At 44.0% G+C, this 72089-nt stretch overlaps 2 protein-coding genes, 1 long non-coding RNA gene and 3 pseudogenes across 3 annotated transcripts; 5 read left to right on the top strand and 1 right to left on the bottom strand.

Annotated features, from left to right (window-relative positions):
• The first annotated feature begins 13538 nt into the window (after positions 1–13538).
• LOC133242692 (melanoma-associated antigen B17-like) lies at positions 13539–14303 on the top strand. The gene has a single exon (XM_061408834.1). It carries the CDS (start codon positions 13539–13541, stop codon positions 14301–14303), a length of 765 nt encoding a protein of 254 aa, XP_061264818.1.
• Positions 14304–20478: 6175 nt separating this feature from the next.
• LOC133241961 (uncharacterized) lies at positions 20479–31464 on the bottom strand. Its single transcript, XR_009734728.1, has 3 exons — positions 31337–31464; positions 23653–23781; positions 20479–21447 (listed from the first exon to the last, which is right to left on the bottom strand). It is a non-coding gene; the product is annotated as an uncharacterized LOC133241961 (long non-coding RNA).
• Positions 31465–32850: 1386 nt separating this feature from the next.
• Positions 32851–34622, top strand: LOC133241963 (melanoma-associated antigen B17-like; annotated as a pseudogene).
• Positions 34623–37927: 3305 nt separating this feature from the next.
• On the top strand, positions 37928–39212 carry LOC133241965 (melanoma-associated antigen B5-like; annotated as a pseudogene).
• Positions 39213–55588: 16376 nt separating this feature from the next.
• LOC133242691 (melanoma-associated antigen B18-like) lies at positions 55589–56428 on the top strand. Its single transcript, XM_061408833.1, has 2 exons — positions 55589–56031; positions 56239–56428. Exons 1-2 carry the CDS (start codon positions 55589–55591, stop codon positions 56426–56428), a joined length of 633 nt encoding a protein of 210 aa, XP_061264817.1.
• Positions 56429–65641: 9213 nt separating this feature from the next.
• Positions 65642–66744, top strand: LOC133242690 (melanoma-associated antigen B4-like; annotated as a pseudogene).
• Positions 66745–72089: the final 5345 nt, after the last annotated feature.

Genomic DNA, 72089 nt, shown 5'->3' with positions numbered 1-72089 from the left:
TCCTGGAGGGCACAAACAAAATCTTATGCACACCAGGATCCAGAAGACCCAGGAGACCTGCACCCAGACCATGACATTAACCAACTAGTGATCTTTCTTGTCAAAAAACAATTGCATTGGACAAGTTAAACAGGCAAGGAAGATCTTACCCAATGCCATGGAAACTGGGTCAAGACTAGCACAATAGGGGAGACAGATTGAATTCAAGTGCCCTGAAACAAAAGGCAGGAGATTTTTAAGTGCTGGAGTGAGCTACTAGTTTAGTACTGGAGGACATTAGGGAGAGGTTGTTCAACATGATTACTCCACCTATGAAGTTAGGTTCTTACCCTCCCAACAGAGATTATTTCAAAGAGATGACTCCCATGTCCTTGAGAAAGATATTGTGTGTTGGAAAAGGGGAAAGAAGAGATATCTCTAAAGGAGAAGAGAAATAATTTATAATTGCAAATTTTCTAAAGTTAATGCTCTAAGAACAGAAAAATCAGGGGCCTATAGGTATGAAGAAGCCTGTCTAAAGTTAGTTAAGCTGAGGGGAAAATTAAGGCAATATTGGTCACTCTAAAAAGAAGTCAGCACATATTCTTTACAGAGTTGTAATACTCTACAAATAAGATTCATTCCAATGATTAATAATATGTAACATATAAAGACAGTATACTACAAAAAGGTAACATAATAATTCAAGTGCTAACTCCTAATTTTAACACAAAAAAGATTATAAAAATAGAAAGTGAAAGCATAACAACTAAACTTAAAACTACTGCCCAAAACAACTCAAACCATTCATAGATAATTTATTCTAGGATGGCAAAAGTAGTTTTGAAAAGAGAAAATTGTGAAGTAATATAAAACTGAATAATAAAGGAAAAGAAATAACTGTGGAGACACATAGCAGTAAAAATAAAAAGATAACACTACCAATACTCATATATTTGTCAAGCTATATTATTTATGAAAAAATATATGCAAAATGAAAAAACTATTTGAAGAAAGCAATTGAATAGACTAATAAATATGATATAATTTTTTTTGCCACACCACACCCACAATATGTGGGATCCTAGTTCCCTGACCAGGGATTGAACCTGTGCCCCCTGAAGTGGAAGTTCAGAGTTCTAGTCACTGGACTGCAAGGGAAGTACCTAAATATTGTACAATTTTTAAACTTTTGGTTGAAATATATAGTATAATACATAGGTGTACAAAAACCTTAAATGGATAGTCAATTTTTACAAAGGAAGAACCACATAGATCAAGAAATACATGTTATCAGCATCCCAGATGCCTCCATCATGGCCCTTCCCACTGAAAAACACCCATCTTCTGAAGAAATTACTCTCCTGACTGATCACTATAGAGTACTTCTGACTATTTTTGACTTAATATAGAAAATAAACCATATTTTATATTTATACATATGGCTTTTTCATACTGTTCATGGGGTTCTCAAGGCAAGAATACTGAAGTGGTTTGCCATTCCCTTCTCCCGTGGACCACGTTTTGTCAGAAGCCTCCACGATGACCCATCAGTCTTGGATATCCTTACACGGCATGGCTCATAGTTTCATTGAGTTAGACAAGGCTGTGGTCCATGTGATCAGTTTGATTAATTTTCTGTGTTTGTAGTTTTCATTCTGTCTGCCCTCTGATGGCCAAGAGGCATATGGAAGCTTCCTGATGGGAGAGATTGACTAAGGGGGAAACTGGGTCTTGTTCTGATAGGCAGGGCCATGCTCAGTCAATTTTTAATCCAATTCTCTGATAGGGCTGTGTTCCCTCCCTGTTGTTTGACCCGAGGCCAAACTATGGTGGAGGTAATGAAGATAATGGCAACTTCAAAACACCACCATCAACCAAAGCCTCCGCCAGAGACTCCTGGGCACTTGTGGGCAAGTCTGGGTCAGTCTCTTGTGATATCACTGCTCCTTTCTCCTGGGTCCTGGTATGCATAAGATTCTATTTATGCCCTCCAAGAGTCTGTTTCTCCAGTCCTGTGTAAATTCTGGTGGCTCTATAGCGGGGTTAATGGTGACCTCCTCTAAGAGGGCTTATGCCATACCCAAGTCTGCTGCACCCAGAGCCTGTGACCCTGTGGCAGGCCACTGCTGACCTGTACCCTCTGCAGGAGACAAACACTCAAAGGCAGATCGGGCTCAGTCTCTTGGGGGCACACAATGTTTTATTTGAGCCATCCGAGTGTCTCTGGCAGGTATTGGGTTTGATTCTAACATGATTTTGCCCCTCCTGCCATCTTGTTGGGGCTTCGTCTTTGCTCTTGGATGTGGGTTATCTTTTTTTGGTGGGATCAAACATTCTCCTGTCCATGGTTGTTCAGCAGCTAGTAATAATTTTGGAGTTCTTGCAGGAGAAGATGAGCGTACGTCCTTCTACTCCACCATCTTTCGTCTGGTAGCTGTAAGTGTCCAGGAGTCTCCAGCGGAGGTGTGGGTCAGCAGTATCACTATGAAAAAAGCTAGTGGAAGTGATGGAATTACAGTTGAGCTATTTCAAGACCTAAAAGATGATGTCAAGGCTGTATATTGTCACTGTGCTTATTTAACTTATATGCAAAGAACATTATGTGAAATGCCAGGCTGGGTGAAGCACAAGCTGGAGTCAAGATTGCTGGGAGAAATATCAGTAACCTCAGATATGCAGATGACATCAACCTCATGGCAGAAAGCGAAGAAGAACTTAAGAGCCTTTTGATGAAAGTGAAAGAGGAAAGAGAAAAAATTGGCTTAAAACTCAACATTCAGAAAACGAAGATCATGACATCTGGTCCCATCACTTCATGGCAAATAGATGGGGAAACAATAGAAACAGTGAGAGACTTTATATTTTTGGGCTCCAAAATCACTGCAGATATTGACTGCAGCCATGAAATTAAAAGATACTTGCACCTTGGAAGGAAAGCTATGACCAACCCAGACAGCATGTTAAAAAGCAGAGACATTACTTTGCCAGCAAAGGTCTGTCTAGTCAAAGCTCTGGTTTTTCCAGTGGTCATGTATGGATGTGAGAGTTGGACTATAAAGTAAGCTGAGTGCCAATGAATTGATTCTTTTGAACTGTGGTGTTGGAGAAGACTCTTGAGAGTCCCTTGGACAACAAGAAGATCCAACCAATCCATTCTAAAGGAAATGAGTCCTGAATAGTCATCGGAAGGACTGATGGTGAAGTTGAAACTCCAATATTTTGGCCACCTGATGTGAAGAACTGACTCATTGGAAAGGACCCTGATGCTGGGAAAGATTGAGGGCAGGAGGAGAAGGGGATGACAGAGGATGAGATGGTTGGATGGCATCACTGATTGGACAGACATGAATTTGAGTAAGCGCCAGGAGCTGGTGATGGACAGGGAAACCTGGCATGCTGTAGTCCATGGGGTTGCAAAGTGTCGGACATGAATGAGTGACTGAACTGAACTGAACATGGCTTTTCCCATTCAATATTATATTTTTGGCATTCATTCAAGTTACAGAAGCAGTCCACTGGAGAGGAGAATAGCAAACCACTTCAGTATCCTTGCCTTGAGAACCCCATGAACAGTATGAGAAGACAAAAATATATGATACCAGCAGATAAGCCCCCCAGGTCAGTAGGTGTCTAATATGCTATTGGGGAAGAGCCCAGAAATAGCTCCAGAAAGAACGAAGAGACTGGGCCAAAGTCAAAACAATGCTCAGTTGTGGATGTGTCTGGTGGTAAAAGTAAAGTCTGATGCTGTAAAGAACAGTACTACATAGGAACCTTGAATGTTAGGTCTATGAATCAATGGAAATTGGTCAAGCGGGAGATGGCAAGAGTGATCATCAATATTTTAGAAATCAGACAACTAACATGGATGGGAATGGCCAAATTTAATTGAGATTACCATTGTATTTGTGAGCAAAAATCTATTAGAAGAAATCAAGTAGCCTCATAGTCAAAAAAAAAAGTATGAACTGCAGTACTTGGGTGCAGTGTTAACAAGGACAGAATATCTTGGTTCATTTCCAAGGTGAAATATTCAGCATTAGAGTAATCCAAGTCTATGCTCCAACCACTGATGCCAAAGAAGCTAAAGTCCAATGGTGCTATGAAGATGTACTTCACCTTCTAGAACTAACATTCCCCAAAAATATCTTTTTCATTATAGGGGACTAGAATGGAAAAGTAGGAAGTAAAGGAATAACTTGCAGCTGAAGATGGAGAAGCTCTACACAGTCTGCAAAAACAAGACCTGCTGGAGCTTACTCTGGCTCAGATCATAAGCTCCTTACTACAAAATACAGACTTAAATTGAAGAAAGTAGAGAAAATCACTAGGCCATTCAGATATGGCCTAAATCAAGTTCCTTAGGATTATACAGTGTAGGTGAGGAATAGTTTCAAGGGATATAATCTGGTAGAAAGACTGCCTGAAACACTAAAGATGGAGGTTCAGAACAAGGTACAGGAGGTGGTAACCAAAACCATCCACAAGAAAAAGAAATGAAAAAGGATAAATGGTTGTCTGAGGAGGCCTTACAAATACCTGAGATAGAAGGGAAGCAAAAGGCAAAGAAAAAAATGAAAGATATACCAATCTGAATCCAGATTTCCAAAGAACAGCAAGGAGAAATAAAAAAGCATTCTTCAGTGAACAATGCAAAGAAATAGAGGGAAAAAATAGAATGGTAAAGACGAGAGTTCTCTTCAAGAAAATCAGAGATACCAAGGGAACATTTCATGCAAAGATGGGCACAATAAAGGACAGAAACTATAGGGACAGAAGAGAAGCAAAGGATTTTAAGAAGAGGTGGCAAGGATATACAGAAGAACTGTTCAACAAAGGTCTTAATGACCCAGATAACAGTGATGTTGTGATCACTGCCTTAGAGCCAGACATCCAGGAGTGTGAAGTGAAGGGGTCCTTAGGAAGCATTCCTAGGAACAAAGCTAGTGGAGGTGATGGAATTCCAGCTGAGCTATTTCAAACCTTAAATGATGATGCTGTTAAAGTACTTCATTCAATATGCCAGCAAATTTGGACCACCCAGCAGAGGACACAGGACTGAAAAAGGTCAGTTTTCATTCCATCCCAAAGAAGTACAATGCCAAAGAATATTCAAACTATCATACAATTGCCTGGGAAAATTTGACCCTGGGAAGGAGACTCATAGACTCAGCTCAGCACAGTGTTGTCACAGGATCTGCTAAGATTCAAGGAAAGGTCCACATGCCAATCCTGCAGAAGCTCCCATGGAACACTGCCCACCCTGGCGCTGCCTCTGCTGTCTGTCTGGAACACAGAAGCTCATAACAGGAAGTGAGTGCCTCCTATACACACTGCGGGTGAGATGCCATCTTCAAGAGCTGCTGTGATCTTTGAGAACTGCAATGTAGGGTGCCCAGAGGGAGGAGACCCAGGTCTCACCAGATGTCAAACTGTGAGGTGATGTGAGTTACAAGTGCGAGGACAGAAGTCTGGCACGACCAAGCCCTTTCCCTCTGAAGAGGGGGCCTGACAACCCCCGGCCACCCTACCACTGCTCTCCCCTGAAAGATCCAGGCCTGCATCTTAAGCCCTATGTCCATCCGCTTCACTCAGGTGGTCTCCGAGAGGAAGGCTTCGGTTCGGGGCTGGTAGACTCCAGTTCTGCTCAGTAGAGGGAAAGCCCCGGACTCTGTGCAGTGATGGATGGAACCTCCGGGGGACTGAGAGTCTCCACACCCCAGAAAGGCGGCCACGCCTAACTCCCACCCACTGTGACATGGCTGGGGAACATGTGGGTAGCATCCGGACAACTCTAAAGCCTGAGGGGCTCCCTCACTGCATTCTCGGATGCCGGACACTCAGAGAGGAGGGGACCTCGGTCCGAGGGGTTGGTAGCTCGTCAGTACAGGGAGAATGTCAGGGCTCAGGAGGAGCCAGGGTGAGGACCATCCTCCCCGACACATGGGCAAATCAGGATCCTCCCCTGTGGTCAGTGCTTCCTCCCAGCCAAACATGGGGAAGAGAGGCTGCGGTCTGAGTGGGGAGGTTAGAGCTTGGTTGTGATGGTACAGCCAAGAGGCAGCAGAAGGGAGGATCCCAGACCCTTTGGTGAGGGACTTATCACTCCTTCCTCCATTCCTCTGTGGTGACAGGGAAGGTGCCAGTGTCTACTTCAGAGTAAGAGAGGGAATAGGGAAAGAAATGCAAAAAAGCAATGGCTGTCTGAGGAGGCCTTACAAATAGCTGTGAAAAGATGGGAAGTGAAAAGCAAAGGAGAAAAGGAAAGATATACCCATCTGAATGCAGAATTCCAAAAATTAGCAAGGAGAGATAAGAAAGTCTTCCTCAGCGATCAATGCAAAGCAATAAAGGAAAAGAATAAACCGGCAAGACTAGAGATCTCTTCAAGAAAATTAGAGATACCACGGGAATATTTCATGCAAAGATGGGCTCAATAAAGGACAGAAATGGTAGGTACCTAACAGAAGCAGAAGATATTAAGAAGAGGTGGCAAGAATACACAGAAGAACTGTACAAAAAAGATCTTCATGACCCAGATAATCACAATGGTGTGATCACTCACCTAGAGCCAGACATCCTGGAATGTGAAGTCAAGGTGGCTTTAGGAAGCATCACTATGAACAAAGCTAGTGGAGGTGAAGGAATTCCAGATGAGCTATTTCAAATCCTCAAAATGATGCTGTGAAAGTGCTGCACTCAATATGCCAGCAAATATGGAGAACTCAGCAGTGGCCACAGGACTGGAAAAGATCAGTTTTCATTCCAATCCCAAAGAAAGGCAATGTCAAAGAATGCTCAAACTACCACACAATTGCACTCATCTCACACGCTAGTAAAGTAATGCTTAAAAGTCTCTAGGCCAGGCTTTAGCAATACATGAACCGTGAACTTCCAGATGTTCAAGCTGGTTTTAGAAAAGGCAGAGGAAACAGAGATCAAATTGCCAACATCTGCTGGATCATCAAAAAAGCAAGAGAGTTCCAGAAAAACATCTATTTCTGCTTTATTGACTATGCCAAAGCCTTTGATTGTGTGGATCACAATAAACTGTGGAAAATTCTGAAAGAGATGGGAATACTAGACCACCTGACTTGCCTCTTGAGAAACATGTATGCAGGTCACGTCAGGAAGCAACAGTTAGAACTGGACATGGAACAACAGACTGGTTCCAAATAGGAAAAGGAATAGGTCAAGGCTGTATATTGTCACCCTACTTACTTAACTTATACGCAGAGTACATCATGAGAAACGCTGGGCTGGAAGAAGTACAAGCTGGAAGCAAATTGCCGAGAGAAATATCTCTAACCTTAGATATGCAGAGGATACCACCCTTATGGCAGAAAATGAAGAAGAACTAAAGAGCCTCTTCATGAAAGTGAAAGAGGAGAGTGAAAAAGTTGGCTTAAAGCTCAACATTCAGAAAACGAAGATCATGGTATCCAGTTCCATCACTTCATGTCAGATAGATGGGGAAACAGCAGAAACAGTGGCTGACTTTATTTTTCTGGGCTCCAAAATCACTGCAGATGGTGATTGCAGCCATGAAATTAAAAGACGTTTACTCCCTGGAAGGAAAGTTCTGATCAACCTAGATAGCATATTGAAAACCAGAGATATGACTTAGCTGACAAAGGTCCATCTAGTCAAGGCTATGGTTTTTCCAGTGGTCGTGTATGGATGTATGAGTTGCACAGTGAAGAAAGCTGAGCAACGATTTGATGCTTTTGAACTGTAGTGTTGTAGAAGACTGTTGAGAGTCCCTTGGACTGCAAGGACACCCAACCAGTCCATTCTAAAGGAGATCAGTCCTGGGTGTTCTTTGGAAGGACTGATGCTAAAGTTGAAACTCCAATACTTTGGCCACCTGATGCGAAGACTTGACTCATTGGAAAAGACTATGATGCTGGGAGGGATTAGGGGCATGAGCAGAAGGGGACGACAGAGGATGAGATGGCTGGATGGCAACACGGACTTGATGGACCTGAGTTTCAGTGAACTCCGGGAGTTGGTGATGGACAGGGAGGTCTGACCTGCTGCGATTCATGGGGTCGCAAATAGTTGGACACGACTGAGCGAATGAACTGAACTGAACTGATGATTAACCTTGGTTTCCTCAAGTTATCTGGTCATATCCAAGTCTACCTGTGTCTGTCAAATATGACATTCCAGTCAAAGTCTCTGTAGTGTAATCACTGTTTCCACTTGTGTCCTGCTATAAGAACAGATTCTCACTGAACTTTTGAAAAATAACAATTTTACTAAGAAAATAAGAACACTAAGAGTTTTTAATGTCTGGAGTGATACAGTAGGGAGAGAAAAATTAATGTTTCAATTCTAATGACAAAGGTACCATTTATCAAATTGCTGTGTTAAAAAATTTCCTTATATCTAGAAAATGAAAGATTTTTAAAAGACAGTACTCTTTCAAAAAAATCAGGAAAATTAGAATCATATGTTTAATTCATTAAGCCCCATGTTCCTAATTCTTATATTGCCAGAGTCCAGATTTTGTATTGTTTCTGTCAATCCTCCCTGAAGTTTGTGGCTCATAGGGACAATGATAATTTCAAGAAGCCTGCAAGGTTTTGGTTAAAGCTCGTATAATTTGCCCAGGGAAATGTGTGCCTGGATCACACTTGATAAACCAAACAGAGAACACATTTTCTCACACTTTCTTTGCCACCGTAAGGGAATCAGCCTTGCAGCAAGGCAAGGCTTCAACTCATCCAGAAAATATAGGAATGACAAGAATATTTTGATGACTCATCTGTTCTGTTCAGTCTCTCGGTCGTGTCTGACTCTTTGCAACCCCATGGACTTCAGCACGCCAGGCTTCCCTGTGGATCACCTATTCCCAGAGCTTGCTCAAACTCATTTCCATTGAGTAGGTGATGCCGTCCAACCATTTCATCCTCTGTTGTCCCCTTCTCTTCCTGCCTTCAATCTTTCCCAGCATTGGGGTCTTTTCTGATGAGTCAGTTCTTCACATCATATCGTCAAAGTATTGGAGCTTCAGCTTCTGCATCAGTCCTTCCAATGCATATTCAGGACTGATATCCTTTAGAACTGACTGGTTAGATCTCCTTGCAGTCCAAGGGACTCTCAGGAATCTTTCCCAGGAGGAACGAGATGGCAAGAGGAGTTGCTGGATGTGGAATACATCTCTCTCCACGGATACAACAGGAATACAACTTCAGACACAGAAATGCATGCAGAATACCAGCTGAGAGTGGACAGGAGTACATGACCAGCAGAAAAGAATGTATAGATGCACACAAAACTCACGGTCAAGCCCTGAGCCTTTAGAGTGGGTGCACTGGCTCCAAGATCCTAGACTACCAGAGAACTAACCCTAGGATATCAAATAGTGAGAACTGACACAAAGGAAACCACTGGAATACAAGACCTGGCATCATCAAACCACTGATAGCACCCTCTGCAAGACGCCTCATCTAAACCACAAAGAAAACAAAAATACAAACCCGATCATCTGCAGACAGAATTACTACCTTACTCAGCCGTGACCGTCAAAGGAAAAAACAAACAAACAAAAACTCAGCACAAATCTCACCCTATAAGAAGCTTAAACAAATCACTGGACCAACCTTAGAGGGCAGAAACAAAAAGGAAGAAAGAATTCAACCTTGAAGCCTGGGAAAAAGAGACCTCAAACATGATAACTAAAATAATAATAATAATAATAATAATAATAATAATAATAAAGTCCAGTGTTTAAGACTCAACACTTCCACTGCTGGGGGAAGAGGTTTGATCGCTGGTCAGGTACTAGGATTCTACATGCCATATGCAATAGGCAAGAAAATCTAGAAGATAACATGGGGGCAAAACATAAGTTTGGTAATGAGATTTTAGGCTCAACACCAAAAGCACAGTCCATGAAAGAAAATAATAAGCTGAACCTTGTTAATATTAAAAACTTCTATCTGCAAAATATACTAATAAGAGAATGAAAAAGAAAGGTCACGAAAGGGTAGTTATAAATCTATTTGCAGGGAAAGAATGGAGACACAGACGTAGAGAACGGGCATGTGGACACATCGGGGGAAGCAGACAGTGAGACGAATTTAGAGAGTGGTGTGGACAAATATGCAATACCATGTGGACAACAGGCATGAGGGGGAAGTTGCTGGGTGACACAAGGAATCAGCTCAATGATGACCTAGAGGGGTGAGGTCGGGGGTGGGAGGGAGGTTCATGAGGGAGGGGATATATGTATACTTACAGCTGCTTCATACAAGAGAACTTGACACACCATTTAATTTTCTTCTAAATAAAAATAATTGTTAAAAAATCTATGAATTTAAAAACTAGAAAAAAAATCTGGAGAAGTACATATAGCCACTAGAATTATATACAATGCCAAATGAATGAAAGTCAGAAGTAATGAAAAGCAAAAGATCACAGTAACAATTTGATTCTCGAATTAAAAATCTTAGAAAACAGGACAGAAAATATTCAAACATGTAAGAGACTTCAAAAATCTGGAATAAAAAAAGATCATGAGAGTAAAATCATCCAGTTGGTCTGGAAGAATCAACAATTACTTACACCAAGTAACAGAAAATACACCATAAACAAAAGCAACCATAGAAAAAATTTACCTACAGAGAAACTTTAGAAAAATGTATATAGTCTTCATGGAGGCAACAAGAAGAAATTTTTTGAGAGTCTTAGGAAAAAGAAGGCTCAAACAGAATAGTATGTTATGTACAGTCATGAAGGACAGATATTGTAAGACTGTCAATTTTCTGTAACTCCTTTACAGATTTAGTACCACATTCAGAATAGCTGAGACCACAGTGAAACACGGTCTGCTGCTTTTTGTACCCAGAAATAACCACGGAAATCTTATGGATGGAATAAAGAAAACTATTAACAAAAGTGAAAACATAAAATTAAATAATCCCTGATGGACAGTAAGTCTCCACTGAACTTGACCCTATGTGTAAAATTAAATAATCCCTGATCGACAGTAAGTCTCCACTGATCTTGACCCTATGTATGCCCAGGTTGGGGAGTACTTAAGAGACTGGCACAGATGTCCAGGCTGCAAGGGAAGCAGACAACAGGATCAGCTGCAAAAGGCTTTAAACTTGAGCCCTGGATTCTTCCACTCTACCCTGGGATCATGAATCTCCACTGCTTCACTGAATGAATCTGAGGCAGCATCTCTGAGGCCCCATGCCAGGCCTATGGGGCACCAAAGTTTGGCTTGGATGTGGCAGTACGGCCCAGATCATGAAATAAGCAGCACAAAGTTTGTTGTATGTGTGCTTAGTCACTCAGTTGTGTCTGACTCTTAGCAACCCCATGGACTGTAGCCCACCAGGCTCCTCTGTCCAAGGGGAAACTCCAGGCAAGAATACTAGAGTGGGTTGCCATGCCTTCCTCCAGGGGGTCTTCCCAACCCACGGATTGAACCCAGGTCTCCCACACCACAGGCAGATTCTGTAGTGTCTGAGCCACCAGGGAATGCCAGTGGATGAGAACTGGCCCTTTTAAATGATCACCTTAATAGATTATTACCCAGGGACTAAAAGAGAAAAGTTAGTATCACAGTAATTGTACAAAATGACAGAACTTCATCTCAGAACTCTTGAGCAATGACCCTGCAGTTGACTGAGAGCCCACAGTGAGAACTGTCAGGCTATGGAGGCCCTTCACTTGCTCTTCTAGAATTGTATGCGCATGGTTGGGGACCAGGATGGACTTATATCAGAAAGGGAAGGATTTCCAGGCCTTGTCAGCAGTCAATATGAATGAAGTTTCTGAGTGAGATGTGAGGGGTTCCACACCACAGAAGATGGTCTCCCATCCTTCCCTCTCAGATCATCTTAACAGTAGCAGCCATTTCCAGGAAGCCTTGTGTAGAAATGGTGAGATGAGACATATGTGCACTTCATACCAGGAGACTCGGGGGTTCACATCTTCGATATGAGGCCTTGGCCTCAGGTCAGCAGATGGGACGTAGCCCAGCATCTACAGGGGTTAAGGGAAGGCATGGAGAACGACAGAGCATCACTTACTACAGAAGAGGGAGCCCAAGAGAGCCTTCGGTGTTGGTCTCATGGGCTCCAGGAAGGCTGTTAGGCTTGGGCTCCCCAATTCTTCCTGCTGGGGGTGCTGACACAAGTGAGATGCATGGAGTGAGCCAGCTGACAGTTCAGGACAGTGACGTCCCAGGACCCTATAAGAGTCAAGGGAAAGTCCATTTGTCAACCCTGTGAGAAGCTCCCACGGAACCCCGCCTGTCCAGGTCCCGCCCCTGCTGTCCTCCTGGAGCCCAGATGCACATGACAGGAAGTGACGTCCTCCTAAGCACGCTGGGGGAGCAACGCCATCCTTGACAGTGCTGTTATCTCTGAGAACTGCCGTTGACGGTGGCCAGAGAGAACAGTCCCAAGTGTCATCAGGTGTCAAGATTGGAGGTGACATGAGTTACGAGCACAGGGATAAGTCTCTGCACCCCGAGTCCCTTTTCCCTCTAAAAAGAGGGGGCCTCACAGCCTCCGGTGACCCTACCCGTGCACTCAGACCAGAGGATCCAGCCTAGCTTAGGCCTAAGACCATCCACTAACCCCTAGGGGGTCTCGGGAAAGAATGTCTAGGTCAGGCTCTGCTGGACCCCAGCTCTGCTCAGTACATGGAGAGCCACGAGCCCCGTGAAGTGAAGGAGGGACTCTCGGGGGGACTGAGGGTCCATACACCAGAATGGCAACCATCTAACCCCTGACTCACTGAGATTTGGCTGCGGATCATCCGGGCAGCCGCTGGGCAGCTCTAAAGACTGAGAGGCTCCCTCACTGTGACCTCAGATGCGGGACACTCAGAGAAGAGGGAACTTTGGCCTGAGGGGCTGGCAGCTGGTCAGTAGAGGGAGGATGTCAGGGTTCATGAAGAGTCAGGATGAGCACCATCCTCCCCAACAAACGGGTGACTCAAGACCCTCCCCTGTGCTCAGTGCTTCCTCCCAGCCAAACATCGGGAAGGGGGTGGCGGTCTGAGAGGGGAGATTGAAGCCTGGTTGTGAAGGTGCAGCCACGAGACAGCAGAAGGGAAGGTCCTGGGACCCTTCAGTGGGGGGCTGAGTATGCCCTCCTCTCCTTGTCTGGGGTGACAGGGAAGGTGGCAGCGTCAATTTCAGACAGGAGAGGGAATGGGCTGGGTGTGGGAGAGGGGGTGTCTCGCACCAATTTTCATCCTGACTCTGAATGTCAGCTGAGAGGACCTGCCTCCCCTGCCAGTCCCCACTGCCGCCCCCCACCCCTTCTAATGCTCAGGCAGAACTGTCTGCTGTGCCCCAGGGGTCACTCTCTCTTGCTACTCAGTGGTCTCAGGGGACAGGCTGACCAGGAGCCCTGTGGGTCCTAGAGCACTGGCCTTGAGGACCCCTCAGAAGCGGCTTCCATTCAAGCCAGGGAGGACTCTCCTCGCTGAAGGTTCTCACAGCATGTCCTCGTCCCTCCTCCAGGTGCCTTCCTGCCTGCTTTCCTGCCCGCACTCCCACCTGCGGTCCCTGACCTGCTGTCACCATGCCTCGGAGGCACAAGAGCAAGTCCCATGCCCGAGGGAAACGCCACCAGGTCCGGGGGGACACTCAGGAGGCCCAGGCCAGTGCTGCCGAAGCCCCAAAGGAGGAGTGCCCCTCCTCCGACTCTTCTGCCCCTCAGGGTTCTCCCCGGAGCTCCCCTGCTGCTGGTGATCACCAGGAGCTTCAGGGAGCCATGGCCCCTAGCTCTCCTGATGCAGGGCCTTCATGTGCAGGATCTGGTGAAGGTGCCCAGGGCCCCGAGGAGGAAAGTGCAGGTGCCTCCCAGGAAGCCCCTGCCACTCAGAGCACTCGAAAAGATCCTCTGGCCAGGAAGGCCAGGATACTCGTGGAGTTCCTGCTGGAGAAGTACACCAAGAAGGAGCCCATCATGCAGAGCGCCCTGATGAAAATCGTCAGCAGGAAGTATAGGCAGCACTTCCCTAAGATCCTCAGTACAGCCCGTGAGCGCGTGGAGCTGGTCTTTGGCCTGGAGATGAAGGAAGTCGACGGTAGAGGGAACATCTACACCCTCATCAGGAAGCTCAACCTTGGGGGAAACGATTGTCTGCCTGATGAGGGAGTGCTGCCCAAGTCCCATCTCCTCATGGTGCTCCTGGGGGTCATCTTCATGAATGGTAACCGCGCCACTGAGGAGGAGATCTGGGAATTCCTCAGTATGTTGGGGATCTATGCTGGGAGGAGGCACTGCATCTTTGGAGAGCCCAAAGGCTCATCACCAAAGATCTGGTGCAGAAGGAGTACCTGAATTACTGCAAGGTACCCAAAAGTGATCCTCCACACATGAGTTCCTGTGGGGCCCGAGAGCCTGTGCTGAGACCAGTAAGATGAAGGTACTGGAGGTTCTAGCCACGTTCCATGGTAGGGTCCCTAGTTCCTTCCCAGACCTCTATGACGAGGCTCTGAGAGATCAGGAGGAGAGAGCAGGGCGGAGAGGTGTGGCCAGGGCTCCCACCATGGCTGAGGCCAGTGCCCTTTCCAGGGCCAAGTCCTGCAGCTCCTCACACTTCTGGGGAGGGGGGCAGGGCACTTTGTTCCCTTTGTGTTGGAAGAGAGCAGTTAAGCTGCTAAATAGTGCAGAGTAGTAGGGGTGGAGGGAACAAAACCCATATCTTCTTGAAGTTTTAAATGGTAAGCAAGTTTAGGCCTATTTTATTTTAACAAAATATACATCTGTTTTCTTGTATCCATATGAGAAATCTCTAATGAACAGTGATTTAAAGTAGAAAGGTAAAGAGGGGAAGGAGCTGTTTTGTATTTTCAAATGTTCTTACTTTTGATAAGGTTTATTGTGCTTCAGAATTCAAATGTATGAATCATATAAATCATAGTTTCCAGCTGTTTTAATGTTTTAAAAGTTTGGGTTTTGTAAAACACACTGAAAGTACTGAATATATTGTTCACAATGCAAACAAGATAACATGACATTAGAAGAGAATTTTTCTTGAAGAGTAGTCAAGCTTCTAAAGACTGCATGGTAGTGGAGGTTAAATCACATTTCTTTTGATCACATTTCTCTTTCTGTTTCACACGAGTAACTTCTACATATTACTTGTTTCGTTTTTTTTTTTTTTTTCCAAATATTTTTACTTCTAAGAGGTTGTTTTTCCTCAGAGTATTAATTTGGTAATGATACTGCTGTTATGTTCATTGCTGTTTTAAAAGTTTTAAAGGTACAGTTTTGGTAGATATAAAAGAAATTCAGGAGCCATCTAAGTTGTCTTTATGATCTGAAAGTAGGTAACATAGCACTGCAAGAGTGATTTTCATGCTAATTTGAAAGAAGACCACAGAAACTATTGAGAAACAAAAAGAAAATGGAGAAAAGAATAGAGTAAAAAGTCATTATGTTGTGGTTTACCTTATTTCTTTGAAACTTTCTTTTAGTAAAAATAAAAAAATACTTTGACTTATTTAGCTCATTTAAGAATATTTGTTTCTTTTGTCCTAATTCACTGCATATTCTCTGCTCTCTCCTGGATTAAAAGTAAACTCAGATGGGAAAGTGGTATTTGAGGGGTTCATAATAATCATAACTTCCATTTATTACAAACCAATACTTCTTACTCAGTATGCCACTGCTTTATATGTAGTACATGCACTCCAGCATTCATGCAGGATCGGATTTAGCAGAGTCCATTTATGGGTGGATAACTTGCAAATTTCTCAAGTTCACGAACTGATGAAGTGACCTTCCTAGGACTAGTCCCCCGATCTGGATTACTGTAGAGCCCACAATGTGCCACTTCTCCCAGCCTAAGCCAGACATCATGTCTTTTCATTCATTTTTCCTCTAAACACTCCAAAAAAATGTGTCTGGTTGGATACATGGGGCCCTGTCCCAAAGAATTGTTTTGGAATAAAGTTTAAAAAATGCTGATAAATGAATGGTATGAAAGAAGACAAAACTACTCAGGGACAATGTGGTCATGAACACATGCAATGTCAGATACCCTGAAAAGATCAATATGCCCTCATTTATCCTTCCTGATTCTCAGGGACATAAAGCCTTAGCTTAAGCACTGTGTCCTCAGGTCAATGGATGGAAGAGTCCCAGCCTCTGACAGTTATCAAGGGGAAGATTTTGGAACACTAGAGGTCCCACAAACTATATCCTGCTTCTTGCCTTGTGTGGCCATGGGGAGAGCAGTCTGTCTGAGGTGTTCTTTCCTTTCCTGCAGGGCAAAGGTGGAGGGGTTCTCAGGGAGTTGAATGCCTTGGACTTGCGGCAGCAGCTCCAATTCTGCCAAGTAGGAGATCTTAATAGGCCTTCTTAGGATTTACAGTGAGAACACTGGGTGCTGATGAGTGGACCCCCCCCCTCCCCGCCGCCCACCATAGCAAGGGGGACGGCACGGAGGAACAAGCATGGGTAGCCAGGGAGTAGCTCTCTCACCTCCCCTTCTGTTGTCTCAAGAAAGCGAAAGCCTTGGCCACAGGCCAGCTGATTCAGCCAGTAGAGAGGGTGGATTCCCATATGCTACTGGAAGTCAAGGTAAGAAACCTGATCTAAGACAGGGGGACCACTGACTCCAGAAGAGAGTGGAGCCCTAGAATATTCTCCTCCTCAGAAGGCCCCAGCAGCTTTGCACACATCTGGTTTATCCTGTCTTCCAATCCAGAACTTCCAAGAAAGTAATGCCTTTGTTCTGAGGATCACAGCCTCAGGTGAGTGGAGGCTGCAGTCTGGGTCTGGTCAGGGGTGAGGATGAGGTCCCTGAACGGGGGACAAAAGGACCACTCAGTCCAGAACAGGGGAGACTGTAGAGGCCAACCCCTGATGTCAGCCCTATGAGACCCAGGAGAAAGCTTTCTGGCTGAAGAGCTTCTCTTTCTGCTCGAGTGGTCTCAGGGAAGTCAGAGCCTTGGTCTACTGGGAGAAGCCACACTTCAGTACAGAGTGGAAAACTAGTGACCCCAAATGAGGATAAAGGAACTGCACCTAGAACACAGCCCTGCCCCTCGATGCCTCGCACTGGCAAATTTGGGAATGTGGGCATGATGCACCCATAACATTTCTTTTTAGAGCATCTCAGGAGGTTAGGCGCTGGGGTTCAGGGGTCAACCTCAGGAGGAAATCCAGGTCATGCCAAGAGTCAAGTAGAGGATCATAAGGACTAAAGGAACAACTCACACTATACCACTTTTATAGAATGCCTCCCCTAGGGTCAGCCACGAGTGACCACAGGTTGGCAGCCCTCATATCCTCCGAGGAGGTCTCAGGGAATTTAAGGCTTGTAGCATGAGCGGACAGGTCTTGTTAGGAGATGGGAAGTCAGTGTGAGGACCTTGAGAGAGGACATTAATAGTGAAGAGAGGGAGGAAATACAGGACTACCTAGGAGCCTGACTGAGGACACGTGTAGCCAGCCATCAATTTCCAGTCACAGCTTTCTGTCCTAGGAGACCACAGGTAAGTGTGGTAAGTTAGGCAACCTCTGCTTTCTTCTATTGGGTCTCAGAGAGTTGTGAGCTTTGCTCTGAGCACATGCCCTCAGGTAAAGAGACAGGAGCTGCAAGACCTCCCAGCAGTTCCCAGAGGACACCTGGTCATTTCTCCAGAGGATCTTCAGGTAACCCTTGATGTGGCAGGGAAGACAGTTTTTTCATACGTGCATCAGCTACTCTGTGCAGACTGATTTCCCTGGGCTTTTGTCCTTCAAATCCTCCATGATAATGGGAATTGAAGGAAGGCCCCAAAACAAGTGGCATGCCCCTCCTCTCAAGTTCTTGCTAGGAAAGTTTACTTTTGATGTTTCTGCACATGCACGACTGCCCCTTCCACTTGTTAGGAAGAAAATTTCTCACTAAATTCTAGGCAATAGTCCAAGCTGGAGACCTTCATTAGAAGGCTCCCACCAAGAGAAATGACAGCTCCTGGCTCGGGGAGCCTGCCTCCGTATGACAGGGATAGAATAGCATAGGATACAGGTAGCTTTTTTCCGGTGACTCTGTGGAAAAGAATCCACCTGCAATGCAGGAGATGAAGGTTTGATGCCTGTTCTGGAACATCTCCTGGAGGAGGAAGTGGCTACCCATTCCAGTATTCCTGCCTGGAGAATCCCATGCACAGAGAGCCTGGAGTGCTACAGTTCATGGGGTTGCAAAGTGTCAGAAATAAATGAGGGCTTGAGCACAGACAGACAGGTAGATCTAGAAGTCTAGGAGGGGAATCAGTACAGTTCAGTTCAGTTCAGTCGCTCAGTCGTGTCCGATTCTTTGCGACCCCATGAATTGCACCACGCCAGGTCTCCCTGTCCATCACCAACTTAGAGAAACCTAGGAACCATTGGTAGACTGTTGTAAGTTAACACTGTTCAAGAAAGGCATCAGAATGTTGTGGAAGAAGGCAGGTTTGTTTAAATATAAAGCCATAATTCATACATGAGATGTCACCCAGGCCTTTAGGAAAAAGAAAAATGACACCAGCCTTCTACTGATTTGAAGAAGTTGTACAGTAATCCAAGTTTGACCTCATAAGGTCAGACACTCTCCTGCTCCAAATGAATTGGGAGGGAGTGATGTAAGCCTGACCTCTATTCAAAGAGGGCAGTCCTTCCTAGTCCTCCACTTTCCATTGACTATAAAATGTATTTCACTTAATCTTCCAGGCAGAGTTCCATCACCTGCCTTCTTGCATCTTTTACAAGCATCCTATATAAATAAATCTATTTCTTGCCTAACACTTTGCCTGTTGCTGAATTCCTTCTGCGCTGAGACACAAACAGTGTGAGCCACAGTACATCCAGGTACCAGGTAAGTGATTCTAATTAAAAGACCATGGTTCAAGACTCAAACTGGATTTTGAGGGGGGGTGGAGAGGTTGGAGTCCTGGCCATGTGGATTTTAGTCAAAACCTCATGTGACAGGTTTCAGGTAGAGGAGATCTCCATGCCACTGCATCGGAAATTTTATACTATGGCCTGTTATACTGGTTCATAGGGCTAGAATTAAAGTCACTTTCTTCTGCATATCTCTGCACCTAGATTCCCAATATCTTTGCCTTTGGGTGTCCAAATCCAGACACTGTATGCCATGAATGCCTCCACTTTGTGTTTATAAAATTCAAGCTGAGTGTGTCTACAGGATAGGAAGAGAATGGACAAAGAAAGAAAAAAAATTGAGCTAAAAATTTTCTGGCTGCCTTCTGAAATATGGCTGTCTTGGTGCCTCAGAGGGTAAAGAATCTACCTGAAATGGCGGGAGACCGGGGTTCGATCCCTGGATTGGGAAATTCCCCTGGAGAAGGGAATAGCAACCCACTCCAGTATTCCTGCCCAGAGAATACCATGGACAGGGATCCTGGAGGGCTACAATCCATGGGGCCACAATGAGTCAGACATGACTTAGAGACTGAACAACAACAGCAATCTCCTAACACTTCTTCTACTTTCCCACTTCTTGCTGCAACTAGTGAAGCCCATGCGTCCTAGAGCCTGTGCTCCGCAGTAAGAGAAGCCACCACAATGAGAAGCCAGTGCACCCCAATGAAGGGTAGCCCCTGCTCCTCGAAACTAGAGAACACACATGCAGCAGAAAGAGCCAGTCCAACCAAAATGAAATACATAAATAATTTCTTAAAAAAAAAACAATCAGGGAAGCCACAACGGCCCCTGGGGTGAGAACTGAACCATATTCTGCCCAGCAAGATCACAGGTGAGGGATGCCACAGCCATGTACAGGCCATAAGGGAATTCAGTGACACCGGAAGGCACTTATGAGCATTAGCCATTTCCTTTTCAGATGGGTAACTGTCCATTGCTGAAGAGTTGCCCTTAGGATTCCAACAAGGTCCCTTATGTCCAAGTCTTTCTTGCCTTTAGGAAAAACTCTGAACTTTGAAAGACTTGCCAGGTAGACTCTGCTGGCTTGGCAATGCTTAATTTGTCTACAAAAGCCCTTCTCCTTCTCCAGATGATACTAACCATCAGCCAGCCCCTGAGCCCTGTTCACAGGAGCTCTTTCTGGGCAAAAGAAGGAGCCTCTTGGACCACAGACGTCTTCTTCACTATACTCAGCATTGAACACCACAGCTCCCAGCCCCCATCACCAATGCTTTGCCCTCTAACCTGGGGTTCCAGAACTCCTTAAACACTACCCACCTCAGGAAGTCATCGGGCCCACCAGACTTCCATAAGAATCCAAGTTCCCTACTCCATGCAGGATCTCAGTTGGATAAAACAAGATTAAGGAAAATTCTCAGATGACCCAAAAAATATCTAAACAAGTTTAGACATCTATGACTTTTGAGTTAACCCAGAAGGACATTTATATCATCCTTGCTCAGACATTCTCTCAGGCAGAAAGGACAACTATATACAGATTTTGCACTCAGCTGGGAGACAGCTATCACATGGCAAACTCCTAACCATTTCCCATGGGAATGATGGCTGTTCCCTGTTGAGAATCTAATTGGGAGTATAATACTTGAGCCAGGTTAGCAGCCAGGGATGCTTTGTCTTCCTCTTCCCCACCTGAACACTGGTGGTCAGAGCACACCCAGAGAGGCTCCCTGTTCTGGCCAATGACCACCACTAGGTTTCCAGCCATGTCAGGACCAAGCAAGACAAAGTGCCAGCACAGGGTGTCACAGGTGCACCAAGACCTAAACGGTGACTACTGTAACCCAGGGTTCATGATGCCATATTTATAAAAAATAGCACTGTGGTTTCTGTCTTCCCTCCCACTCCATGGATTTTGCTTGGGTACTTATGGGTAACTGCCTGCACACTAGGAGAAAAGTTATATAACCTAAAGCTGTCCATCAACTTGTCAGTCAAATGACACAGGACACACATGACCCTACCACATGGCAGGACCGCTTCTGGTTTCCAGACAGCCTGCTCTCATCCTTCTCAGGAGTATAATTTTCCTTTGCCTCATAAAACTGCTACTTAAAACTTCTCTGTTTCTCTAATGAATTCTTTCTTTTTGCTAGGACAAAAACAGGAAATCAGCATTCCACTGGTGAAAATATGGATCACATATTTATTACTGTTTAGCAGGTTCCAGTTAACATTTTTACATTTTATAATGCAAATTTAGAAACTTTTGATTGCTGTGTGATCTAGAACAAGAAAACACAGCAAAGGAAGAGGGATTTTCATGCAAATTTGAAGAGACTCTGTGCTAAAATAGTTCAGTTCAGTTCAGTCACTCAGTCGTGTCCGACTCTTTGTGACCCCATAAATTGCAGCACGCCAGGCCTCCCTGTCCATCACCAACTTCGGGAGTTCACTCAAATTCACGTCCATTGAGTCAGTGATGCCACCCAGCCATCTCATCCTCTGTCATCCCCTTGTCCTCCTGCCTCCAATCCCTCCGAGCATCAGAGTCTTTTCCAATGAGTCAACTCTTCGCATGAGATGGCCAAAGTACTGGAGTTTCAAATAACTTAGGTCAAGTAAAAAAGAAAAGAAAAAGTAAATTTTGGTAAGTTTTTGGTTTTGTTAAATTCTTTTCATATTCCTTTTCAGTAAAAGTATTTCCTTAGAATATTCAAGATTGTGGTAGAAATTAAATAGTAATAAAGTAGACTACTTTATCATTGTCACTCTTATTTCCAACCACTAATTGAGCATCTACTCCTTGGAATGCTCCATGGCAGAACTGGGGATGGTAATAAAAAGAAGCCTGAGTCACTGTCCATAGTACTTTAGTGTCTAGGAGTTGCTGCCATATCAAGCAGATGGTGAGATACCCTTCGAGGCCTAAACATGTGACAAGTTGAAACCAGGGATGAGAACAAGAAGAGGTTTCAGATTAGAGCTGCTGCTGCTGCTAAGTCACTTAAGTCGTGTCCGACTCTGTGTGACCCCATAGATGGCAGCCCACCAGGCTCCACCATCCCTGGGATTCTCCAGGCAAGAACACTGGAGTGGGTTGCCATTTCCTTCTCCAATGCATGAAAGTTAAAAGTGAAAGTGAAGTTGCTCAGTCGTGTCCGACTCTCAACGACCCCGTGGACTGTAGCCCACCAGGCTCCTCCGGCCATGGGATTCTCAAGGCAAGAGTACTGGAGTGGGGTGCCATTGCCTTCTCCACAGATTACAGCAGTCAAAAGTAAATGCTTTGAGGCAAGGAATGTGGGCGCTTTGGAACACTGCAGTTCCCTTGAGGATGTAATTTGAAGTTAGGTGGGTTGGTAGGCTAAATGAGGCTGAGTGAATTGAGGGTTGGGGGGTGACCCTGAAAAGGGGGGGGGGTTTAAGTTGAAAAGCCGAAGAATGGAATGGAAGATTACCCTTGATTTTTACTTTGAGACTGTGTGTAAAACAGAGAGACTCTCCACCTGGGATAGGAATAAAATTGTTCTGTGCTCCTGCCCCAGTATAGGGAAACACAGTGCACAAACTGGGGATTTAACCCCACTGCCTCCAGGGTGTTTGCCAGAAAGAAGGATGGTATTTCCTTGAAATGAGATATCTAATAGCGACTGTAACAGCACTCTCCACACTGGGGTCAGAGGCCACTATGTTAAAGAAGTGCCCTACTGCCTATTTTAAGCACAATTTGGGAAACTACAAATGAAGGCTACACTTTTGGTGTTGATGAAACTAATGAAAATAGGGGGTGGTGGTATGGATGAAAAGGCAGCTGCGAGGGAAGATCTTTGTCTTTGACACAAATTCTAGAAGTTCTGAGTAGCATCCAAGCAGGGGACATTCCTCTACATTCAAATGACATATTTACAAATGGGGAAATTTTATATAGTTTTAATGTCTAAGCAGAACTTTGGTCATTCCAAAATTGCCACATATTTCTGATATCTCACGCAAGTAAAAAAAAAAACAAAAACAATTCACAAACAGTTGATACTATGGTCTGTGGTCATAATTATCAGAGAAATAAACATCATTCTTTGAAATCCATTATTGCAAGAGCTTTATAAATATCACATATATTACAATAGTTCTACAAAATAGGGTGTCAAAGACTCACTTTGCAAATTATGAATTTGGTAATATTCTCAAGTTCACAAGACTTGTGACAGAGCTGGAAATAGACATTTGGTCTGCATCTATATAGAGGCCACACTGTTCCACTCCTCCCAGCCTGAGGCAGACCTAGTGTCCTTCAGTTCTCCTGTCATCTCCCTACTCCAAACTGTATTTCAGAGGCTTCTGTTTCAAGACAGCGGTGTAGGAGGATGTCTGTTCATCTCCTCCTGCACCATAACTGCAACTAGCTGTTGAACAACTATCAACAGGAGGACGCTGGAACACACCAAAAATGATACCCCACGTTCAAAGAAAAAGTGGAAGTCGCAACAAGATAATAGGAGGGGTACAATCACAATGAATTCAAATCCCATACCCTCTGAGTAGGTAACTGGAGAACAAAAATACCAAAGAAGTTCTCCCACGATTGTGAAAGCTCTGCACCACACATCAAGGAACGCAGCCTGCAGTTCTGACAAAGGGACTTGGAATTCCCTGGTCATCTGACCTTCAAGGGCAGTGGGATTTGATTACAGGACTGCCAGACAAGTAGGGGAAACAGACAGACCACTCTTGAGAGGGCACAAACAAAGTCTCACATGCACCAAGACCCAGAGAAAAGGAGCATTTACTCCACAGGAGACCGAATCAGACCTACCTCCAAGTGTTCAACAGTCTCCTGTGGAGTCATGGGTCAGCTGGGGCTCACCACAGGGATGGGGGCACTGGCAGAAGCAGTCCTAGAGGTCCTCCTTGGCGTAAGCCTTCTTACAGGTCGGCATTAACTCTGCCATAGAGACCACAGATCCATAATTCAAAAAGAGACAAGCACTCTAATGTTCACTGAAAGACTGTTTACAACAATTAGCACATGGAAGAAACGTAGATGTACATCGACAGATGCAAGTATAAAGAAGCTGTGGAAGGCACATGTGATGGAATATTGTGCTTGTTATTTTGTCGCTAAGTTGTATGTGATTCTTCTGAGACCCCAAGGACTGTAGCTCACTAGAATCCTCTGTCCTTGGGATTTCCTGGGTAAAAATACTGGGGTGTGTTGCCACTTACTTCTTCAGGATATCTTCGTGACCCAGAGATTGAACCCATGGCTCCTCCATTGGCAGGCAGATTTTTTACCATTGACCCACCAGGGTAGCCCAGTGGAATATTAATCAGCCATAAAAATGAACAAAATTGTGTCATTGTTAGAGAGGTGGATGGACTTAGAGAGTGTCATACAGAGAAGGAAGTCAGAAAGAGAAAAACAAAGATTGAATATTAATGTATATATGTGGGATGGAGAAGAATGGCACAGGTGACCCTATTTCAAGGCAGAAATGAAGACAGTGATATAGAGAACTAATGTATGGTACCAAGGGGAAAGGGTTAGGGTGGGAGGAATTAGAATATTGGGATTGACACATACACACTAATGATACTATGTATAAAATAGACAACTGTTGGGAATATTCTGTATAGCACAGGGAAGTCTCCTTAATTCACTGGGATGTTCTCAATGTGAGGGAAATCCAAAGTGAGAGGATATAGGTATATGTATGTCTGATTATTTTAAGTGTAGAATAGAAGCCAACACAACATTTTAAAGCAATATACTGCAAGAAATATTTGCTGACATTGACTCGAAACAGTGACTGTAAATGTACTTTTATTTAAACATTCCATGGTTTTCCAAAGAACAATGCGAAGTAAATCAGATTTTTCCTTCATAGGCTGTTATTTCACACAGTGTTTTTATATGTTAACATGTATCTTTCAAAATGTAAATATCATACAAAGGAAACTAGGATTAATAACTTTTTAACTTTCACTTCTTTACTGTAATTGTTTTTACTTTTCTAGTTAGTATGGGGGAGCAAAACATGCCATCTCAAAATGTCTCTTTTGATACACAGATTATTCTAACTGAAAACAATCAAGGCCAAAAGATTCAGAAAGGAACCTGACCTTTGGCCTAACTGCCTGAAAGAACTTAGACAAAGGTCCTGTTCCCTGAAGAGAACTATGACCAGAGATAGCTGTAAAGATTATGGGCAAGGTGTGGTGGCAAAATCTTGGCAGGGCCTAGAGATGAGAGTCCACTCTGTGGCCCGGGGTCTCTGCCTGGCACAGAAAACATTCGGTTACCAACATTCCCTTTCCCATTTCCATGTGAACTGCCTTCCTATCCTTTCAAGTCCCAAAGAATTACCATTAAAATTTTCTTTTCTCTTTGGCTCTGGGCTTTGGCCATGTTGATGAGTTATTCAGTTTTCCTGGGTCTCTCTCACAGTTATGTGTTATTATACTTTTATTTTATCCTATTAATCTCTCTCACATCAATTTAATTCTTCGACAACCCGCAAAAACCTAGAAGGGCAGAGGGAAGTTTCATCCTCCTCCATATTAGCTACATCTCACATATTTCTCTGTGTGTTCAAAATCCTTTAATGAGGTATTCAATAACAATCTAATGGCTACGAATGTCATTAAGGATTTTACTCATATTGATACAATTACATATTTCTTTAGGCTTTTCTAATTTTTATTCATTTATTTATTTACTGACCATTACCCTGCCCAATAGAGCAAGAGCCAGGTTTCGTCATAGCCTGTCCCTCCCATCAGCAAGCTTCCAGAAGCCTCTTAAACTCATTCTTCAGAGGGCCGACAGAAGAACTACAATGCCCTATCCTCTAGAATGAAAACCACAATCACCCTAAGCTAACCTAAATGATCACGTGGATCACACCTTTGGGTAACTCAAAAGCTACAGGCCAGGCTTTGCAGGGCCACCCAATGTGGACGGGTCATGGTGGAGAATTCTAACAAAATGCAGTCCACTGGAGAGGAGAATAGCAAACTACTTCAGTATCCTTGTCTCGAGAACCCCGTGAACATCATGAAAAGGCAACAAGATATGATACCAGGAGATCATACCAGGGGGAGATACCTGAGTCCCCCAGGTCAGTAGGTGTCTAATATGCTATTGGGGAAAAGCCCAGAAATAGCTCCAGAAAGAATGAAGAGACTGGGCCTAAGTCAAAATGATGCTTAGTTGTGGATGTGTCTGGTGGTAAATGTAAAGTCCGATGCTGTAAAGAACAGTAACACATAGGAACCTTGAATGTTAGGTCCATGAATCCATGGAAATTGGTCAAGCAGGAGATGGCAAGAGTGACCGTCAACATTTAAGAAATCAGACAACTAACATGGACAGGAATGGGTGAATTTAATTGAGATTACCATTGTATCTGTGGGCAAAAATCCATTAGAAGAAATGGACCAGTCTCATAGTCAAAAAGACTGCGAACTGCAGGTACTGGGTGCAGTGTGCACAAGGACACAATGATCTTGATTCATTTCCAAGGCAAAGCATTCAGCATCACAGTAATTCAAATCTATGCTCCAAACACTGATGCCAAAGAGGGTAGAGTCCAGTGGTGCTAATAAGATGTACATCACAGCCTAGAACTACCATCCCCTCCAAATGTCCTTTTCATAATAGGGGACTGGAATGGAAAAGTAGGAAGTAAAGGAATAGCTCGCAGCTGAAGATGGAGAAGCTCTAGATAATCTGCATAAACATGACCCGGAGCTCACTCTGGCTCAGATCATATGCTCCTTACTGCAAAATACAGACTTAAGTTGGAGAAAGTAGAGAAAATCACGAGGCCATTCTGATATGACCTAAATCAAGTTCCTTATGGTTATACAGTGGAGGTGAGGAATAGTTTCAAGGGATATGATCTAGTAGGAAGACTGCCTGAAAAACTAAAGATGGAGGTTCAGAACAAGGTATAGGAGGTAGTATCCAAAACCATCCACAGGAAAAAGAAATTAAAAAGGCTAAATAGTTGTCTGAGGAGGCCTTACAAATACCTGAGAATGAAGGGAAGCAAAAGGCAAAGGAAAGATATACCAATCTGAATGCAGATTTCCAAAGAACAGCAAGGAGTAATAAGAAAGAATTTTCAAATGAGCAATGCAAAGAAATAGAGGGAAAAAATAGAATGGGAAAGACTAGAGTTCTCTTCAAGAAAATTAGAGATACCATGGAAACATTTCATGCAAAGATGGGCACAATAAAGGACAGAAACTATAGGGACACAACAAAAGCAAAGGATTTTAAGAAGAGGTGGCAAGGATATACAGAACTGTTCAACAAAGGTCTTTATGACCCAGATAACAGCGATGTTGTGATCACTCACTTAGAGCCAGACATCCAGGAGTGTGAAGTCAAGTGGGCCTTAGCAAGCATTCCTAAGAACAAAGCTAGTGGAGGTGATGGAATTTCAGCTGAGCTATTTCAAACCCTAAATGATGATGTTGTTAAAGTACTGCACTCAATATGCCAGCAAATTTGGACCACTCAGCAGAGGACACAGGACTGGAAAAGGTAATCTTCATTCCAATCCCAAAGAAGTGCAATGCCAACGAATGTTCAAACTATCACATAATTGCGCTCATTTCACATGCAAGCAAGGGAATGCTCAAAATCCTTCAAGCTACGCTTCAACAGTATCTGAAAAGAGAACTTCAATATGTACAAGCTGGATTCAGAAAAGGCAGAGGACTCAGATATCAAATTGGTAATCTCCACTGGGTCATAGACAAAGCAAGAGAACTCCAGGAAAACTTCTACTTGTTTGACTATGCAAAAGCCTTTGCCTGTGTGTATCACAGGAAACTGCAAAATTCTTAAATGATGGTAATACCAGACCACCTTACCTGCCTTTTGAGAAACCGGTATACAGGTCAAGAAGCAACAGTTGAAGTGGACAAGGAACAACAGACAGGTTCAAAACTGGGACATGGGTACATTAAGGCTGCATATTTTTACCCTGATTATTTAAGTTATATGCACAGTACATCATGAAAATTCCCAGATGGATGAACACAAGCTGGAATCAAATTGCTGGCAGAAATATCAATACTTTCAGATATGCATATGATACCACCCTTATGGCATAAAGTGAAGTGGAACTAAAGAGACTCTTGATGAGAGTGAAAGAAGAAAATGAAAAAGCTGGCTTAAAAGTCAACATTCAAGAAACTAAGACATGGCATCTGGTCCCAACACTTCATGGCAAACAGATGAGGAAAAAGTAGAAATAATGGAAGATTTAATTTTCTACTCCAAAATCACTGTGGATGGTGGATGCAGCCATGATGGTGGTGGTGGTGGTTTAGTGACTAAGTCGTGTCCAACTCTTGTGACCCCATGGGCTGTAGCCTCCCAGGCTCCTCTGTCCATGAGATTCTGTAGGCATGAATACTGAAGTGGGTTGCCATTTCCTTCTCCAGGGGATCTACCTGACCCAGGAATTGACATCACATCTCCTGCACTGCAGGCAGATTCTTTACCAACTGAGCTACGAGAGAAGCCCCAAATTAAAAGATGCCATGAAATTAAAAGACGCTGTTTTCTTGCAAGAAAAGGTATGACAAACCTAGAACACGTAATAAAAAGCAGAGACATCACATTGCCAAAAGAGATGTGTCTAGTCAAAGCTATGATTTTCCCAGGGGTCATGTGTGGATGAGAGTGCTGGACCACAAAGAATGCTGAATGCTGAAAAACTGATGCTGTTTAATTGTGGTGCTGAAGAAGACTCTTGAGAGTCCCCTGGACAGAAAGGAGATCAAACCAGTCATTCCTGAAGGGAATCAATGCTGAATATTCATGGGAATATCTGATGCTGAAGTTGAAGCTCGAAACTTTTGGCCACCTGATGGGAAGAGCTGATTCATTGGTAAAGACCCTGATGTTGGGAAAGATTGAAGGGAAAAAGAAAAGGAGGCAGAAGAGGATGAGATGGTTGGATGGCATCACTAATTGGATGGACAAGAGTCTGAGCCAACTCCAAGAGTTTGTGAAGAATAGGGAGCCTGGCGTGCTACGGATCATGGGGTCACAGTCAGAGATGACTGAGCAACTGAACAAAAGCAACAACACAGAACTGCAAAACAACAAAAGTAAAATATATTGTAAGCAATGGACAATAGGTAATAACACCATAGTGATATCAGTTGCTCAATTTTAACAAATGAACTTGTATCAGTTGAACCAATCCAAGATGGTAATAACAGAAGATGCTAAGTGGAGGAAGAGACTGGCTCTATAGGAACTCTACACTGTCTGCTAAATTTTCTGTAATCGTAAATCTGTTCTTTAAAAAAATACAGAGGCTCAAAAGACAAAATGTTCACCACTCATTATGAAAGAAATGCAAACCAAAGCTACAATGATGCATCATCTCACACTTGCCAGAAAAGCTATCATAAAAAAATCCAGAAACAAAAAGTTATGAAGTGGCATGTAGAAAAGAGAACCTTCTTGTACTTTGAGGGGGAATGTAAATTGATATAGCCACTATGGAGAACAGTATGGAGAGTCCTTTAAAAACTAGAAATAAAACTACCCTGTGACTCAGCAATCCCACTACTGGGCATACACAATGAGAAAGCCATGCGTGAAAAGATTCACGGACCGCACTGTTTATTGCAGCACTATTTACAATAGCTAGGACATGGAAGCATCCACCTCAACTTCCACTGACAGATGAATAGATACAGAAGTTGTGGTAGATATATACAATGGAATATTACTCACCCATAAAAAGTAACAAATTTAAGTCAGTGGCAGTGAGGTGGATGCACCTAGAGTCTGTTTCATGGAGTGAAGTAAGTCAGAAAGAGAACAAAAAGTATTGCACATTAACTCATTTATATGGAATCTACAAAATGGCACTGATGAATCTATTTGCAGGGTAGGGATAGAGACACATGTAGAGAAAAGACGTGGACACAGCAAGGTATGGAGAGAGAGGGACAAACTGAGAGTGGCTATGACATATATGCACTACCATGTGTATAAGAGAGAGCTAGTGGGGAGGTGCTCTACAACAGAGGGAGCTCAGACTGCTGTTCCGTGACAACTTGGAGGACTGAGATGGGGGTGGCCTGAGGGATGCTCATGGTGGGGGATATATGTATACTTAGAGCTGCTTCATACTGTTGTACAACAGAAACTAACACACTATAAAGCAATTCTCCTCCAATTAAAATTTTTCATAAACGCTCTATGATTTAAAATGTAGAAAGAATCTGGACAAGAACACATAGCCAGTACAGAGTTATATACAACAATGCCAAATGAATAAGAGACAAGAACAATGAAAAGCAAAAGATAACGTAAGAATTTATCCTCAAATTAAAAATCTTAGGATACACGCACAGAAAATATTCAAACATATAAATAACTTCAGCTATCTCGGATCACCATAGCAAAATGAGGAGTCTGGCCTGGAAGAATCAACAATTACTTAGACCACGTAATAGAAAATACACCATAAATAAAAGCAACCATACCAAACAAACGTCCCTACAAAGAAACCTCAGAACAATGCATACATTCCACATAGAGACAACAAGAAGAATTTCCTGACAGCCTTAGGAGAAAGAAGTCTCAAAAGAATAGTATGTTATGTGTATTCATGAGGAGCACATATTGTAAGACTGTCGATGTTCCTTAACTCTTTACAGATCTACTCCAGTCAGACCAGCTGAGACCACAATCAAACATGGGCTGCTGTTTCCTGTACCCAGAATAAACCATGGAAAACTTATACAAGGAATAAAGACAACTATTAACAGAAGCCAAAACACAAAACTAAATAGTGCCCGAGGCAAAATAAGTCTCTCATGAACTTGACCCTATGAGTGTTAAGGTGAGGGAGTACTCGGAGACTGACAAGGGGTGTGCAGCCTACAAGGGAAGAAGACAACAGGATCAGCTGAAAAAGGCTTTAAAGTGCAGCCCTTGATTCTTCCACTGTGCCCTGGGGCCATGAATCGCTACAGCCTCACTGAAGGAATCTGAGGTAGCATCTCAGAGCTCCCATGCCAAGATCATGGGGAACCAGTTTCAGTTGGATGTGGCAGCATGGCCCAGACGTCATGAAATAACCAGCACAAACTTTGTTAGTGCATGACAACTGGCCCTTTTAAGTGATCAGCTTAATAGACTATCATGCAGGGACTAAAAGAGAAAACTTAGTACCCCAAAAATTGTACCAAAGGACAGAAATTCACCTCAGAAATTTCGAGCAATGCCCCTGCAGTCGACTAAGAGCCCATGTGAGAACCGTCAGGCTAAGGAGCCCTTTCACTTACTCTGCTGGGATGGTATGGGGCATGGCTGGGGACAGGGGTGGATTCATACCAGAAAGGGAAGGATTTCCAGGCCCTGCCAGCAGTCAATATGAAGATCCTGAGTGAGATGTGAGGGGTTCTACACAACAGAAGGCAGTCTCCCATCCTTCCCTCTCAGCTCATCTTACCTGCGACAGCCATTTCCTGGAAGCCTCAGGCAGAAGGGTCCAGAGGAGATGTACGTGCACTTCTCAGCAGGAGTCTCAGGACTTGATGACGAGGGACTGGATGTCTTCGATGGGAGGCCTTGGCCTCAGGTCAGCAGATGGGACGTACCCACCACCTACAGGGTTCAAGGGAAGACACGGAGAGTGGACAGAGCATCACTCAGCCCAGAAGACGGGGCCCAAAAGTGCCCCCACTGTCATTCTCAGGAGCTCCAGGAAGCCTGTAGGGCCAGGCCATAAACAATTCTTGCTGGGGTGCTGACAGAAGCTAGAACCTGGGAGGGAGGCCCGTAGACTCTGCTCGGTACAGGGAAGGTCTCAGGATTCGAGACGATGCAAGGAGAAGTGCACATGCCAATCCTCCGGGAAGCTCCCCCGGAACCCCGCCCGCCCTGGCCCCGCCTCTGCTGTCCGCCTGGAACACAGATCCACATGACAGGAAGTGACGACAACGCACCACGCTGAGGCTGTGAAGCCATCTTTGAGAGCTGCTGCCGTCTTAGAGAACTGCCGTGTAGGGTGCCCAGACGGAGGACTCCCAGGTTTCAACAGGGGTCCAAGTGTGAGGTGATGTGAGTTACAAGTGTGGGACACACGTCCAGCACGCCCAAGCCTTTCCCTCTGAAAAGAGGGGGCCGGACAACCCCCAGCCACTCTGCCCTTGCTCTCCCCTGGAAGATTCGGGCCTGCATCTTAAGCCCCAAGTCCATCCACTTCACCCAGGTGGTCTCCAAGAGGAAGGCTTCGGTCCGGGGCTGGTGGACTCCAGTTCTGCTCATTAGAGGGAAAGCCCCGAGCCCTGTAGCTAAAGGAGGGACCGTCGGGGAGTACTGAGGGTTTTCACACCCTAGAACGGCAGCCACGTGAAACCCCCACCCCCCGAACTTGGCCTCAGAGCATCCGGGTAGGATCTGGGCAGCTCTAACGGCTGCAGGTCACCCTCATTGCGATCTCGGATGTGGGACACTGAGGGAGGAGGGCACCTCGGTCTGAGGGGTTGGTAGCTGGTCAGTACAGGGAGGATGTCAGGGCTCAGGAGGAGCCAGGGTGAGGACGATCCTCATGGACACATGGGCGAATCAGGACCCTCCTCTGTAGTCAGTGCTTACTCCAGGCCAAACACGGGGAGGGAGGCTGCGGTCTGAGTGGGGAGGTTAGAACTTGCATACAGAAGGGCGGGTCCCGGGACCCTTAGGTGGGAGGCTGAGCACTCCCTCCTCTCCTTCTCCAGAGTCACAGGGAAGGTGGCAGCATCAGCCTTCAGAGCAGAAGAGGGATCGGGGTGGGTTGCTAGGGAGTTATTCCCCATTTTTCATCCTAACTATGAATGTGAACTGAAAGGACATGCCTCCCCTGCCAGCCCTCACAGGCCCCCCTCTAACGCCCAGGCAGGGATGTCTGGCTGTGCCCCAGGGCTCACTCTCACTTCTTCCTCAGGGTTCTCAGGGAACAGTCTGACTAGGAGAACAGGAGACTTGTGGGTCCTAGAGCAGTGGACTCAAGGCCTCCTATGAAGCAGACTTGGTTTAAACCGGGGACGACCCTCTCTGGTGTAGGTGCTAACAACATTTCTTTTTCCTTCCTCAAGGCCACTCAAAGCCTGCCTTCCTAACTGCACGCCCACCTGGGGTCCCTGACCTGTGTAATCATGCCTCGGAAGCACAAAAACAAGCATCATGCCCATGGGAAATGCCACCAGGTCCAGGGGGACACTCAGGAGGCCCAGGCCAGTGCTGCTGCAGCCCCAGGAGAGGAGTGCCCATCCTCCCCCTCTTCTGCCCCTCAGGGTTCTCCCCCGAGCTCCCCTGCTGCTGGCGATCACCAGGAGCTTCAGGGAGCCATGGCCCCTAGCTCTCCTGTTGCAGAGGCTTCCTGGGCAGGATCTGAGGAAGGTGCCCAGGGCCCCGAGGAGGAAAGTGCAGATGCCGCCCGGGCAGCCCTGCTCGCTCGGAGCATTTGCAAAGATCCTCTGATGAGGAAGGCCAGCTTGGTGATGGATTTCTTGCTGGAGAGGTACACCAAGAAGGAGCCCATCACACAGAACGGCATGCTGAATGTCATCGGCAGGAAGTACAAGCAGCACTTCCCTGAGATCCTGAGCAGAGCCTCTGAGCGCATGGAGCTGGTGTTTGGCCTGGAGCTGAAGGAAGTCGACTGCAGCAGGAACATCTACACCCTCGTCAACAAGTTCAGTCTCGGGGTTGAGGAAGGTTCAAGTGATGAGGAGGAACTGCCCAAGTCTGGTCTCCTCATGGCGCTCCTGGGCATCATCTTTACGAAGGGTAACCGCGCCAGTGAGGAGGAGATCTGGGATTTCCTCAATGTGTTGGGGATCCATGCTGGGAAGAAGCACTCCATCTTTGGGGAGTCCAGAAAGCTTATCACCAAAGATCTGGTGCAGAAGGGGTACCTCAACTACCGCCAGGTGCCCAATAGTGATCCTCCGGGCTACGAGTTCCTGTGGGGCCCGTGAGCTTATGCTGAGACCACTAAGATGAAGGTGTTGGAAGTTCTGGCCAAGATCCAGGATAAGGTCCCGAGTTCCTTCCCAGACCTCTATGATGAGGTTCTGAGAGATCAGGTGGAGAGAGCAGGGCTGATAGGCATGGCCAGGGTTCCAACAGTGGCTGAAGCCAGTGCCCCTACCCGGGCCAAGTCCTATAGCTCCTCCCATATCTAGGGAGGGGTCATGGTACTTTGTTCCCTTTGTGTTGGAAGAGAACACTCCACCTCTTAAATAGTGCGGGGTTGTAGGGGTGGGGGGAACAAAACCCATATGTTCTTCACAGTTTTAAGTAGTAAGGGAGTTTAGGTGCAGGTTTAACAAAATATACATGTTCTCCTTTTATCCATATGAATAATATCTAGTCAAAAGTAGATGATTTAGGTAGGGAGGTAGAGATTTTTTGTATTTTTAAATGTCACTACCCTTCATAAGGTTTATTTTGCTTCAGAATCTAGGTTTATTAATGTCATGTTTACTGCTGTTAGGTTTAAGACTAAGAATTCATTATTTATAAACAAGTTGAAAAAGCTTCAATATTTTCCTTATGGTCGAGAACAAGGTAGCATAACATTGGAATAGAATTTTACTTGGAAATGTGTCTAAGAACCCTAGAGATAAGTATTTGGGATCACAAAGCTTTCAGAATGGATGCTGGTTTATTCTTTGTCTTCTTATCTGTCCTCTTTCCGTGTAAAAATTAATAAAATGGACTTAGATTTTTTTTAGCTTATTCAAACTGTATGACACTTAAATCATAATAAAACAGAGTCTTTGCACATGATTTCCTTTTTATCCCAAATTAATTGACCATCTTCTGTTTAGAAAGCTGTCTTATAGTACTGGGTTGGTAAGAAAATGAAGCCCAAGCCACTGCCCATGGAATTTTTAGTCTAGCAGCAGGTAACATATAAGGAAGGTGGTGAGCTAACTCTAAGGGATAAACAAATCATAAATTTAAATGGGGGAGGTGTGGAAGAGGAGGTTCGAGATGAGCGCAAGCAAGTCAAAGTTACCTGATTAAGGCGGCATTGGGTCTTGGGAAATGTCTAATTCCTTGATGGGAGGTCATTTTCAGTCCAGATGCATGATGGGCTAGATGAAGCTGTCGGAGTGATGCCAGACACTCATATAATGGGTCTCAGAGGTGAGGCTGTAAATCTGGAATATATCTAAACCATATATTCACCATTATTTGGGGATATCCGAAAACCATAGGGAATGGATGGGTCCCTGTGCACTTGAGCCAGGGCAAGTGAACACTCAAAATACACATTTTCATCAAAAGCTGTCTAGAGAGTTTCTGAGAAATAAGGGTGATACCCATTGAAGTGAGATGCCAAGACGTCACTGGACTGTCTTTTTCTGGGATCGGAGTACCAGAACTTGCTCTGTTAAACAGACAGTTTAATTAGGTTATATTTAGTGTAATTTGGCAAACTTTAAGGGAGGCAAACTTTTACTGTCAGTGGGATTAAATTAGGGGTGGTTTGGACAAAAAAAAGCACCTGAGAGGGAAGTTGCTGGTCCTTGAGACAAATGAACTTGTCCTTGCATCCATGTGGAGAAGATAACCCCAAACACCTATCAAAACAGGTGCTCAAATAGGGAAATCTCTCAGTTTTACTTGCTTGGGATCATTAGTCGTGATGTGGATTTGATTATTGTTTGCAGTTGCATATTCTCTAGTATAGCCTGGAAATTAAATTATGTGATGGAAGTTTGTTATCATTCGGGGTCAAAATCACCTTTGTAATAACTGCCATTCATTCAAATTACCATAGCCTGCCTCATACTGTGCCAGGTGATTTACATACATCACACATGTCTGTGGTCCTACACTATAGACTCTCAAACACCATTTGCAGATAAAGAAGCTGGAATAAAGAAGCTCAGACTCAAAGCTCATAAATGATAGGAGCTGGACTGAACCCCGGCACTGAATTCCTCCAGAGCCCATACTGTGCCACTCCTCCAGGATGAGGCTAACCTTGGGTCACTTCCTCTTTCTGAACATTAGTCCAAAAGGTATTTCACATGTGAAATAGCAGAATTTCATACCCCAAACACAGTTTTGGAATAAAAAGCCCCAGAAATAAGTAACAAAAAATGAAAATAAAAGTGAAGTACGAATAAGGAAGGAGACTGCATTCAGTGACAGTTTATCTACAAAGGAAATGTCAGTAAACTGCAATAGATCAGGGGTGCAGAAAATCATTTAATTCAGCCCCTTCCTTTCAGAGAGTAAATCTGTTAAGAGTGAAGGTTCTACAAGAGGCTATGTCTGGTCAGTGAAGAGAAGGAAGAGATCAGCGTGTTTTCTCTGATAGCACACCACCTATGCTGGGGCCCCCTCCCGGACTGTAGCTTCCCTATCACTCCTGGGACTCAGCCCATTCTCTGTGAGATTTGTTGCAGGCAGACTTAAGACTTTTTAAGATGTGGCTTTTCCCAAGAACTCTTTCATAGAAGAGACAGGAGTCAAGGTAAAGACAGATGAATGAGGAACTGAAGTCACAGAGAGACTGGCCTGTGTCGGCTCTCAGAAGGCCAAGACAGGGCTGCCAGGCTGCACATTCGCTCACTTCTTTTCAGGGCTTGCAAGGACATGGTCTTTGGTCTACATGGGTCACCTTAGGTTGAAAGAGGAAATTCAGAGTCCTCTAGGAGTCACGGTGAGGCACCTGAGTGAGGGCATACCCTTACACTGAATACAGAGGGCCCCAAGAAGCCTGAATCCTGATGTCATCCCTGAAGGCACAGGTAAGAGTAGCCTCATGTGGCATTCCCAGACTTTCCCTCTCTGGCACCACAGGGAGTGAAGACCTTAGTCTCAGGAGAGCTCCCTTATGTAATCAGAGAAATGAGCCCCAAATGCTCCCAGGAGTTCAGCTTTGGACTTACACAACCCCCTGACCTCAGAACTCTGAGGAAACCACACAGAACCCTGCCCTTCCTGGCATCCCTGGGATACCTGCTCATTGTTGACATGACATGCCCATTTCCCTCTGTGATGTCACAAGGGGGGTTGGGACATGGTCCAAGGGGTATAGCCTAGGGCCAGCAGTCGGAATATTTCCAGGTTTTCCACAAACCAACTGAATACCCTGAAGACGAAGGGAACCACACAGCCCATAACCATATGATTCATCTCATCCTCTGCACCTCAGAAGACCAAGGATGGGTATGGACGGATGAGGGAATCTTACTTTCTCCTAGGGGTCTCACAGAGATGCTTCCCCTACTGTAAGAAGGAATAGTAGTAGAAGTGGTGGTCCTAAGTGGAAGGAAGGGTAGAATTTCAGGCCACAACAGAGGTCAAAGCAAGGACTGAGGGATCATCTACCAATAAAAAGAACTGATAATGAATCCATCCCTGTTTCTTGTAGCCCTTGAAGAACCAGGGCAGAGCTATCAAGCTGAAGTTCCACCAACATTTATTTATATCAGGTGTGTAGGAAGTGAAACCCTTAGTATGAAGGTGCAAATACTATTCAAAGAAAGGGATGGGGACACCAGGCCCCATGGGGAACTAAAGAAAGCACTCTTAATTCGTGTTGAGGACTCCAGAGGCCAGGACAGAAAACTTCCCAATGAGCACTCAGTACTGGGTGATAACTACTGACTGGGGTGATAAGCTGAGGACCTCTTCACTTCTCAGAAATCCCAGGGAAATTTGTGATGCCAACTAGAGGACAGCAGAGGGAATGGGTCCTATGACTGGCCACTAGTTGGGTGGTGGTCTTGAATGTGAAATAACAGATGCCTCTGTGTAGGAGATTACCAGCCCCTTCTGTCACCCCAGCGTGCCTGAGGCAGGGGTAGCAGGATGAAGCCTAAAGATCACTAATTTCCTTCAATATGTTTCCCAAAGGACAGCTGATTAGGAGAATAGGAAGCCTGGGGGTTTTCAGAACAGTGCCCTCAAGAAAACCACAAATGTAGCCTTCCTGATAACCAAAGTGGTATTTCACTGCTGCGGCTGCACACTCAACCTTCGTCTTCCTGTGGGCCCTTATCACCTGCCCTCCTACTCACACTTCTAATCATTGTCCCCCAGCACAGGCATCATGCCTTGGGGTCAGAATCATAAGCTCTGCATTTGTGAGAAATGCCACCAGGCCCGATATGAGCGCCAAGGTCACAGAGGAGTTCAGCCCGCTGGAGTAATGGAAGAGCTTCCCTCTACCTCTTCTCTTTTAGAAGATAATTCACAGAGCTCCTCACTTACTGGGTCAAATAGCACTTCCCAGGGGTCTTTGGAAGCCCCATCTACTACCAACACTTTTTCAACTACTTCTGACACAACATCTGATGAAGAAGATATCAGTCAAGATGAGGAAGATTCAGGTTCCTCCAATATCTCATCTTCTACCTACAGTGATACTCTGAATAGCATGACAAGTTTGTTGGAACAGTTCCTTCTGCATAAATATAAAATGAAGCAGCCCATCATGAAGGAAAACATGCTGAAGATTATCCACCCAAGATACCATAACCGATTTGCCGAGATTCTGAAGAGAGCTGCTGAACACAGCAAGGCTGTCTATGCAGTTGACTTGAAGGAAGTTGATTCAACCATCCACTCCTATGACCTTGTCAGCAAACTGTACTTGCCCAACAATGGGAGAGTGTGGGATGGTAGGGGCTTACTTAAGACCAGTCTCTTGATGACAGTTCTGGGTGTGATCTTCGTGAAGGGCAACTGTGCCGCTGAGGAAGACATCTGGAAATTCTTGAATATGATGGGAGTATATGCTGGGAGAAAACACTTCATCTACGGAGAGCCCAGGAAGCTCATCACCAAAGACTTTGTGACGATGAAGTACCTGGAGTACCGCCAGGTTGCCAACGGTGATCCTCCACGTTATGAGTTCCTGTGGGCCCACAAGCCCATGCTGAAACCAGCAAAATGAAAGTCTTGGAATTTTTGGCAAGTCAATGATACGGTCCCCAGTGCCTTCTCATCACAATATGAAGAAGTTTTGTGAGATGAGGAGGAGAGAGCTCGAGCCACAGTTCCAGCCAGGCCTGGCACCACTGTCACTTCCAGGCATGTTCCATGGCCACGTCCAGCAGCTTCTCCCACCCCTACTGAAGACCAAGACTTTTAAAAAATCATCCAGATAAGAAAATTTGACATCAAAATAGGGACTTTTGCCGAAATGGGAAGCAATCCCACAATAACACTGCTGGGACAATGGAATGAAAAAATAAAATGAAAAAAATTTCAAAACATGATCAACCTTGATTGTTCTCCATCTTTTCTGTCTTCTGTTTTGTAAAATTAAATAATTTATACCTCAATATGCTTCTTGAAAAATGCAGGAGCTATTAAACCTTAACAAGTTAGACCTCTTACTGTCTTCATTTATTTTTTGAGCATCTGCTCTTTGAAAGGCTCTATGCTAGTTCTGGTGAGGCTAAGATCAAGACCTCCCCTATGCCCATACAACTTTAGAAACAAGGAGCTGCAATCACATAATTAAGATCTTGAGATAGCCTTTAGGAATGACAGGAAAGTAAAAAGACTATCCAGGAGGAAATCTCTACCTTGGCTAATGTACTGATTTGTTAGTCTTTCCACAACAAAACCCCACAGAATGCGTGGCTGAAACAATGGAATTTTATTTTCTCAGAGTTCTAGAGGCTGCAAGTCCAAGAGGAGGTCTGGTTTACCCTGAGGCCTCTCCCCTTGGCTGCCAGGTGGCCACCCTCTTCACTTGGCATTCCTTTTGAATGCATATATCCCTGGTGCCTCCTTTTGTGTCTCAATTTCTTATTATAGACACATTGGGTTATGGCCCATCCTAATGACCTCATTTTAACACAACCATCTCTTTAAAGACCTTATTTCTAACTACAGTTGCATTCTGAAGTACTCTGAGTTATGCCTTCAATATGCATTTGTGGAGGGGACACAATTTGGCCCCTAACAGACAGAAATCTACGGTGTCCCTGCTCTTATCTCAATGCAGGAGATTCCAGTGCACAGACTGGTATTCTACGCACATCGTCTCCAGGGAGTTTCTGAGATGTAAGGGTGAACTCCCTTGAGGTGTTTAGGGAAGAAGGACATTCCTCCCTTTACCCATTTTGAATTCTTCTGGTTAGACTACTAGTAAACTTGACACAAGACAGAGTAACAGGAGAAAAAGAGACAAGTTGCAATTCATGTGCACAAGAAGTGTCATATAAATGGGACCTAAGAAGTAGGCAAAGCAGGCAGCTTTTTTTTTGTAGATAACAAAACAATTTGTGAGGAATCGACAGGACAAATCAACTTAGGTTTTAGGTACTCAACTAGTAAGGAATCTAAACAGAATCTGTACCCAGAGTAGTAAATGAAAGACTTAAAAAGGTTTGTGTATACAGGCTTCTCTGCTTGAACTGCCTACTTCTGGTTAGAAGGGTTTCCCTCTGCCTCCAGATGCAGGCAGTACATCCTTCATATGAGATGCATTTCCTGCTCTCAGGGAGGCAGAAATCGGGGGGTGGCTGCATGTCCCTCCTCTGTTGGCTTTTTCTTAAATACCTTGAATTCAAAATAATCAATATGCCACTGTGGTATATTTGGGGGCAGAGTGCCCTAAGCCTTGACAGGTGCCTCCTCTGAAACTTGCCTGCAAGTCTCACATGGTAAAAGCTGATCTGGTCACTCTGGAGAGAGAGAATGGATTAGTGGAGTCCTCCATTTCATGGCAGCAGTTGCATCATTCTGAGAACAGGTCAGTTCATTTGAAGAGTGGTATCTCATTTCAATAGGTGGTGATGCAGGTGGGCTCCCAAAGCTAGGTCTAGGGTGCAAGCGGTATCAGGTAGTTGTTAGTAAGAGGCATTTCTATGGAAACAAAAGAAAAGCAGACGTTAATGATTGGAGCTGGTTATAAACCAGTTTCTGAGCCTGGTAGTCAGTCAAGAAGTTTTCTAGGTGTCAGGATCAAAGCAACTATTGCAGTTTGAATGTCTCTATCACAGTTAGCAATATCTTTGGGTGATCAGGTTAACTTTCTGAGTGGCTCGTACAGCAACAGGCATGAAGTCTATTTGAACATAAGTTGTTGTGCCAATTTCTCTGATCTTTGCATCAAGTTATCTAGCTTCACGATGCAGGACTTCAGGAAAATGGCAATGTTACTTCTCAGTGATTCAAGTCAAAAGAATGGGAGAGGGAGCAGATCAAGATGGCAGAGGTATATCACTTGGAGCTTACTGTCTTCCCACAGAGACATCAAAAGGATGGGAGAAATTGGGAATTTTAGTAAGAAAGTTGCAGCTAGATATGGGTGGACACTATAAAAATTCAGGATCCAACCTAGTTTGCAGGTAAATAATAAAACTTCAAGGAAACGTAATACCACTAGAACCTAATACCCACACATGTTTAGTACACTTTCTATTGCACCAATTTTTTCTGTCTATCACCTCCCTCATTTCTACCGAAGACAGGGAAACTAAGACCTAATTTGTTTGCAAAGGAAGTCTAAATTCAATAAAGTCGGCCTGATTATTTATCTAAGTACAATAAGAATAACAATTTGCCAATAGGCGCTTTTAAATCTGCTTCACTGGAACGGTTCATAAAGAGTCTCCAGAAGGAAATTTTAATAGCCTCTTGAGGCTAGGAAGCGGAGAAGGCGATGGTACACCACTCCAGTGCTCTTGCCTGGAGAATCCCATGGACGGAGGAGCCTGGTAGGCTACAGTCCATGGGGTCGGGAAGAGTTGGTCACGACTGAGCGACTTCACTTTCACTTTTCACTGTCACACATTGGAGAAGGAAATGGCAACCCACTCCAGTGTTCTTGCCTGGAGAATCCCAGGGACGGGGGAACCTGGTGGGCTGCCTTTTATTGTCGCACAGAGTCAGACACCACTGAAGTGACTTAGTAGCAGAGGCTAGGAAGAAGCCATAGCAAAGACTTGTTGTCAAACCTAGAGATCTGGATGAATTCCTCTCTTCCTAAAGTCCCCAAAACATCCTAAAGTTCCTGAGCCTGCCAGAAGTGATCTTCCTTACTCACCTGGTAAGGCTGATGGGAATTCTATCAGCAAGGTCCCAGGCTGTTTTTCCAACGGGATTTTATGGCTCCCTATGGTTAACCTTAGTTTCCTCAAGTTATCTGGTCATATCCAAGGCTACCTGTGTCTGTCAAATACGACATTCCAGTCAAAGTCTCTGTAGTGTAATCAATGTTTCCACTTGTGTCCCGCTATAAGAACAGATTCTCACTGAACTTTTGAAAAATAACAATTTTACTAAGAAAATAAAAACACTGAGAGTTTTTAATTTCTGGAGTGATACGGTAGGGTGAGAAAAATTAAAATTTCAATTCTAATAACAAAGGTACAATTTATCAATTTGCTGTGTTAAAAAATTTCCTTATATGTAGAAAATGAAAGATTTTTAAAAGACAGTATTCTTTCACAAAAATCAGGAAAATTATCATATTTGTAATTCATTAAGCCCCATGTTCCTAATTCTTATATTGCCAGAGTCCAGTTTTTGTACTGTTTCTGTCAATCCTCCCTGAAGTTTGTGGCTCATAGGGACAATGATAATTTCAAGAAGCCTGCAAGGTTTTGGTTAAAGCTCGTATAATTTGCCCAGGGAAATATGTGCCTGGATCACACCTTCTTTGCCACCGTAAGGGAATCAGCCTTGCAGCAAGGGAAGGCTTCAACTCATACAGAAAATATAGGAATGACAAGAATATTTTGATGACTCATCTGTTCTGTTCAGTCTCTTGGTCGTGAGGTCAACTCTTTGCATCCCCATGGACTGCAGCACACCAGGCTTCCCTGAGCATCACCTATTCCCAGAGCTTGCTCAAACTCATGTCCACTGAGTAGGTGATGCCAACCATTTCATCCTCTCTCATCCCCTTCTCTTCCTGCCTTCAATCTTTCCCAGCATCGGGATCTTTTCCAATGAGTCAGTTCTTCACATCAGGTCGCCAAAATACTGGAGCTTCAGCTTTAGCATCAGCCCTTCCAATGAATATTCAGGAGTGATATGCTTTAGAATTGACTGGTTAGATCTCCTTGTAGTCCAAGGGACTCTCACGAATCTTGCCCAGGAGGAAAAAGATGGCAAGAGGTTTGCTGGACGTGGAATATGTCTCTCTCCAAGGATACATCAGGAATACACCTTCAGACACAGAAGTGCATGCAGAATACCAGCTGAGAGTGGACAGGAGTACATGACCAGCAGAAAAGAATGTATAGACTCACGCAAAACTCAAGGTCAAGCCCTGAGCCTTTACAGTGGGTCCACTGGCTCCAAGATCCTAGGCTACCAGAGAACTAACCCTAGGATATCAAATAGTGAGAACTGACACAAAGGAAACCACTGGAATACAAGACCTGGCATCACCAAACTACTGATAGCACCCTGTGCAGGATGTCCCATCTAAACCACAAAGAAAACAAAAATACAAACCCGATCATCAGCAGACAGTATTACCACCTTACTCAGCCTTGCCCATCAGAGGAAAAAGCAAACAAACAAACAAACAAAAACTCAGCACAAATCTCATTCTATAAGAAGTTTACAGAAGCCTTAGAGGGCAGAAACAAAAAGGAAGAAAGAATTCAACCTTGAAGCCTGGGAAAAGGAGACCTCAAACATGATAACTAAAATAATAATAATGAAAAAGGAAAAGAAATACTACACAAATGAAGGAACAAACTGGAAACAAGAAGTCCAAATCAATGAAGAGGAAACAGGCAAACTACTGGAAATGAATTCATTGCTTAAGGGAAGGCAGTGATACTGATACTTTGGAAACTGTCTGGCAAATTCTTTTCAGCTAAATATAGTCTTTTCATATGATCTAGCAAATGAACGGTAAGGTATTTACTCAAAAGAGCCAAAACCTTAAGCCCATCCAAAAACCTTCAACCAAATTTTAATAGCAGAATAAGACATAGCTGCCAAAAACTCAAATCACCAAAGATGACCTTCAGTACACGAGTGGGTAAACAAACTATGGTAAGCTACATGGAATGCTATTCAGTCCTGGAAGAAAACATTTCAAACCATGACAAGTTATAGAGAAAATTAAATTTATATTGATTAGCAGAAGGAGCTAGTACAAAAAGCCTACATACTGTATGATTCCATCAATGTTACAGTCTGGAAAATTCAAATCTTTAGAAAGAGTAAAACGTTCAGTAGTTGTCAGGGCTTCCAAGTGAGGTTTTGAGGGATGAACAGATGCAGCATGGGAGATCCATAGGGCATTCACACTCCTCTGCACGACACCGTGTTGGCTGAGTTGATCCTATCATGCATCTGTCAAACACTAAAGAACTGCAAAACACAAAAAGTAAAGTGTATTGTAAACAATGGACAATAGTTAATAATAACATATTGACATTAGTTGATCAACTGTAAAAAACGAACTTGTATCCATTGAACCAATACAAGATGTTAATAATAGAAGATACCAAGTGGAGGAAGAGAGTGACTGTATGAGACCTCTCAGTTCTATCTGCTGAATTTTCTCCAATCCTAAATCTGTTCTTTTAAAAAAGAAATACAGAGGGGCAACAAACTCATAAACACATGAAAAGAGGAGCTACATAGCTCATCATGAGAGAAATGCACATCAAAATTACAATGAGGTGGCACCTCATACAGGTCAGAATGGCCATCATCAAAAATTGTACAAGCAGTAAATGCTGGGGAGAGTTTAGAGAAAAGGTGGGAATGGAAATTGATATAGCCACTATGGAGAACACTGGGGAGATTCCTTTAAAACTAGAATTAAAACTACCATATGACCCAGCAATAGAAACACTAGGCATATACACTGAGAAAAGAATAATTGAAAAGACACCTGTATCCAGTGTTCATTGCAGCACTGCTTACAAGAGACAAGACATGGAAGCAAAGTAGACTTCAACTGACCGATGACTGGATAACGAAGTTGTGGTAGCCACATATAATGGAATATTAGCCATAAAAAGGAACTAATTTAAGTCACTTGTATTGAGGTGGATGCACCTAGAGCCTGTTTATGGACCAAAGTAAGTGAGAAACAGAAAAGTTACATACATTAACACATATACGTGGAAAGTAGGAATGGTACTCACAAACCTATTTGAAGGGCAGGAATAGTGACACAGATGTGGAGAATGGACCTGTGGACACAGCAAAGGAAGGCTTGTGTAGGACAAATTGAGAGCATGCCACTGACAAATATCGAGTCCCATGTGTACAAAAGATAGCTGGTGGGAAATTGCTATATAGTACAGGGAGCTCAGCCTGGTGCTGTGTGACAGCCTAGAGGGGTGAGATGAGGGGGTGGGAGGAAGTCTCATCAGGCAGGAGGAATATGTATACGTAGCGCTGATTCATCCTGTTGTATAGCAGAAACAACACAACATTATAAAGCAAGGATCTGTCGATAAAAACAACTTTTTAAAAGTCTACTAATTTAAAAACTAGAAAAAATTATGGATAAGAACACATAGCCAGTACAGAGTTACATGCACCAATGCAAAATGAATAAAAGTCAGCAATAATGAAAAACAAAATATCACAGGAAGAATTTGATCCTCGAATTAAAATTCTTAGGAAACAGACACAGAAAACATTGACAGAGATAACTAACTTCAGAAATCTGGCATAAAATGATCAACACAGCAAAATCAAGAGACTGGTCTGGAAGAATCAACAATACTCAAACCATGTAATAGAAAACACACCATAAACGAAAGCAACAATAAGAAAAATGTAGTTACAAAGAAACCTTAGAAAAATGTATGCAGTCTACATGAAGGCAACAAGAAGAATTTCCTGAGCACCTTAGGAAAAAGAAGTCTCAAACAGAATAGTATGTTATGTGTATTCCTGAGGACATATTGTAAGACTGTCGATTTTCCTTAAATCCTTTACAGATTGAGTACCACATCCAGAGTAGCTGAGACCACAGTCACACATGGGCGGCTGTTTCCTGTACCCAGAACAAACCATGGAAAACTTATACAAGCTGTTGGGGATTTTTTTCCCCAGGACTTGGAAGCGACGAGCCTGAAAGAATGACACTCGGACAGTCTCTTGCAAGGACTGACAAGTTTATTTCTGCAGTCAAGCTTTTCTATAGAAGCAGGAACAAAGAGCTTAAAGTATACGGCCAGCAGAGCACATGCAGAGTTAACACATAATCAGTAAAAACATTTCAAGGACAGTGCGCTCTAAATGACTCATGGGCTTATCCCACAACCCGCTCTCACAAGTAACATCCCTATTTATTATTAACTCTTGGCGCCGAGCATAACCAAAGGCAGGAGATGTTTTTCTGTCCACAGTGCAAAGCCGGGTACTTCTGGCCCTTTGGCATTTTCCCACGGACTTTCTCCTTTTATGGCTATTTTGCACTACCTTCCCAACATATCCTCCTTTTGTTTTTAAATTAAGCACGGCGGCTGCTAGTTGGACTCCATTGTGGGAGGCATGGAGTCTTGAGTAGAGACTTCTGTATCCTATAATCAATGACAAAAAGAGCAGGGTGATTAATACATATATAAAAATATTGCTTCCTGAAAGCCAAGCTTTAGGGTCTAGAGACAATAGGGTTTTGGTTAAAGCATCATAGAATTGAGTACTATACAATTCCCTAGGTACCCTAACTTGAAAATTAGCAACTTGTTGTTTCAACAAATTGATGTCTAAACTTGAGTTATTTGCAAGATCGTGCAAATGCACCTTAACCTTATTCCAAGGATATTCAGTGTTATTATAGGGCATGTTAGTCAGACAAAAAGAAGTAAAATTCCAGTGACAGCATATACATGTTTGGAAAGTCAGTTGCTGCATTTGATCTCCTAAGTAGATAACCACAGTTTGTAACTCATTAATTCGTGTTTGTAATTGCTGATCTATTTGAGCTTGTCGAGTCCACAGATCATGAGAGTCTTTGTGCCAAGCAGTGATAAAATCATGATTTTGTATAGAATTATGTAAAGCCATACCAGACAAAGTTCCTACAGTCACAATGGAGATAAGGCTTAAGATGCCTGCAATAATCCACCCAAGGATGTGCTTAGATCGCCTAAACCCAGTTTTCAACAGTACAGAAAGAAATACAGAATCAGTCCAAGGCTCAGGTAAGTTTACAGGAAGCCATTAACTCAGATCTTTGTTTAACTAGCGCAATGCTAGCATTGTGATATGAAATGGTGTGATTAAGGCAGGTATACAATGCACATGCAGTACAATTGACAATCTTGGCCGATAAGTCAATATCAAAATGCCCTACAATAAACAAGTACGGAAGGTGAACACACGATTGACTATAGCCAGTACTATTGTATAGGAAGGTATAATTAGAAGGACGAAACACACCCATAGTCCCATAAACATTAGCAAAGTGCTCTAAAGCTGCTGGAATTTTCCAAGTGTGCCATTGCTTTGGCCCCACAATGGGGACAACAATCCTGGGTCATGGGGGTGATAAGCCCCCATTATACCAATTCAGCAATATGTCCTTATCAGTCCAGAAACTTGTCTTAGATTTATGAAAGCTTCCAAAGCTTGATCTATTAAACCAGGAGCAATTATGATGTTCCTCCTGCTCTTTAGAACAGTTTACACTGCCAGAAACAGCTTATCTGGAGTCATAGGAGTTCCAGTACTCTTCAGTGTCTGCTCAGCCTAACGAGTCATGTTTTCACTTGAGCCCATGTCAGGTAAGGATTCAGACGATGGCGTTTCCTCATTGGCTCCTCCAGGGTCATTGACGAGACCCTTCGCGTCAACTTCGTCACTTCCCGAAGGAGTCCGGTCTTGGGGTCCTTCTCGGTAGTGGACATGGCGAAGGGGAATCCAGATTTCCTCTCCATCTGCAATGACAAAACCATAACCCTTGCCTAGGATTCGTAAGATTCCTGGCAGCCACTGATTAAATTGCTTATACCATATTGGTGTATTGATTTCTAATTTGCTGTTTTTGTCTTCTGCAAAATGTCTATCTGCACGAGTATCAGAGTTATTTTTTGTTAAGTTTAAAAAATTCAGGGAATAAAGAGTTAAAGATAATAGTACTTGAGGGTTCATGGGATAAGAAGTGTATCTCCTCTTCTATATTCCCCCTTTCTGTTTTAATAAATGAGTTTTTAGGGTGCGGTGGGCTCTTTCAATAATGGCTTGATCCTGAGGATTATAGGGTATTCCTGTAATGTGTGTTATGTTCCATTCTGATAAAAATGAACGAAACGAATGTGAGGTGAATGCAGGTCCATTGTCTGTTTTCAAGACAGAAGGAATCCCCATAATGGGGAAGGTGAGTAAGAATGCGGAAATGGCGTGTTTACTGGATTCTCAAGAGACCAGGTACTGTCCAGATAAAGTTGGAAAATGTATCTATTGAGACAAAAAGTAAAGAAAATTTTCTTTAAGGAGCAGTGAGTGAAGTCAGATTGCTAAAGGGAATTAGGTTGTTGCCCCTGGAGATTAACTCCTGAAATCGTAGTTTGTAAGTGCAGAGGGGCGCAGACGTCACAGGTTTTAATAATATGCCGTGTTTCAGTGAGAGGAATATGGTATTTAGAGTGCAATCTGTTAGCAGTGGTATGAAGATTAGCATGTTCATCATTGGCAGTTGTAAAAATGGGAGCTATGAGCCTGTCAACAGCATCATTTCTTGTGATCAGAGGGCCAGGTAAACCTGAATGAGCACATATATGTGCAATAAAGAAAGGTTCTGTACATGAGGGAATTAAAGCTTGAGTCTGTGAAAAGAGACTATATAATTCTTCATCTAGGTTGTATAAAAAGGCGGTAACAAAATCAGGAAAAAGGGAAGCAAGGTATTTGGAATCAGTATATACGTTGAAGGATAATGGTTGAAGCGACAAAAGAGCATATAAAGCATATAATTCAACTCTTTGTTCTGAAGAGTAGGTACTGGGTAATTTCTCTTTGGTATCAGGGCTGACAATCCCTGCTATGCCTTTCTTGTTGCCATCAATGAAATAGGTGTGTGCATTGATAATAGGCTGGGATGCAATGATATTAGTTACAATGAATTTAGTACATTGTAGAAAGTCCTATAATTTTCCTTTCGGTAAATGAAATGAGATAACATTCTGAAAATCACTCAATGCCATTTGCATGGTCAGGTTATACTGTAAGGCAATTTGTAATTCCTTTTTTGTCAAGGGAACGTGTATTGCATATGGATCAAATCCAGTCAAAGTTTGTACATGGCTTCTTCCTGACATAATTAAGTGCCCTATTTTCTCAATATATGCTACAATTTTTTTTTAGACTGTTTAGTGTGTAAATATACCCATTCTATTGGGCTATGTTGAGCTATAATTGCAGTGGGTGAATGTTCAGTGGGGAATATATCTAAAGAAACTGGATGATCATAATCTAGCCGAGTTGAAAAAGATTGTTGAATGTGTTTCTCCATTAAGGCCAGTTCTTCTTTGGCCTCTTTTGTTAGCTGCCTAGGGCTATTAGGGTTGGGGGATCCCTTTAAAATTTTAAATAGATTTTGTAAGGCATAGGTGGGGATGCTGACAGATGGCCACAGCCAATTAATATCTCCTAGCAATTTTTGAAAATCATTCAGCATGCGTAGAGACTGCACAGAAATTTGAGTTTTTTGAGGTTTGATTTTAGATTCTTCTATAACATGTCCTAAATAATTAAAGGGTGCTTTCCACTGAATTTTATCTGGTGCTACAAGCAGGCCATGATTTTGAAAAGTAGTAGTAACTTCATTATATAACTGTTGCAAATAGAATTCAGATTCCATAGAAAGAAGTATATCATCCATGTAATGAATTATAAACGCAGTAGGATACTTATCTCTAATGGGTTGTAATAAAACAGATATGAGATATTGGCAAATGGTAGGGGAGTTCATCATTCCCTGAGGTAGCACCTTCCATTGGAATCTTTTAACAGGAGCCATGTGATTTATAGAAGGAACTGAAAAGGCAAAATGTTTTCTATCTTTAGGGTGCAAAGGTATAGTAAAAAAGCAGTCTTGTAAGTCAATAATAACTATAGACCTTCCTTTTGGTACCATAGACAGGGAGGGCAATCTGGGTTGTAAGGGCCCCATAGGTAACATGGTATTATTAACATTTCTTAAATCTATCAACATTCATCATTTTCCTGATTTCTTTTTTATTACAAAAATAGGGGAATTCCACAGGAAAAATGAAGGTCCTATATGAGCTTTTTGTAATTGTTCATTAACTAATTGCATAAGAGCTGCCAATTTTTCTTTAGTTAGGGGCCATTGAGGTGTCCATATTGGGGTATCAGATTCCCAATCGAGGGGCAGCATTGTTAACTCAATGGCCCCCATTAAAAGGTTCATTTAAAGAAATTGTGGCTTTCGTTTGTTCAAGAAAATCTTATCCCCATAAATTGACTGGGATATTAGTAATATATGGTTTAAGATAAGCTACAATTTGATCAGGGCCATACACTTGTAAATAGGATGCACTGACAAAAGTTTGTGTGGCATCAGCTTTATTTACTCCTAATAGTCTAGAAGGAGCCATAACCTTACCCCAATCGAGGGGCCATTCTGCAGCTCTAATGATTGAAATGTTAGCTCCGGAATCTAACATACCTGTGAAATTTTTTCCCCGTATGCGTAAAGTAAGCATGTGTTTCCGATGTTCCTTTAATAAGGTGGATAGTGCAGCAGTAAGGTTGGTATTGCCAAAGCCTCCTTGTCGAACTTTATCAGATGCTTTCATTGGCTTGACATATGGTAAAAGTAATAATTGTACAAAATGTTCCCTTTTTTGTAAGTATACATTTCCCATTTTCACAACATTTACCATAATATGTATTTCCCTTTCATAATTTTCGTTCATAACATTGGTCAATACCATTAAACCTCTCATTGTGCAGCTACTACGTCCCAAAATCAGTCCCATTGTTCCGGGTGGAATTGGGTCATAATATCCAGTGGGAATTTGGTGGGGGTTGTATAATTCTATTAGTTCCATATCATAAGGACTAGGTATATCAATGCAAGCACTCTTAGATGTAGCTGCTTGCAGCATTATAACATTAGGTTCTCCTTTTGTAGTGGGGCTAGAGGATGGCCCCATTATTATTTTCCCTGTTGTTTTTGTTGTGCATCGGGGTTCAAGGTGTTTCCATCCTTATCAAATTTAGAATGACATTCATTCAGCCAATGGAACCCCCTTTTACATCTTGGACATACTCCTGGGGGTCTGTTCTTATTAGAAGTAGTATTATTTTTTCTGGCCTGTGTTGGCATGTGGCATTGTTTTTTCATATGGCTGGGCTTCCCACAGTTAAAACATTTGGCATTAGCAGCCTTTTGTACATTAAAGGTTTCTAATGCCACCAATTTTGTTCTATGGGACATAGATCCGATATCCTTATATGCTTTCGAATATTCCATAAGAGAGCCAGTCTCTTGAACTGGTCTAAGCATGGATTTACATTCCTCATTAGCATTTTCAAAAGCAAGTTGTTTTAAAATAATATTTTGTAAAGTCACATCCTTAACAGATTTCTCAATTGCATCCTTTAATTTTCCTATAAATTGAGAATATTCCTCTTCATGTCCTTGAATAATCTTAACAAATGAACCATCAGAGTTAGTGCTATCAATCTTTGCTTATGCCTTGTAGGCAGTTTCTTTAATGAAATATAACATCTAAGGGGTAATATTAGCTATCTGTGCAATCATATCAGCCATGGCTCTTGTTCCAGTGAGTATATCATAGGTTAAATTGGCAGGGTTACTATGAGATTGCTTGTCAATCATCAGCTGTCGGGCCTCATCATTAACCCACATTTGCCATTGCAGTAATTGTTGAGGATTTAAAACCATCTTTGTTACTTGAAAAAAAATTATATGGCATCCAACGGTCAGCCCATCCTCTGAGAAATTCTATACAGTAAGGAGAAGTAGGTCCATACAGAGTGCATGCTTTCTTAAAGCTAGAAAACATGCCAAAATGTAGATTAGCCCAAGTATTTTGGCCTTGGGCAGGTTGATTAAATTGCATTGGGAAAGCGAAAGTGCAAGCAGGCATCTCCCTAGGAGGAGTGAAATGATTAGTACGAGCAAAGTTAGTAACTGCTGTTACAGGCGGAGCAGAAGGAAAAACCTTAGATTTGGGCTGTCTGTTGAATGAAATGACCTCTGTTCTAAGTGGTTTCAGTTAGACATATCCTGTATATATATGTCTCTAAGTTGTTTTTCTAAGGATTGTGTCTGATTGAGCATAACATTCTTATATTTCAAAGGACCTTGCGTATCTTGTTCCTTAAGCTCATATTCATGTAAAGATTGAATAGGTTTTACTTCCAAATCAATGTTATGTCCTTCAATTTGTTCTATGACAGCCCGTATGAGTGACCAGGTAACCCTTGCTGATATGCTCGCAAAACATTATTTTTAACCCTTTTCTATATGTCTATATTGAGTGTCCCTTTTTCTGGGAACCATGAATTGTTCCAGTAAAATATGATAGCAGTTGTTCAACTGATCTCTTGAAACATTAACACCGTTTTGTTTCAAAAAATGATGCATTATAGAAATGAAAGGAATTTTACTGCTATGTTGTCCCATCCTGCTTACCTCTTTCTGCAGCGGCTCGTCGCTTTGTTCAGCCTTCCTCTGAAGTCCCTGTTTGTGGCGCCACTTGTTGGGGATTTTTTCCCCGGGACTTGGAAGCGACGAACCAGAAAGAATGACACTCGGACAGTCTCTTGCAAGGACTGACAAGTTTATTTCTGCAGTCAAGCTTTTCTATAGAAGCAGGAACAAAGAGCTTAAAGTATACGGCCAACAGAGCACATGCGGAGATAACACATAATCAGTAAAAACATTTCAAGGACAGCGCGCTCTAAATGACTCATGGGCTTATCCCACAACCCGCTCTCACAAGTAACATCCCTATTTATTATTAACTCTTGGCGCCAAGCATAACCAAAGGCAGGAGATGTTTTTCTGTCCGCAGTGCAAAGCCGAGTACTTCTGGCCCTTTGCCATTTTCCCAAGGACTTTCTCCTTTTATGGCTATTTTGCACTACGCTTCCCAACACAAGGAATAAAGACAACTACTAACAAAAGCAAGAACACAAAACTAAATAATCCCTGAGGAACAATAAGTCTTCATTGAACTAGACCCTGTGAGTGCCCAGGTCGGGGAGTACTCTGAGGCTGACACAGGTGTGCAGGCCACAAAGGAAACAGACAACAGGATCAGCTGGAAAAGGCTTTAAACTAGAGTGGTTGATTCTTCCACTGGGCCATGGGACCATGAACCTCTACTGCTTCACTGAAGGAACCTGAGGCAGCATCTCAGAGCCCCATGCCAGGATCATGGGGCACCAAAGTTTGGGATGGTCATGGCAGTATGGCCCAGAAGTCATGCAATAACCAGCAGAAACTTTGTTAGTGGATGACAACTGGCCCTTGTAAATAATCAGCTTAAGAGACTGCCACACATGGACTAAAAGAGAAAAGACTGTATCACAGTAATTGTACAAAAGGACCGAAATTCATCTCAGAACTTTCAAGCAATGCCCCTGCAGTCGACTAAGAGCCCACAGTGAGAACCGTCAGGCTAAGGAGCCCCTTCACTTTCTCTGCTGGGGTTGTGTGACAGGGGTGGTTTTATACCAGAAAGGGAAGGGTTTCCAGGCTCTGCCGGCAGTCAATATGAAGATCATGAGTGAGTGTGAGGGGTTTCCACACCACAGAAGGCATTCTCCCATCCTTCCCTCTCACTTATCTTAACTGCAGCAGCCAGTTCCAAGAAGTCTCAGGCAGAAGCGTCCAGATGAGATGCCGGTGCACTTCTCACCAGGCGTCTGTGGATTTGACATCTTCCAGGTGAGGTCTTGCCCTCAGGTCAGCAGATGGGACGTAATGCAGCATTATGGTCGGAGGAAGACAGGGATAGAGGACAGAGAGGATCACTCAGCACACAAGAAGGAGCCCCAGAGTGCCCTTACTGTCTGTGTCAGCAGCTCCAGGAAGGCTGTTGCCTCAGGCTCCCAAATACTTCCTGCTTGGTTTACTGAGAGAAGTGAGAGGTAAGGAGTGAGGCCAGTTGACTGAGATCAGCAGGGACATCCAAGAATCCACTATGAGTCGAAGCAGGGACCACATCCCCCATCTTGCCGGAAACTCCCCCCGAACCCCGCCCACCCAGGCCCCACCCCTGCTGTCCTCCTGGAGCCCAGATGTGCATGATAGGAAGTGACGGCCCCCACCCATGCTGGGGTGCCAGGCCATCTTTGAGAGGGCTGCTATCTTTGACAGCTACTGTAGCTGTGACCAGACGGAGGAGTCCGAGGTCTCATCAGGGGTCCAAGTTGGAAGTGACATGAGTTACAAGTGCACTGGATAGGTACAAAGATATGCCCTGTCACCCCCAACACATTTTCCATTCGAAAAGAGGGGAGTTTGTAGCACCCCAGCAACCTGGAACCTGCTCTACGCCCAGAGGCTCGGACCTGGCTCTTAGGTCCAATGTCCATCAGCTATGCACGAGGGTTCTCGGGACATAACCTGGGTCCAGGGCTGGTGGATCTGGGTGCAGGGTTGCTGGACCCTGGCTCTGTTCAGTAGAGGGAAGTCCGGGATTCTGTGGAGTGAAGAAGGGACCCGCGGGGGGACTGAGTGTCTCCACACCCCAGATTGGTGGCCACGCCTAACCCCTTACCCAGCGTGACTTGGTCAGAAAGCAACTGGTCAGCATCTGGGCAGTTCTAAAGGCTGAGGGGCTCCCTGACTGCGATCACTGACACAGGACACTCGGGGAAGAGGGGACCTCATTCCAAAGGGCTGACAGCAGGTCAGGAGAGGGAGGATGTCAGGGCTCAGGAGGAGTCAGGGTAATAACCATCCTCCGCATCACACAGCTGACTCAGGACCCTCCCCTGTGGCCAGCACTTCCTCCCAGACAAACACAGGGATGGGGGCGGTGGTCTGTTAGGGGACGTTGCAGCTTGGTTGTGAAGGGGCAGCCTCGAGACAGCAGAAGGCAGGTCCCGGCTCCCTTCATTGGAGTCCTGAACATTCCCTCCTCTCATCGTCTGGGGTGACAGGGAAGGTGGCAGCATCAACTTCAAAGCAAGAGAGGGAACAGGTTGGGTAGGTTTGGGGGCAGGGGGATATGAGGGAGTCTTGCACCAGTTTTCACAATGACTCTGAAATGTGAATTGAAAGGACCTACCTCCCCTGCCAGCCCCCACAGGCCTCCCTCTAAAGCCCAGGCAGGTCTGCCTGACTGTGCCCCAGTGATCAGTCTCACTTCCTACTCAGTCATCTCAAGGGAGGAGCTCACAAGGAGAACACAAGACTTGTGGGTCCTAGAGCACTGGCCTCAAGGACCCCTCAGAGGTGGCTTTGGTTCAAGTCAGGGAGGAATCTCCTCGCTGCAGTTGCTCACAACATCTGCTTGTCCTTCCTCTAGGAGCCCTCCTTGCCTGCCACCCTGCCCGCATGCTCCTGTGATCCATAACCTGTGTCACCATGCCTCAGAGGCACAGGAACAAGTACCATGCCCATGTGAAATGCCAAAAGGTCCAGGGGGACACTCAGTGTCCCCAGGAGGCCCAGACCAGTGCTGCTGCAGCTCCCAAAGAGGAGTGCCCCTCCTCCCCCTTGCCTGTCCCTCAGGGTTCTCCCCCAAGCTCCCCTGCTATTTGAAATCACAAGGAGCTTCAGGGAGCCATGGTTCCCAGCTTTCCTGATGCAGGGCCTTCCTGTGCAGGATCTGATGAAGGCGCCCAGGGCCCACAGGAGAAAAGTGCAGGTGCCTCCCAGGCAGCCCCTGACACTCAGAGACCTCGCATAGATCCTCTGACCAGGAAGGCCAGCATGCTGCTGGAGTTCCTGCTGGAGAAGTACACCAAGAAGGAGCCCATCTCGCAGCACACCCTGCTGAAGGTCGTTGGCAGCAAGTATAGACAGCACATCCCTGAGGTCCTCAGGAGAGCCTCTAAGCACATGGACCTGGTATTTGGCCTGGAGCTGACGGAAGTTGACCGTAGCAGGAACATCTATGCCCTCATCAACAAGCTCAACCTTGGGGGCGATGAAGGTCTGAGTGAAGAGGGGGCGTCTACCCAAGCCTGGTTTCCTCATGGTGCTCCTGGGCATTATCTTCATGAAGGGTAACTGTGCCACCAGGGAGGAGGTCTGGGAATTCCTCAGTGTGTTGGGGGTCTATACTGGGAGGAGGCACTGGATCTTTGGGGAGCCCAGAAAGTTCATAACCAAAGATCTGGTGCAGAAGAAGTACCTGAAGTACTGACAGGTGCCCAATGGCAATCCTCCACACTATGATTTCCTGTGGGGCCCGAAAGCTTGTTTGAAACCAGTAAGATGAATGTGTTGGAGGTGCTGCCCAAGATCCACGATACTGTCCGGACTTCCTTCCCAGACCTCTATGATGAGGGTCTGAGAGATCAGGCGGAGAGAGCAGGGCTGAGAGGCGCGACCAGGGCTCCAACAATGGCTGAAGCCAGTGCCCCTTCCAAGGCCAAGTCCTGCAGCTTCTCCCACATCTAGGGAGGGAGGCCCCAACACTTTCTTTCTTTTTGTGTTGGAACAGAGCTGTCAAGATCCTAAACAGTAGAGAGTACTAGGGTGGAGGGAACAAAACTGGTATGTTCTTTACTGTTTTATGTAGTAAGGGAGTTTAAGTACAACTCATTTTTAAAATTTATATATCATTTTTCCTTTATCCATAGGAGAAATATCTAGTGAAAGTTGATTAAATTAGATTAAGGAGATGAGGGAGGAGTTTAGTATTTTCAAATGTTAATTACTTTTCATAAGTTTTCTTGTGCTTCAGAATACAAATGTATTAATCATATAAATCACATTGTTTGCTGTTTTAGGGACAGGTTGGGGATATGTAAAACACATTGAACGTATTGAATATGTTGTTCACCATCTAAACAAGGTAAGATGACACTGGAACAGAATTTTCTCAAAGAGTAGTCAAGCTCCTAGATAGTGCAGGTTAGTAGGGGTCGTGCAAACCAAGTTTAGATCTCTATTTTCTTCCTGATTTAAACTAGTAACTTCTGCATATTATTTATTTCATTTTTATTGAATATTTTTACTTCTACCAGATTCCTTTTCTTCATAATATTGATTTGGTAATCATATTCCAGTTTTATTTATTGCTGTTTTAGGATTTTCAAGTTACAGTTTTGGTAGATGTAAAAGAAACCTGACATGCCTCTTGAGAAATTTGTATGCAGGTCAGGAAGCAAGCGTTAGAACTGGACATGGAACAACAGACTGGTTCCAAATAGGAAAAGGAGTACATCAAGGCTGTATATTGTCACCCTGCTTATTTACTTATTAACTTATATGCAGAGTACATCATGAGAAACGCTGGGCTGGAAGAAGCACAAGCTGGAATCAAGATTGCCGGGAGAAATATCAATAACCTCAGATATGCACATGATACCACCCTGATGGCAGAAAAGTGAAGAGGAACTAAAAAGCCTCTTGCTGAAGGTGAAAAAGGAGACTGAAAAAGTTGGCTTAAAACTCAACATTCAGAAAACGAAGATCATGGCATCTGGTCCCATTACTTCATGGGAAATAGATAGGGAAACAGTGGAAACAGTGTCAGACTTTATTTTTTCTGGGCTCCAAAATCACTGCAGATGGTAACTGCAGCCATGAATTAAAAGACACTTACTCCTTGGAAGAAAAGTTATGCCCAACCTAGATAGCATATTGAAAAGCAAAGACATTACTTTGCCAACAAAGGTCCATGTAGTCAAGGCTATGGTTTTTCCAGTGGTCATGTATGGATGTGAGAGTTGGACTGTGAGGAAAGCAGAGCACCGAAGAATTGATGCTTTTGAACTGTGGTGTTGGAGAAGACTCTTGAGAGTCCCTTGGACTGCAAGGAGATCCAACCAGTCCATTCTGAAGGAGATCAGCCCTGGGATTTCTTTGGAAGGAATGATGCTAAAGCTGAAACTCCAGTACTTTTGCCACCTCTTGTGAAGAGTTGACTCATTGGAAAAGACTCTGACGCTGGGAGGGATTGGGGGCAGGAGGAGAAAGGGACGATAGAGGATGAGATGGCTGGATGCCATCAGTGACTCGATGCACATGAGTCTGAGTGAACTCCGGGAGTTGGTGATGAACAGGGAGGCCTGGTGCTGCGGTTCATGGGGTCGCAAAGAGTTGGACGTGACTGAGCGACTGAACTGAACTGAACTGAACTGGAAAGAAATTCATGAACCATCTGTATTGTCTTTATGATCTGGAAGTAGGTAATATGTCACTGAAAGAGAGATTTTCATGGTAATGTGAAACACGACCACAGAAAATATTGAGAAACCAAAATGCAATTAAGCAAATATAAAGGAAAAAGCTGTTAATTTGCCTTATTTCCTCTAACCATTTTTTTTTGGTAAAAATAAAATATACTTTGCCTTAATTTGGCTCATTTAAGAGTATTTATTTCTTTTGTCCCAGTGCACTGCATAGTCTCTGCTATCTAATGGATAAAAATAACCTCAGATAGGAAGGGGGTATTTTGGATGTTCATAATAATCATAACTTCCATTAAATTAAAGACCAGTGTTTCTTAATCAGTATGACTCTGCTTTATATGTAGTACATGCATTCCAGCGTTCATGCAGGATAGGATTTAGCAGACTCCATTTATAGATGGATAACTTGCAATTTTCTCAAGTTCACAAGACTGATAAAGTGACCTTAATCAGACAAGTCCCGTGATGTGCACTAGGTCAGAGTCTTTCCCTTTCTTAGCAAGAGCAAGCACTGAGGAAATCTCTTTTCACCAGTAACATATTTGGTACCGTAACTAGGATTGCTGCCACTGTGAACTCCAGTGGTCTTGCCCAAACTGCTGGCTGGAGACCCCTGACTTTTGCTCTATCTCTCCCATGAAAATTTGTTTGCTGTCACTCTCTGCTTTGTTCTCTTTCCATGACCCACAGGGCAAGATCTGGGTCAGCCCACTGTGTCATGGCTCCCCTCAATTAAGAGCTGCAAGGAGGACGCCCAAGCTGTGCATACCCAAGGAACACTTGGGTGGCAGTTGACACTGTCTTAGGCCTGGTAGACACAGAATTCTAATGATGAAGGCACCTACTGAGGCCAAGACTTTTCTCCTCTCAGTCTTTGTCATTTCCTCTATGGCTCTACCCATTTTGAGGTGAGAAGCTTAACCAAGAAGACTGCATGATGTTCAAATTAAGAATGGAAAAATAATCAAGGACTTGATTGGGTTGAGTTTCTTCTCTGTAAGTCCTTGAGCCCAATTCCTTCCCACACGTTCTTAATCCCAGTGTGGTTCTGGGACCGGAACTGCATCAGGGGCCAAAACTAGGGGACTCTGCATCCTTCTCTAGATTTTTGGCATAACTCACCACACCCTGACCTTACACTGTCAGCGATCCCCTCCCTTCTGGGGATCTCAAGCAGACTTTACCTATAAAAAGGGCAAGGTTCCCTGCAACTGCAAGCTGAGGTTAGGAACAGAGAACTGCAAAAACAATTCGCATGAACAACTCTGTCCAAACATCTACATTAAGAACCCTGACTGACCTCTAGCATGGTTTCTAGCAGCAACCTAAGGCTACCTTCTAGGACAACTCAGCTACCCCTGAGTTCCTGTTTAGAAAATTTCAAGGCTACCAAAGGAATCTGCTCCAGCAACATCTGACATAAGCCCCTCATCTTCCTTTACTGAGAGTGTCTATTTAAAACAAAGATAAAAAAAAAAAAAAAAAACCCTCACGATTACAAGAAAAGTATGATGGAATTAAACTAGAAATTGATAACAAAAAGACAGAAGGAAAATTAAAGATTATTTGCAGACTAAACAATAAACATCTAAATAACATACGGGCCTAAGAGAAAATCTAATGAGAAATTTTAAAATATTTTTACAAAATGAAAACAAAATTACAACTTATCAGAAGGTGTGTGATACAGCAAAATCACTAAAGAGGTTTACACAGCACTGAGTGCCTATAACCAAAAAAACCTACAATTAATAACTTAAGCTTCTATATTAGTAAACTTGTGAAAGAAAAGAAAAAGCAGAGGAAGAATAAATCAAATTGGAAACCAATGACACTGAAAAAAGGGAGGTAATGCAGAAAAAAACAAAACCCAAAGAAGTTTCTTTAAAGATACAAAATAAAAAGATAAAATTCTCCCCAGTTTAAACAAGAACAAAAAGAGAAAACACAAAATAAATTACTAATAGTAGAAATGAAGGAGGGGCCATTACTACTGATTCCATGGACATTAAAAGGATAATGAGTGAATATTATAAACAACTCTGTGCCTACAAAAAGGAAAGGTTCCATTGAGAAACTGCTTGAAGATATAACTTAGCTGCACTTTCACAAAGAAAAATAGATACTATGAATAGGTCTGTATCCTTTAAAGAAATTTAATCTATAACTAATAAGCTTCCAATAAAGACAGTAACAGACCCAGATGTTTCCACTGATGAATTCTAACAAAAATTTAAGGAAGAAATGATAACAACCCTCTACAATCTCTCCCAGAAAATAGAAGCAAAAAGACCACCTCCTAATTCGTTTTCTCTGAGGTGAGTATTACACACAAATATCAAAATCAGATGAAGAAATGAAGAGAAAAAAATTGAACACAAATACCTCTCATGAACATAAAAGCCAAATCCCCAATAAAATATAAGAAAAGAAACCTAACAATCCATAGAAGGAATTACACACTATAGCTAAGTAGGATGCATTTCAGATGTGCAACATTTGAAAATCAGTCATCATAAACCATAATAACAATAGTCTAAGGAAGATAATCACAAGATGAGATCAACAGATGAAGGAAAAAAATCATCTGATAAAATCCAACACCCAGTCACCATAAAAATTCTCAGCAAACTAGATACAGACAAGCATTTCCTCAGCTTCATATACAACATCTGAAAAGAAATACAGGTAAAACATCATACTTTATAGTGAGAAGACAGATGCTGTCACACTAAGGTGAGGAACAAGGCGAGGATATCCATTCTCACCATGCCTATTCAACACTATACTGAAAGTTCTAGCCAATGCAATGAGATAAGAGAAGGAAGCAAAAGATACAGATATTTGGAAGGGAAAAATGGAATTATAATCATCAATAATAAGAAAACTCCTGGCATTAATAAGCTGGGAGTGTATGTTAATAAGGTTAATATATTATCAATTTATAACTACTATTTAATTAATATATTAATAACCTTAATACAAAATAGTCAATTCTTTTCCAATAAAGAGATGGAACTTGCAATTAAAAACCTAACAACATTTACATTAGCACCAAAATATATTAGAAATAATTCTTTAAAAAATATGTATAAGATTTACATGAGTAAAACACATAAACTGCACTGAAAAAATTAATGAAGATCTATATAAGTAGACACACCATGTTCATATATAGGGAGATGCTATATTGTTGAGATGTCACTTATTGCCAACTTAACCTAGATACTTAATGCAATTCTGTTTAAAATTCCAGCAAGATAGCTTGTAGATAGCAGCCAACAATTTAAATTTTATGTCAAAAATGGAATGATCCATAATACCCACTGATCAATATTAAAGATCAAAGTCAGAGAATTGATATTACTGGATTTCAAAACTTACTTTAAAGCTACAATACTCAAGACTGTATGCTATTAACAGAACAATAGATCAATGGCACAGAACAGAAAATCTAGAAACAGGCACCTGAAACACTCAACCGACCTTCACAAAGGCACAAAGGCAATTCAGTGGAAAAGGACAGTCTTTTAAACTTACAGTCCTGGGATAACTAGACATCCATATCTAAGAAAAATGAATCCACATACAAATTCTAAACCTATCAAAATAATTAACTCAAATGGAATTACAGACCTAAATGAAAAACTCACAATTTAAAAAAAAATTGCAGGGACATCCCTGGCAGTCCAGTGTTTAAGAATCAACACTTGCACTGCTGGGGGAAGAGGTTTGATCGCTGGTCAGGGATTAGGATTCTACATGCCATATGCAATAGGCAAGAAAATCTAGAAGATAACACGGGGGCAAAACATGAGTTTGGTAATGAGATTTTAGGCACAACACCAAAAGCACAGTCCATGAAAGAAAATAATAAGCTGAACCTTGTTAATATTAAAAACTTCTATCTGCAAAATATACTAATAAGAGAATGAGAAAGAAAGGCCACAAAAGGGTAGTTATAAATCTATCTGCAGGGAAAGAATGGAGACACAGATGTAGAGAACGGGCATATGGACACATCGGGGGAAGCAGACAGTGAGACGAATTGAGAGAGTGGCATGGACAAATATGCACTACCATGTGGACGACAGGCAGGAGGGGGAAGTTGCTGGGTGACACAAAGAATCAGCTCTGTGACAACCTAGATGGGTGAGGTCGGGGGTGGGAGGGAGGTTCATGAGGGAGGAGATACATGTATACTTATAGCTGCTTCATACAAGAGAACCTGACACACCATTTACTTATTTTCTAATTAAAAATAATTGATAAAAAATCTATGAATTTAAAAACTAGAAAAAAGTCTGGAGAAGTACATATAGCCACTAGAGTTATATACAAAATGCCAAATGAATAAAAGTCAGAAGTAATGAAAAGCAAAAGATCACAGTAACAATTTGATTCTCAAATTAAAAATCTTAGAAAACAGGACAGGAAATATTCAAACATGTAAGAGACTTCAAAAATCTGGAATAAAAAAAAGATCATGGCAGCAAAATCATCCAGTTGGTCTGGAAGAATCAACAATTACTTACACCAAGTAACAGAAAATACACCATAAACAGAAGCAACCATAGAAAAAATTTACCTACAAGGAAACTTTAGAAAAATGTATACAGTCTTCATGGAGGCAACAAGAATTTTCTGAGAGTCTTAGGAAAAAGAAGGCTCAAACAGAATAGTATGCTATGTATACTCATGAAGAACAGATATCATAAGACTGTCAATTTTCTGTAACTCCTTTACAGATTTAGTACACATTCAGAATAGCTGAGACCACAGTGAAACACGGTCTGCTGCTTTTTTACCCAGAAATAAGCACGGAAACCTTATGGAAGGAATGAAGAAAACTATTAACAAAAGTGAAAACATAAAATTAAATAATCCCTGATGGACAGTAAGTCTCCACTGAACTTGACCCTATGTGTGCCCAGGTTGGGGAGTACTAAGAGACTGGCACAGACGTGCAGGCTGCAAGGGAAGCAGACAACAGGATCAGCTGCAAAAGGCTTTAAACTTGAGCCCTGGATTCTTCCACTCTGCCCTGGGATCATGAATCTCCACTGCTTCACTGAAGGAATCTGAGGCAGCATCTCCAAGGCCCCATGCCAGGACCATGGGGCACCAAAGTTTGGCTTGGATGTGGCAGCATGGCCCAGATCATAAAATAACCAACACAAAGTTTGTTGTGTGTGTGCTTAGTCACTCAGTTGTGTCTGACTCTTAGCGACCCCATGGACTGTAGTCCACCAGGCTCCTCTGTCCAAGGGGAAACTCCAGGCAAGACTACCAGCTTGGGTTGCCATGCCTTCCTCCAGGGGGTCTTCCCAACCCACGGATTGAACCCAGGTCTAACAGACCACAGGCAGATTCTTTACTGTCTGAGCCACCAGGGAATGCTAGTGGATGAGAACTGGCCCTTTTAAATGATCACCTTAATAGACTATCACCCAGCGACTAAAAGAGAAAAGTTAGTATCACAGTAATTGTACAAAACGACAGAACTTCATCTCAGAACTTTTGAACAATGATCGTGCAGTCGACTGACAGCCCACAGTGAGAACTGTCAGGCTAAGGAGCCCCTTCACTTACTCTTCTGGAATTGTATGAGCATGGTTGGGGACAGGGGTGGACTTACACCAGAAAGGGAAGGAATTTCCAGGCCCTGTCAGCAGTCACTATGAATGAAGTTTCTGAGTGAGATGTGAGGGGTTCCACACCACAGAAGATGGTCTCCCATCCTTCCCTCTCAGCTCATCTTACCTGTAGCAGCCATTTCCAGGAAGCCTTGTGTAGAAATGGCGAGATGAGACGTACACGCACTTCATACCAGGAGACTCGGGGGTTCACATCTTCGATATGAGGCCTTGGCCTCAGGTCAGCAAATGGGATGTAGCCCAGCATCTACAGGGGTTAAGGGAAGACATGGAGAACGACAGAGCATCGCTTACTATAGAAGAGGGAGCCCAAGAGAGCCTTTGGTGTTGGTCTCATGGGCTCCAGGAAGGCTGTTAGGCTTGGGCTCCCCAATTCTTCCCGCTGGGGGTGCTGACACAAATGAGATGCATGGAGTGATCCAGCTGTCATTTCAGGACAGGGACATCCCAGGACCCCTTAAGAGTCAAGGGAAAGTCCACGTATCAATCCTGTGAGAAGCTCCCACGGAACTCCGCCTGTCAAGGTCCCGCCTCTGCTGTCCTCCTGGAGCCCAGATGCACATGACAGGAAGTGACGTCCTCCTACGCACGCTGGGGGAGCGACGCCATCCTTGACAGTGAGAGCTGTCTGAGAGCTGCTATTGACGGTAGCCAGAGGGAGCAGTCCCAAGTGTCATCAGGTGTCAAGATCGGAGGTGACGTGAGTTACGAGTGCAGGGACACGTCTCTGTACCCCGAATCCCTTTTCCCTCTGAAAAGAGGGGGCTACACAACCTCCGGCCACCCTACCCCTGCACTCAGACCAGAGGATCCAGGCTAGCTCTTAGGCCCCAAGACCATCCACTAACCCCTCGGGGGTCTCGGGAAAGAATGCCTCGGTCAGGCTCTGCTGGACCCCGGCTTTGCTCAGTAGAGGGAGAGCCATGAGCCCTATGGAGTGAAGGAGGGACCCTCGGGGGGACTGAGGGCCACCATACACCAGAACGGCAGCCATGTGTAACCCCCGACTCACCGCGATTTGACTGCAGATAATCCGGGCAGCCGCCAGGCATCTCTAAAGGCTGAGGGGCTCCCTCACTGTGACCTGGGATGCCAGACACTCAAAGAGGGAACTTTGTTCTGAGAGGCTGGCACCTGGTCAACAGAGGGAGGATGTGAGGGTTCGGGAAGAGTCAGGATGCGGACCATCCACCCAGACAAATGGGCAACTCAGGATCTTCACTTCTGGTCAGCGCTTCCTCCTGGCCAAACATTGGGAAGGGGGGCGGGAGTCTGAGAGGGGAGCTTCTAGAATGCTTTTGAAGGGCCAGCTGCGAGACACCCGAAGGGAAAGTGCTGGGACCCTTCAGTGGGGGTCCGAGTATGCCCTCCTCTCGTCTGGGGTGACAGGGAAGGTGGCAGCGTCAATTTCAGACAGGAGAGGGAACAGGCTGGGTGCGGGTGAGGGGGCATTGGATATGGGGGTGTCTCGCACCGATTTACATCCTGACTCTGAATGTCAGCTGAGAGGACCTGCGTCCCCTGCCAGCCCCCAGTGGTCCCCCTTTTAATGCCCAGGCAGGACTGTCTGCTGTGCCCCAGGGGTCACTCTCTCTTGCTACTCAGTGGTCTCAGGGGACAGGCTGACCAGGAGAACAGGAGCCCTGTGGTTCCTAGAGCACTGCCCTTGAGGACCCCTCAGAAGTGGCTTCCATTCAAGCCAGGGAGGACTCTCCTCGATGAAGGTTCTCACAGCATGTCCTCGTCCCTCCTCCAGGTGCCTTACTGCCTGCTTTCCTGCCCGCACTCCCACCTGGGGTCCCTGACCTGCTGTCACCATGCCTCGGAGGCACAAGAGCAAGTCCCATGCCCGTGGGAAATGCCAGCAGGTCCAGGGGGACACTCAGGAGGCCCAGGCCAGTACTGCTGAAGCCCCAAGGGAGGAGTGCCCATCCTCCCCGTCTTCTGCCCCTCAGGGTTCTCCCCTGAGCTCCCTTGCTGCTGGCAATCACCAGGAGCTTCAGGGAGCCATGGCCCCTAGCTCTCCTGATGCAGGGCCTTCATGTGCAGGATCTGATGCAGGTTTCCAGGGCCCCGAGGAGGAAAATGCAGGTGCCTCCCAGGAAGCCCCTGCCACTCAGAACACTCACAAAGATCCTCTGGCCAGGAAGGCCAGGATACTGGTGGAGTTCTTGCTGGAGAAGTACACCAAGAAGGAGCCCATCACGCAGAGCACCCTGATGAAAATCGTCAGCAGGAAGTACAGGCAGCAATTCCCTGAGATCCTCAGTACAGCCCGTGAGCACGTGGAGCTGGTCTTTGGCCTGGAGATGAAGAAGTCGACCGTAGCAGGAATATCTACACCCTCATCAGCAAGCTCAGCCTCGGGGCAAACGATTGTCTGAGTGATAATGGGGGGCTGCCCAAGTCCGGTCTCATTATGGTGCTCCTGGGGGTCATCTTCATGAATGGTAACCGCGCCACCATGGAGGAGATCTGGGAATTCCTCAGTATGTTGGGGATCTATGCTGGGAAGAGGCACTGCATCTTTGGGGAGCCCAGAAGGCTCATCACCAAAGATCTGGTGCAGAAGGAGTACCTGAACTACTGCCGGGTGCCCGATAGTGATCCTCCACGCTAGGAGTTCCTGTGGGGCCTGAGAGCCTGTGCTGAGACCAGTAAGATGAAGGAACTGGAGGTTCTAGCCAAGTTCCACGGTAGGGTCCCTAGTTCCTTCCCAGACCTCTATGACGAGGCTCTGAGAGATCAGGAGGAGAGAGCAGGGCGGAGAGGTGTGGCCAGGGCTCCCACCATGGCTGAGGCCAGTGCCCCTTCCAGGGCCAAGTCCTGCAGCTCCTCCCACATCTTGGGAGGGGGTCAGGGCACTTTGTTCCCTTTGTGTTGGAAGAGAGCAGTCAAGTTCCTAAATAGTGCAGAGTAGTAGGGATGAGGGAACAAAACCCATATCTTCTTACAGTTTTAAATGGTAAGCAAGTTTAGGTCTATTTTGTTTTAACAAAATATACATCTGTTTTCTTGTACCCATATGAGAAATAACTAATGAATGATGACTTAAATTAGAAAGGTAAAGAGGTGAAGGAGGTGTTTAGTATTTTCAAATGTTCTTACTTTTGATAAGGTTTATTGTGCTTCAGAATTCAAATGTATGAATCATATAAATCATAGTTTCCAGCCGTTTTAATGTTTTAAAAGTTAGGGTGTTTGTAAAACACACTGAAAGTACTGAATATATTGTTCACAATACATACAAGATAACATGACATTAGAAGAGAATTTTTCTTGAAAAGTAGTCAAGCTTCTAAAGAGTGCATGGTGTGGGTAGTGGGGTTTAGATCACATTTCTCTTTCTGTTTCACACGAGTAACTTCTACATATTATTTGTTTAGTTTTTTTTGTTTTTAAAATATTTTTACTTCCACAAGGTTGCTTTTCTTCAGAGTATTAATTTGGTAATGATAGTGCTCTTATATTCATTGCTGTTTTAAAAGTTTTAACTGTACAGTTGTGGCAGATATTAAAGAAATTCAGGAGCCATCTATGTTGTCTTTATGATCTGAAAGTAGGTAACATAGCACTGCAAGAGTGATTTTCATGCTAATGTTAAAGAAGACCACAGAAACTATTGAGAATCAAAAAGAAAAATGGAGAAAATAGAGTAAAAAGTCTTTAAGTTGTGGTTTACCTTATTTCTTTGAAACTTTTTTTTAGTAAAAATAAAAATACTTTGACTTATTTAGCTCATTTAAGAATATTTGTTTCTTTTGTCCTAATTCACTGCATATACTCTGCTATCTCTTGGATTAAAAGTAAACTCAGATGGGAAGGTGGTATTTGAGGGGTTCATAGTAATCATAACTTCCATTTACGACAAACCAATACTTGCTCAGTATGCCACTGCTTTATATGTAGAACATGCATTCCAGCATTCATGCAGGATCAGATTTAGCAGACTCCATTCATGGATGGATTACTTGCAAATTTCTCAAGTTCACAAACTGATGAAGTGACCCTCCTAGGACTAGTCCCCCGATCTGGATTCGTGCAGAGCCCACAATGTGCCACTTGTCCCAGCCTAAGCCAGACATCACGTCTTTTCATTCATTTTTCCTCTAAACATTCCAAAAAATGTGTCTCGTTGGATACGTGGGGCCCTGTCCCAAAGAACTGTTTTCGAATAAAGTTTAAAAAATGCTGATAAATGAATGATATGAAAGAAGACAAAACTACTCAGGGACAATGTGGTCATGAACACATGCAATGTCAGATACCCTGAAAAGACCAATATGCCCTCATTTATCCTTCCTGATTCTCAGGGACATAAAGCATAAGCTTAAGCACCGTGTCCTCAGGTCAATGGATGGAAGAGTCCCAGCCTCTGACAGTTATCAAGGGGAAGATTTTGGAACACTAGGGGTCCCACAAACTATATCCTGCTTCTTGCCTTGTGTGGCCATGGGGAGAGCAGTCTGTCTGAAGTGTGCCTTCTTTTCCTGCATGGCAATGGTGGAGGGGTTCTCAGGGAGGTGAGTGCTTTGGTCTTGGGGCAGCAGCTCCAATTCTGCCCAAGTAGGAGATCCTTAGAGGCCTTCGTAGGATTTACAGTGAGGACACTGGGTGCTGATCAGTGGAACCCCCATAGCAAGGGGGACGGCACAGAGGAACAGGGAACGGTAGCCACGGTGTAGCTCTCTCACCTCCCCTTCTGTTGTTTCAAGAAGGCGAAAGCCTTGGCCACAGGCTAGCTGATTCAGCCAGTAGAGAGGGTGGAATAAGATATGCTACCAGAAGTCAAGGTAAGAAACCTGATCTAAGACTAGGGGACCACTGACTCCAGAAGAGAGTGGAGCACTAGAATGTTCTCCTCAGAAGACTCAAGTAGCTTTGCACACATCTGGTTCATTCTGTCTTCCAATCCAGAACTTCCAAGAAAGTAATGGCTTTGTTCTGAGGAGCACAGCCTGAGGTGAGTGGAGGCTGCAGTCTGGGTCTGGTCAGGGGTGAGGATGAGGTCCCTAAATGAGGGGCAAGAGGACCACTCAGCCCAGAACAGGGGAGACTGTGGAGGCCCACCCCTGATGTCAGCCCCAAGAGACCCAGGAGAAAGCTTTCTGGCTGAAGTGCTTCTCTTTCCGCTGGAGTGGTCTCAGGGAGGTGAGAGCCTTGGTCTACTGGGAGAAACCTCACTTCAGTACATAGTGGAAGCTAGTGACTCCAAATGAGAATAAAGGGACTGCACCTAGAAAACAGCCCTGCCCCTCTATACCTCGCACTGGCAAATTTGGGAATGTGGGCATGATGCACCCCTCATATTACTTTTTAGAGCATCTCAGGTGGTGAGGTGCTGGGGTTCAGGGGTCAATCTCAGGATGAATTCCAGTTCATGCCAAGAGTCACGTAGAGGACCATGAGGACTAAAGGAACCACTCACACTATACCACTTTTATAGAATCCCTCCCCTAGGGTCAGCCATGAGTGACCACAGGTTGGCAGCCCTCACATCCTCCGAAGAGGTCTCAGGGAATTTAAGGCTGTCGCATGGGAGGACAGGTCTCGTTAGGAGATGGGAAGGCAGTGTGAGGACCTGGAGAGAGGACATTAATAGTGAAGAGAGGGAGGAAATACGGGTCTTCCTGGGAGCCTGACTGAGGACAGGTGCAGCCAGCCATCAGAAGGCCTCAATTTCCAGTCACAGCTTTCTGTCCTGAGAGACAACAGGTAGATGTGGTAAGTTAGGCAACCTCTGCTTTCTTCTATTGGGTCTCAGAGAGTTGTTGGCCTTACTCTGAGCACATGTCCTCAGGTAAAGAGACAGGAGCTGCAAGACCTCCCAACAGTTCCCAGAGGACCCCTGGTCATTTTGCCAGAGGAGCTTCAGGTAACCCTTGATGTGGCAGGGAGGATAGTTCTTTCATACCTGGGTCAGCTACTCTGTGCAGACTGATTTCCCTGGGCCTTTGTCCTTCCAATACTCCATGATAATGGGAATTGAAGGAAGGCTTCAAACCAAGTGTCATGGTCCTCCCCTCAAGTCCTTGCTAAGAAAGTTTACCTTTGATGTTTCTGCACATGCATGACTGCTCCTTCCACTTGTTGGGAAGAAAATTGCTCACTAAAAGCCAGACAATAGTCCAAGCTGGAGACCTTCATTAGAAGGCTCCCACCAAGAGAGATGACAGCTCTTGGCTGGGGGAGCCTGCCTCCATATGACAGGGATAGAAAAGAATAGGATACAGGTAGCTGTCCCAGGTGATTCTGTGGAAAAGAATCCACGTGCAATGCAGGAGATGAAGGTTTGATCGCTGTTGTGGAATATCTCCTGGAGGAGGAAGTGGCTACCCATTCCAGTATTCCTGCCTGGAGAATCCCATAGACAGAGAGCCTGGAGTGCTGCAGTTTATGGGGTTGCAAAGAGTCAGACATGAATGAGGGCTTGAGCACAGACTGGTAGATCTAGAAGTCTAGGAGGCGAACAGAGATAGAGAAACATAGGAACAATTGGTAGACCGTTGAAAGTTAATATTGTTCAAGAAAGGCATCAGAATGTACTGGAAGAAGGCAGGTTTGTTTAAATATAAAGCCATAAATAATACATGAGATGTTCCCCAGGCCTTTAGGTAAAAGAGGAATGTCACGACCCTTCTATCCATTTGAAGAAGTTCTATAATAATTCAAGTTTGACCTCATAAGGTCAGACACTCTCCTGCTCCAAATGAATTGAGAGACAGTGATGTAAGCCTGTCCTGTACTCAAAGAAGGCAGTCTTTCCTAGTCCTCCACTTTTCGTTGACTATAGAATGTATTCCACTTAATCCTCCAGGCAGAGCTCCGTCACCTGACTGCTTGCATCTCTTACAAGCATCCTATATAAATTAATCTATTTCTTGCCTAACACTTTGCCTCTTGCTGAATTCCTTCTGTACTGAGACACAAACAACCTGAGCTGCCTACATCCAGCTACCAGGTGAGTGATTCTAATTAAAAGACCATGGTTCAAGTCTTAAACTGGATTTTTGGGGGGTTGGAGTCCTGGCCATGTGGATTTGAGTCAAAACCTGATGTGATAGGTTTCAGCTAGAGGAGGTCTTCATGCCACCCCTTCAAAAATTTTAAACTACGGCCTGTTAAACTGGCTCATAGGGCTAGAATTAAAGTCACTTTCTTCTGCATTTCTTTGCACCTAGACTCCCAATATCTTTGCCGTTGGGTGTCCAAATCCAGACATTGTATGCCATGAATGCCTCCACTTTGTGTTTATAAAATTCAAGCTGAGAGTGTCTACAGGATAAGGTGAGAATGGGCAAAAAAAGAAAAGAAAAGAAATTGATCTAAAAATTTTCTGGCTACCTTCTGAAATGTGGCTGTCCTGGTGCCTCAGATGGTAAAGAATCTACCTGAAATGGCAGGAGACCAGGGTTCGATCCCTGGATTGGGAAGTTCCCCTGGAGAAGGGAATGGCAACCCAGTCCAGTACTCCTGCCCAGGGAATCCCATGGACAGGGGATTCTGGGGGGCTACATTCCATGGGGCCACAATGAGTCAGACATGACTTAAGAGACTGAACAACAACAGCAATCCTCTAACACTTCTACTTTACCACTTCTTGCTGCAACTAGTGAAGCCCGTGTGTCCTAGAGCCTGTGCTCCACAGTAAGAGAAGCCACCACAATGAGAAGCCAGTGCACCCCAATGAAGGGTAGCCCCTGCTCCTCGAAACTAGAGAACACACACGCAACAAAGAAGAGCCAGCACAACCAAAATTAAATACATAAATAATTTTTAAAAAAAACAATACTCAGGGAAGCCACAATGGCCCCTGGGGCGAGAACTGAACCACATTCTGCCCAGCAAGATCACAGGTGAGGGATGCCAGAGCCATGAAAAATCCATAAGGGAATTCAGTGACACCCAAAACCCCTTATGAGCATTCGTCATTTCCTTTTCAGATGGGTAACTGACTGTCCATCGCTAAAGAGTTGTCCTTAGGATTCCAGCGAGGTCCCTTATGTCCAAGTCTTCCTTGCCTTTAGGAAAAACTCTGAACTTTGAAAGACTTGGCAGGTAGACTCTGCTGGCTTGGCAATGCTTAATTTGTCTACAAAAGCCCTTCTCCTTCTCCAGATGATACCAACCCTCAGCCAGCCACTGATCCCTGTTCACAGGAACTCTTTTGGGGCAAAAGAAGGAGCCTCTTGGACCACAGACCTCTTCTTCACTATACTCAGCATTGAACACCACAGCTCCCAGCCCCCATCACCAATGCTTTGC

The sequence above is a fragment of the Bos javanicus genome, chromosome X, assembly GCF_032452875.1.
Source record: "Bos javanicus breed banteng chromosome X, ARS-OSU_banteng_1.0, whole genome shotgun sequence".
In the NCBI taxonomy this organism is placed as follows: domain Eukaryota; kingdom Metazoa; phylum Chordata; class Mammalia; order Artiodactyla; family Bovidae; genus Bos; species Bos javanicus.
This window is presented reverse-complemented; position numbering and strand designations above follow the sequence as displayed.

Excerpts from the sequence above, each read along its gene's own strand:
- LOC133242692 (XM_061408834.1), top strand. The coding sequence starts at position 13,539 with ATGCCTCGGAGGCACAAGAGCAAGTCCCATGCCCGAGGGAAACGCCAC.
- LOC133242691 (XM_061408833.1), top strand. The coding sequence starts at position 55,589 with ATGGTTCCCAGCTTTCCTGATGCAGGGCCTTCCTGTGCAGGATCTGAT. Across the intron at positions 56,032-56,238 it reads GGGCATTATCTTCATGAAGG|TAAGATGAATGTGTTGGAGG; the intron begins GTAACTGTGCCA and ends GTTTGAAACCAG.